The sequence below is a fragment of the Musca vetustissima genome, unplaced genomic scaffold (genome assembly GCF_032173495.1).
Source record: "Musca vetustissima isolate MV318-11 ecotype Yass unplaced genomic scaffold, APGP_CSIRO_Mvet_v1 utg12144, whole genome shotgun sequence".
Classification (NCBI taxonomy): domain Eukaryota; kingdom Metazoa; phylum Arthropoda; class Insecta; order Diptera; family Muscidae; genus Musca; species Musca vetustissima.
The window spans coordinates 129,790-201,878 of NW_026876919.1; the positions used below are offsets into that span (position 1 = coordinate 129,790).

At 33.8% G+C, this 72,089-nt stretch overlaps 1 protein-coding gene across 1 annotated transcript; it reads left to right on the plus strand.

Annotated features, from left to right (window-relative positions):
* Positions 1–20,764: 20,764 nt before the first annotated feature.
* LOC133321438 (uncharacterized) lies at positions 20,765–50,437 on the plus strand (the record flags this gene model as incomplete). The annotated part of the gene is made up of 3 exons (XM_061530525.1): positions 20,765–20,936; positions 48,510–48,734; positions 48,783–50,437. Coding segments are annotated over 3 exons (2,052 nt in total), but the record flags the coding sequence as incomplete, so codon positions are not given.
* Between the last annotated feature and the right edge of the window lie 21,652 nt (positions 50,438–72,089).

Below are 72,089 nucleotides of genomic sequence, written 5' to 3' on the forward strand. Positions count from 1 at the left end.
TCGCGACAGTAGCAAAAATCTGAGCAGATAATTATCAACGCAAAACAATCGATGATATGATGGCGTCCTCTACGTATTTTTTTTTTTTTTTTTTTTTTTTGGTTCGTCATTATCATTTTGCACTAAATGTGGTCAGACCACAACAACAACGACAAAACAATAACAAATTAATTTGCAATAATCAGCCAATGAAATAAAAAAAAAACAACAAAACACACCAACAATAACAACAAATCAAAGTAATGTTGTTAAAATTAAACAACAACAAAACGAAGACGACAACAAAAAAACTTCACAACAAAAAAAGAAAGAAGAAAGAAATTAAAAAAAAACTGCAAAACAAAAAACCTTTAAAATTTCTCACAAGGTACGAACTGGTACGAACGGAACGCGCAGCGCCTTTATTCATTTGTTTTGAAATTTGTTTTTTTTTTTTTTTTTTTGTTGCCGTCACTAGTCAAGCAATCTGTCAGCTAGTCATGTGTGTTAGACGCTGCTATTTTTTGTCTTTGAATAAATGTTGCTATTTATTTCAAATTGCGGTGTCTTCACTACAATTATTTAAATAATATTTATTGTGTGAGTGTGTGTGTGACAAATTAAATTGAGACAAATTATTTGAAATTAATTTTAAAGAAAATAAACAAATTAAAAAACATGTGTAGTTTTTGGTATATCAAAATTTATGTAGTGAAATAAATAATTTTATTATATTAAATAAATATAAATATTTTTTAGAGCTACTAAAAAGGCGTGGATTTTTTTACTTTTCACCACACTGTGGTACAGGGTATTATGTGTTTGTGCATATGTTTGTAACAGGCAAAAGGAAACGAGATAGACACATGGTTCCTTTTGCATAGAATCACTTTCTGAGTCGATTTAGCCGTTAGTCTGTTGATGTTAAATTGATCCGATGTGGACGAAATTTGGCACAGCTCACTTATTTGGCCCAAGGACGAACCCTATTGAAATTAAAGAAAATCGGTTCAGATTTAGATATAGCTCCCATATATATTTTCGTCCGATTTAATGTAAATGGTGCCCAAAGACAATATATATTCTGCGATTTGCACGAAATTTGGCATAACGTATAGAATTAGGTCTAGAATGATATGTATTAAGTTTCCTGAAAATCGGTTGAGATTTAGATATAGCTCCCATATATAGTTTCACCCGATTTTAGGTAAATGGTGCACCAAAGTCCCTGAAAATCATTCGATTTGCACGAAATTTGGTATACCCTACTGAATTAAGTCTAGAATGATGTGTGCTGAGTTTTATTAAAATCGGTTCAGATTTAGATATAGCTCCCATATATAGTTTCACCCGATTTTAGGTAAATGGTGCACCGAAGTCCCTATATATCTTTCGATATGCACGAAATTTGGTATACCCTACAGAATTAAGTCTAGAATAATGTGTGCAAAGTTTCATGAAAATCGGTTCAGACTTAGATATAGCTTCCGTATATAGTTTCACCCGATTTTATGTAAATGGTGCACCGAAGCCCCTATATATCATTCGATTTTCACGAAATTTGGTATAGCCTTCTGAATTAAGTCTAGAATAATGTGTGCAAAGTTTCATGAAAATCTGTTCAGATTTAGATATAGCTTCCATATATAGTTTCGCCCGATTTTAGGTAATTGGTGCACCAAAGTGCCTGAAAATCGTTCGATTTTCACGAATTTTAGCATAGAGTACTAAACTAAGTCTAACATAATGTGTGCTAAGTTTCATGAAAATCGGTTCAGATTTAGATATAGCTCCCATATATAGTTTCACCCGATTTTAGGTAAATGGTGCACCAAAGTATAGGGTACTGAATTAAGTCTAGAATAATGTGTGCAAAGTTTCATGAAAATCGGTTCAGATTTAGATATAGCTCCCATATATATACTTTCGTCCGATTTTAAGTAAATGGTGAACTAAGGATCCATAGCTACGCCGATTGACACAACGTACTGAAGTTAATATAAATTAATCTCTGGCAAGTTTCCTTGAAATCGGTTCAGATATAGCATAGTTTCCATATATAATTTCGACCTATTCATGTTAATTCTAAACCAAGTAATAGATGGATGTCTGATTGAGATTAAATATTGAACCGTGCAGCTCAGCAAATAGCGTGTGTCAAGTTTGCTTTAAATCGATTTACAAAATTTACCAAAGGTTGCCGAATGTCTTGTGTAGGTATTGATGTTAATCGTTTTAGATATAGATAAAGATCAAATATTTAAGTTCGTTCAATTTCTTATGTCACTGTCGCCTTCAAAAAGGCGACGTCTTTTAGGATACATATGTAGAATATACCCAAAGTGATGAAGGGTATCAAAATTTTTTTTTTTTTCAAATTTACAATTTCATAATTGCAGGGTTTTATTTGAGTTTGCAAAACACGATGCAAAATGTGTAAATTTTTTCTTCACATTTTTTTTAAATAAAACGTGTTTATGAAATTTCAGTCTTATCACTGCATTTTTTTCAAATTAGGGAATTGACATATAATGGCAATTTTATGGCCCTCAAGACATTAATGATTAAATTGAAACCGAGAGGTGCAATAAAAAATAAATGAAATATATAATGTAACCCGATCAAAGTTATCACTTGTTTTTCAAACATTTATGGGTTCATAAAAAGTTTGGTGAACTTTTTTTGAAAAATCAATATATATATATATATATATATATACATACATACATAACGTTATTAAAAATTCTTGCTGAATTTGCAAAAAAACAAACAAAAGATCTGCTACGTGATATTGTGTCACATTGTTTAATTTTTCTGACGAGCAAAATTTCTGAAGATGAGTCGTCTGTGTGTGTGTGTGTTTTCTTTATGTTTGTATTGAAATATAAATCATTATATTAAATGTTTATATTTCATTTTTTTCTGTATTATAAATTACGTTACTTTTCTCAAGTTCATTTCATCGTAATATTATACGCCAATATTGTGAATCGTGTCGGTGTCTTGATTTTTTCGAATTTACGCATTTGCAATTTCAAATTTTACAAACGTTGCAAATTTCGTTTGTTGGTGTTATCACGTTGTTCAGTTTATTTGTTGTGTGCGTTTTGTTTTCTATTGACATTTAAAATGTTTTCTTTTATTACGAACATATTTTGATTTTTTATTTAAAAAAATCTCAATGCGTTTTTTTAAATTTTAACTTTTTTCAAGGGTTACAAGAGTCAGGGACTTTTTAAATAAATTTAAATTTAAATATATTTTTCAAGAATTATGATAGTGATAATATTTGTAAGGGTTACAATATGTGTGAATTTTTTAAAGGACATTTTTTAAAGAGATGTTAATTTCTTAAATAATATTTTTTCAAGGGTTACAAGAGGAGAGGATCTTTTAAAGAATATTTTTTAAATAGATTTTTTTAAATATTTTTTTCAAGAAATACAAAAGGCGTAGATTTTTTTACAAATATTTTTTCAAGGGTTCCGGAGGAGTGGATTTTTTTAAATAATGTTTTTAAGGGTTTAGAAGAGACGTGAATTTTTGAATGAATATTTTTTTTAGATTTTTCTAAAGAAGACCATTAAGTATTTTTTAATATTATTTTTTCAGTAGTGTTGGCGGGTTATTTGGGATACCATTTGTATTTTGTTTTTGCAATATAGTCAGGCTGAAACCCAGTTAGTTGTTTTTATAAACCAGTGAACGGAGCAGTATAGTCGGACGGGGCCAACCATACGATACCTTACACAGCTACCACAGAACTCTACCTTTCTGTGGGGTTTTATTCTGAGCCAGGGTAATATTTTGTGATAGTTGCACCCTCTTGCCCGATTAGAGGCCAACAGCACTTTCTTACTTCCTTACACTGACATATTTTCCGAAAATTACCATTATTCAGTACAGCCCTTCTAATTACTTGTCCATAATGCATTCACCCTAGGTTGTAGTGTGATATTCGGCTTGTAATTGTAGCCTATTGATCGAATCGAAAAAAACAAATCAAAAAGTTTTCGGTCCACTTCATCCAAAAATTATTATCTGATCATCACCGAAAATTAAAGACGTTGTCGTTGACCATAACTGGAACATCAAAGCGATCGGCGCTACATTTCCGACCTCTTGTGTGGCAATAGTTTATTATATAATATCTGAATACGTAAGCACCTGTAAATATTCACGTGTAACTCCCACATCTTAGTACATACGACAATATAATTGGTTTCAAGTTAAAGGTCAACCACTCCTCTTGGATATACTATCAACTCATCGGTTCTATGTCCTTCAGGAGTAAATATATACGTCATAGAATACAAATTTTGTCATTTTCACACAAAAGACCGACCCGCTAAATATTGACCGATCGTTTTGAAAACAGTCATGCTTATTCTTTGGCCCAATCCTCTTCTCCATGTAAAAATTCGCGATGTTTGGGTCATAACTGCGGCCTCAGGAGCGATCAGAAAAACCGACAAAAATTATATATTTGGTCCATTTCATCCCCTAAATAGTAACCGATCTTTTTCAAAAACAATAGGGGTCTTCATTGGGCCGAACCCCTCCTACATGCAAAATTTCGTGAAGATTGGTTCACAACTGTGGCCTGTATCGTGTTTACAAATTATAATGGACAGACGGACGGACACACATGGCTAGATCGACTCAGCTAGTCGAGATATGACGATCGGTATACTTAAAGATGGGTCTAGGACCAATAGCACAAAGCTTTAATACCCTGACAACATAGTTGTGTAGGGTATAAAAATCCAGATTTTTTCCAAAAAAAAATAAAAAATATTTTATAACAATTTTTCAGCTGAAAAAAAATTCAGCATGAAAAAAATCGTTTTAAAAAATGTGTCTACGTAAATAATATTTTTTATAAAAAATATTTCTTCCAAGTTTTTAACAAAAAAAATTTTGTTTTATTTTTCTAACTGACTTTTTTGTAATTTTTCTATTTTCATTCAAATTGACACACATTTGTCCATCCCAATTTTTTCGCCTTTGTTCTAATTTTTTTATTATTCGCTAAAAGAAAAAAAGACGTATTTTTCGTATTTCTGTCAATATTCTATTTTTTTCTTTCTCTGGTTTTGGCAAATGGTTTACTGTCTATTTTTGTTGTGTGTTTGTGTGGGGGAAGGAAAACAAACAATAAAAAACGCACACACAACACCCTACCTTAAGATTAGTGGCAACAACAACAAAAAAGAAAAACAAACAAACACATCAATATTTGTATTATTGTGTGTTGTTGTTCAAGGTCTTTTGTGCGATTTTCAATTTTTTTTTTTACTTTTTTGTTCATGTCTTTTTCCTGTATTTTTTTCTATTCGAAATTGAAGAAACAATTTTCGTGGTGGTCGCTCATCATCTGCATCTTCTTCTTCGTGAGATTGAATTGAATATTGAATGGATGGGTGGGTGTTGATGGCCGTGTCAATTTCACACATTTTTTTTCTGCAGTGTGTGAAGGAGGGGTATAGGTGTGAGGGGGTGTCTGCCACAATTAACACTTGTAGTTTCATTTCATGATGTTGATATTTTTTGTTGTTGTTTTTATTGCAACAAAATGTTGAGGAAGGGAATTTTAATCGCATTTTTGTTTGCTTATTTATTTTTTCTTTCATTTCTCACACTTTCCAATTATGGTGGATTTTTTATATTTTCTTTTTTTTTTTAATTCCATTTGAAGTTTCCTTTTTTTCTTAAACATTTTTATTTTTATTTATTTTTTTTTCTGTGTGTTATAGTGTTGCTTATAATTTATTTGCTAAAACTTTCATCATCTTCATCGTCAGCAGTAGTAGCAGAGGCAGGCATGTCATGTCAAAGTAAACATCAAAAAAATTGTTTATAATTTTTGACACATTTTATTAATTTTTTTTTTTTGCATCTTCTCTTCTTCTTTTCTTTTTTGCTGTGTGACTCGGCACGTAAGCCATTATTATACATTTTTATTATTTTCTTAGCTTCTTTGCTTTAATTTCTTTTTTTTTTAATTTTTACTATTTAATGGAGATCTCTTTTATGTTTATAATTTTTTTTTTTCATTTTTTATTCCATTGCATGATTTTTATTTCAGAATTAGCGAAAGAGTGAGAGGAAAGTTGTTGTTGTTTTTTTTTCAAACTTTGTAACTGACACAATTAAAATACCATTAAATTTATGCACAAAAACCTGTAAATCTTTGCCACAATGAAAAATTAATTCTAAAAAAACAACAAAACAATGGAATAATGGAAAATGAATTTTCATTATTTTCGCCTCTTTATTGGGAACAAAGAAAATTAATTTAATTTATTGTCTAGATAACGGTGTATGAGAAAAATAATTTATGCAGCATTGTTGTTAGTGGATGGAAAAATAAAGACAAATTTTTATTCTAAATGTGGGTTAAAGTTCCGCTATTAGAACAGTGAATTAGACTCAATATATATTTATACAAATATATTTATTTATAATTAAATTAAATAATTACTGATATTGTAAGCCTGCCTTCCGACTATTATAAATTAATTAATTATTGATTTTTTTCGGAGCTAGCCTCTTCCTGTAATTATAAGTTAATTAATAATTTATTAATTGTTGTATATATTAAAATACTAATATATGTGTTTTTATTTTTCTTTTTATAGGTAAGTCAATTACAAAAAAAAATATTCGGTATTGGTATGTTAAGAATGACTACAATAGGATTAAGGATGACTACAAGGAAAACCTTGATTAAAATATTCCAGAAAAGGAAGCAAAAATCTTAGAACAAATTTCTGTTCAGAAATTTAATGTAACTATCCTAAATAGGATATGCACAAAATTTGACATCGCTACATCCAAGCATTCGGCAGATACAGTATATACTTTCTGAAAAATAAATGTCCAGTATCAAGAAAACCAAACGAAAAATCGATGCAAAAAATAATTTTAAATTGTTCTCTATATTATTTTTTACAAGAATAAAAAATAATTATGATGGCCGAATTCGTACAATTCGAATACGAAGCGATTTAAATAATTTGGACTGTATACACAAATTAGTACTGTACACACTTTTGTCATCTTCTCTATATTGAAAAGCTCATAACTTTACCAAAAAATTTAATTCTTTCGATTTTTTTTTTAATTTTTAAAATAAAATATTTTTAGGGAGAATATCTTTAAATTTCTTTCAAGAAGAAATATTTGTTAATAGTCTTTAATCCTAGATTAAAAAAGGCACATTTTCCAGCAAATTTCTAACAAAAAATGTCAAGCGTAATATTATCAATCGTCAAATAAAAAAAATATTTAAAAAATCTAAAAAGATCGATCATGATTTTGAAAATATTATGGCTTACATTTTTCAAACATTAGTTTATTTTCTAAAATATTTAAGCTGCATTTTTCTAATATTCTATTTCTCAATTGCCTTTTTAATTATTTTTATGCCAAAATTTTTAACAAATGTGTGCAAAAGGTGTTTTATATTTTGTATTTATTTATTTATTTTGAAAAAAAATCAATCGTGTTTTAAAAATATTCTCGCTTCGACTTTTTAAGCATTAGTCAGTAGGATAAATCCGAGATAATAAACAAAATGGTGTCAAAATACATCTTAATACAGACAATAACAGCCAGGATGCTACATACCCAGGACGACATCTACAACTCAGCACACATGGTTCGTGCCTATATATCTCACGAACTAAGATGTCTGAACTAAAATGTAATTTGACACCATTTTGCTGGATCTCTCAGATTTATACTATTTGAGTTTTTTTATATTTTTCAAGTGTTGATTTTTTAAAAACAAATTTAAAGTTGCGTTTTTTCAATTCCAGAAAAATGTATTTTTCAAAACAGTTGGTTCGAGGAAAGTTAGGAACCACATTTTAGCTTAGATTTAAAAAATATATTTGTTGAAGGTCCACCACAACTGTGGATTTAAAGCAATATATATTTTTTTCAAGCTCTATAACAAGCGTGGGCTGAGGCTGACATCTACAACTCAACACACATGTTTCGTATATATGTATCACACGACAGCGTACCTGGCGGTTATTGTCTGAACTAAGATGTAATTTGACATAATTTTTCTTGATCTCTCATATTTAACCTATTAGAGTTTTTACTTTATTATTATTATTATTTTTTTGAAAGCCTTGATTTTTTTAAACAAGTCCAACATAGGAATGAATTAAAAAAATCCATCACAAGTGTGGATGTTTTAAAAATATGTTTTCAAGTTCAATCACAAGCGTAGATCAACGTCAATCATAATTAAGGATTAAATATATATAATATATATATATATATATATATACATATTTTTACAAACTCTATAATAAGCGTGGATTTTTTAAATATATATTTTCAAGGTCCATCACAAACTCGAATTAAAAAAAAACATATTTTTCTTGTTAATATTCAAGTCCCAGACGTTTAAGTATATTTTTTAATAATAAAAATAAGCGTCAATTTTTTAAAATTTTTGCTTTTTGAAAATAATTGTTTATGAACTAGAATGAGCGTAGATTGATGAAGAAATGTTTTCAATGATATTAAAAATCTTTTTAAAGATCATCAAATTGCGGATTTTTTACTTTCGTGTTCAGGAAATAATATGGTCCAAAAAATTACCAATTTTGCGTAGATTTTTTCAAGGATCAACAAATAGCCAACAGAATCACATATTATTTTTTATATTTTCCATCAATATTGGATTTTTCGCAATAGTTTTTGCAGGACAAATGAGAATTTTGTTTAAATCTGCTTAAAAATTACAGTTTCGACTGTATATAGAGTCGAAATCGTTTATAACGACTGTGTGGTTATAAAGATGGTATACAGACGTCTAGAAATAAGTTCTGCCCTTATGTTGATGTCGCTTTTAACGACTACTTTCGTCGGATTTTGGGCCTCGTTATAAGTTTTATTGTAGAGATTTTCATTTTGCGATCTCTCCCGTAATCTCATTTGATTTTTCAGGAAAATATATAACTATAACTTCGTAATATGTCACACCCCATTTTATTCCAATATGCTCAATAAAAATTATTATTCAAATTACATTGACTTTGGAAGCCGATAAGATTTCCTATAGTTTTTTATTAATAGGAAGTGAAAATGTTTGTAGAAAAAATAATTCAATATACAGGTAGTAGTAATAATAAAAATAAACAAATGACGTAAATATTTACATTCACTTACGCACCATATGTCGGAATATATAAAATGTGTGATAAGCGGCATGTGAACACCAATAACTAGGTAGGCTGGGAGGCAGTTCGACAGTCAGGCTAACTCACTGACTGACTAGTAGATGTCAGCCAAATCGTTCGATACTTTGTCACAATCAATCAACAAAATCAAACGTTCGATTAGAATGAGAAGTTTACATACATGGATGGCAATTATAAATGGCTTGGGTGAAAAGCTAAAGCGATGTAAAATGATTTCACATGACTTACACACACTCATACTCAGAGAGATAATAAAGGTGTGTGTGTATTTTGGGGCGTGTGTGAAAATATTTGATTTTGTAGGTTGGAAAAATAAACAAATAAATTTAATAACCATATAAAATAATAGTTTTTTTTTTGCCTCAATTACTAATGGGGGGCAAAAACCTATGTGAATTAATTAAACACGTGCCAGTTCAATTTTCTTGATTCGGGTTCAATCAGCAAAAAATACGTTAATTGTACACGAGCCAAAAATGGTCGGAATCAAAAAATGATTCCTGCACACATATGGCAATTAGGAAGTCAATAGTATTCATTTTTCTATTTGTTATATATTGATTTTTCTTTCCACCTTCAGAGCACGTACAACAGGGATTTACAATTACCGAACTTTTTGGGTAATAATTTTACGTCAAACATCAATTGTTCTGGCTATTTTTTTTTCTTCTCTTCTTCTTCACGTTTTCATTTAGTAATGACGCCACTCCAAATAGGTGGTAATGTCAGCGGGCCATTGATTGAAGTCAAAGAGGCGCGATTGACGTCAATCGCCAGTAACAGAAATTTCGTGTTTCTTTGTTGTTGTTAATAATTGTAAATTGGAGTGCGTACATAGATTATGTAGCTTACGTTGGTGTTTGCTATTGTTGTTGTTGTAATGGTAGATAAGAACCAGTCAATTGGATTGGATTTCCCCAATGTAAGATGATTCCAAAAATCAACAAAAAAAACCAAAAAATTAGAGTAATCTTGTCAATAGATACAGTGGAACCCGGCTATTCAACTATGGTGGGGGGCAATACATTTTTAATATTACATATATAATTCAAAGTTGATACCCCACATATCAGGTATGTTCCGATACTGCAAAAATCTACTAAATTTTACTATTTTCTTCGATATTATAAAGGAAAATTCGTTATCGAAGTAAAAAAATAGTAGATTCTTGCAGTATGGGAACAGACCAACCATAGCCTATAATAAATTTGAAACCATTTTCAGACTAATATATACATACACCCTTTTCAAGTGTTATTCAAAATATTTCTGTTGCAAATATGAATATTTTATTTGTAATTCGACAATTAAAATTGTAATTCAACATATTTCACCTGAAATTTGTTGTTTAAAATTTATTCATAATTCCAATTATTCTATTATTATTCCATTTGAAAGTCAAATTGTTTAATTTGTCATTAAAAGTATTCCATTTGAAATTTGAATTATTTCATTTGAAATTCAAATTATTTCATTTGAAATTCAAAATATCCCAATTGTAATTCAAATAATTTCATTTGTTATTTAAATGATTCCACTTGAAATTCAAATCATTTCATTTGTAATATTGCATTTAAAACATGAAACATTTTTTGTCATTTGTTTGTTTCGAGTAATAAATGTTATTATTTGAATTACAAATGAAATATTTCGAATTACGAATAGTAAATGGAATTGAAATCCTGATTCATTAACGGTTTTGCCAAATATGTGTGTTTTCAGAACAATTGCAATTATAAATTGAAATATTTGGTTTTTATTTCGAGAATTACATTTGTAACTAAAACCAGTGAGAGGATACCCTACCAACACGAAAATCTAACTTTTTGCGGTTCCATATTCTGAGCCTGGGGAATATTTTGGAATATTTGCCCCCTCTTGACCGATTATAGGGCAACAGCTCCGCTTTCTAACCCTAAAATGTTTTCCAAGTCTTGTTTTCCGAGTTGAATATTTACGCCATGAAATAAGAATTCGGTCACTTTAGATTTTGGTCAAATCAGCCAAATATTAACCGATCATCATCTAAACAGCCGTTCTGAGTATTTGGTCAGATACCCTTCACCGTGTAAAATATGTAACGTTCTGTATATAATAATGGTCTCTAGAGCGACTAGAAAATCTGACAAAAATATACTTTTCGGTTCATTGGAACCCCTAAGTCTTAACAGATCATTATATTAACCGAACAATAGGGGTATTCTTTGGCCTAAACCACACCTACATCCCAAAAATTTCGTGACGATTAGTTCAAAAATTTTGAGGCCTGTATTGTGATTACAAATTATAATGGACATACGGCTAGACACTCATGCCTAGATCGACTCAGCTAGTCCATATATTACGATCGGGAAACTAAAAGCTGGGCCTAGAACCAATATTTCGCGGTAGTATAAACTTTTGGAGTCACACAGGGCTCGTAATTTAATTCATACGAGAGCAAATGTCTGATCCTCTTCCTAATCCCATTTACATTTTAGTTGTAGACTTTACAGTTAGGGAAAATTATTTTCTTTTAACAAGAATATTCTAAATCATTTAATTATAAATTATTAAAAAAAATCGAATCTGAATTTTCATCGATTTTTTTTTATTAAAAAAACCATATTTTCTGGAAAAAATGAAAACCGAAAATTAATTTTAAAAAATCCCCTGTTTTTCTCTTAAACGTGTACCATGGTGTATCCACTTAGCATCCGCTAAAAATCAGTGAAATGAATCATGACCTTTTTTATCGAAGTTACATGCTATAGGTTTCCCCCTGACCAAATAAAAAGGCCTAAGTGAAATCAATTAAATTAGAGTTGGGTGATTTTGTTGTTGTAAACGATAACATTTTTTGCTTTGTCATAATCTAAGCTTTCGTTCGTTAAAAACTATTAAATTAAAAAATTAACAAATCACTGTTAATCGAACAACTAAACGATTTCATTAATTAGAAATGGAAATTTTCAAAACATAAAATAAAAAAATAATAATTAATTAAATAAATAAAAACATAAATTGACCCTGTTCTTATTAATGAAAATTAGAAGTTATTTTGTATGGATAAAGTTACAATAACATATAATCTGGAAAGCTATTTGAAAAAAATATTCAAAAAATAATTAAGATAGAACTCCAATTTTAAAGAGAAAAGAGAAGAAAAAAATCGTATGAAGTTTTATATTATATAGAATATATTTTCATTCTATGGGAAAGAACTGGACCTACATTTTCAGCATAGATTTGTTTTTTGGATCACCAAAAATCTGAAATGCCACATTATAGTCCTATCATTTGGACTATTTGTGAAGGACCATAAAAATGCCTATAAAAGGAGAGGGACTTTTTAATATAAAACCGATAATGATTACACTGTGCGACAAGATTTTGTGGGGTGGATAATCCCTATAGCGGATGAAAGACCTTGGCAAAGACCCCAGAAGGCAAAATTCGCCAGGTGAATATTTACGTCATGAAATAAAAATTCGGTCACTTGAGGTTTTGATCAAACTAACCAAATATTAACCGAACATCATCTAAACAGCCGTTCAAAGTATTTGATCAGATACCCTTCGCCAGAGGCCAAAGTTCGGATATATGGCGAATTTGTATATTATATGGAATATGTTTCCAAATTTCATTTTTGATATACTCAGAGTATAATTACTCCACTTCTTTCCATGTAAATTCAATATTCCAAAAGGTCATAAAATACCTATTATTTTCTTTACTCATAAAAGAAATATGTTCGCAATCTCTCTTTGAGCTTCACCGAAAAGAAATTGCAAGGTCATTTCTTTGTCACAATAAAAACTCACACAACATTGTATCTACTTTTTTGTTTATAAAATTAAAACAAATACAGAACTTAACAAAAAAAAAAAACAACAATACCAAAAATAATTAGAGAAATTGTTCTAAATACCCACAAATCAATGCCTAAGTGGACGAACAAAAAAATTATATATTTAGCACACAACAAATTATTTTTAAATAGAAAAACAACAAATGCTAAAATAACAAACAAATCGAAGGCAGGCACAACAAATCTCAATACTGAGTAAAAGTGTTATTATTTTCAACAAATCTGAAACAAAAACAATGGCGAAAATACCGCGTGTTTGCTGTCAATTTCAATGACGCGTTAAATGCTTTTGCCATTTACCGCCGTCATGCTACTTGCTTAGCTTATGCTGCGGCATACCACCCCGATTATCCCCTCCTCTTCCAAATAGCCACAACAACAAACATTATTTGTTGTGCTGATTGTTTTCATGATTTGTTTGCGAAATTATTTTCAAATCTTAAGAGAAGAAGAAGTTTTTTTCTTAGAATAAAAAAACAGTTGTTCTTAGAATTAAAAAATATCGGAGATCGCTTTAGGTCCTATATGAAGATTCCTATGAAATAACATCGCCATTGGATAAATATTCGATATAGATGGGATTTGTTTATTTTTTTTTTCTTTTTTTATTAAATTTTAAATATAGAAAAAAATCAGGGCAGAGCATTATTGCTAATGATTGCTTAATCGAAATATCGCTTTAAGATCCCAAGTTCCACAGCCGTTTTAGATCATTTGCAATCGATTTACAAATGTCCATCCCGCTGTTTGTTTAGCACCATAAAATTTTCACATTTTAATATTTCTTCCAAATTAAATCAAGTTCGAATATGGGAGCCATTAACCAACCCCTTCAGATACCTCCCCCACATAGTGTCGATATTTTGAAAGATTTTAAATTAAATTCACAACTAATGGAAAACTTTAACATTGCAATAATTTTTACAAACATAGTGTAACTCTCAGCTATATGAGACCACCATCTCTGGTACCTCTTTTCCAAACTGTCAGTAATTCGAAATTTTTTAATTTATTTAAAACCAATGTCCGGAGCATCATAGTCGAAAGGGGCCGACCATATGATACCCTAAACAACTACCACTGAAGTCTATCTTCCAACGGATCAATATTTCGAACCTGGACAACATTGTTTGATATTTGCACTCTCTTTTTGGATTAGAGGTCAACATCTCCCCCTTCTTTCCCTAAACATTTAAATCATAAAATTAAAATGTTTCTTATTTTAGACACAAAATGTCTTGGCACATTTGACTCCCTAAATATTGAGCGATCATTATCAAAACAGCTATTCTAATAAGTAGACCTGATCCCCTTCTACGTGTAAAATTTGTGATGTCCTACCAAAAATTATTATTCGGTATATTTCATACCTTATATATCTTCTGATCTCTATCTAGATTAGTATGGCAGAATCGACATAGAATTTTACTATGAAGAAGAAAATATACTTATAGGAACAGTTTATATTGGTGGATAAAATAATACTGTGTAAGCAATTTTTGGGTGGCAAAAACTATATTTTTTTTTTAATAATTTTATCCATAATTTATTAAAAATTTTGTTATAAAAATTAATGGGTGTTGTTTTATTTAATTTTTTTATTTATTTATTTATTTATTTTTTGAAATGTTTATAAACACTCGATTCCAGCTAAAGCTATCTGTAGGCACTCAAAAGATAATCTTCTCATGTGGCGTTGTATTAAATTTTTTTTTTTTTTGCTTTGTTTATTTTCCTTGGCCAAAGTCATTAGGTTTCTTCGAACAACACCTGACACACTGATACTACTTTTTTTCAGAATGATGATATTTGAACCCTCATTTCCGTAAAGGCTTTATTTTCTTCTACTTAATTGTGTTTTTTTTTTTAATAAATAAATTTTCGGTAACATTCTAGTGGGTTTATCTACGTTCTTAATTTCCATCTAAAATATTAGGCGTACAGTATTGCAAGCAAGGCAAGTAACTCTTTTTTCGCAAAAAAAATATTTTTTTCAAGTTCATTTTTTTGCTTGAATTTCATTATCTGCGTGTGAGCGGCGGCGTTATCACATAAAATAAATAAGCGGCGACCACAGCGAAACTACGTATTTTGTTTCTACACACATCTATAGATGATGTATATGTGTATATGCATATGTAGAGTATAATGGGTTCAGCGATTTTTTTGTGTTGTCGGTTAACTTTGGTGTTTGTTGCCCTCTTCCTTACTATTGTCTGCCTAAAATTTTGTTATATTTTTCTCAGATAAGATAATTTTCGAATTCACCTGTTGTTGTTGGTTTTTTTCTTGGGTGGTGTTGGCGTTGCTGTCTTAAATATTAACAATAGCTATGGTACAGAGTAGATTAACTTGAAATCTCTTGTGAAATTTTAAGAAAAATATTTGTCTGATAAAATTTTGGGGTATTATGATGAGATGTGACAGGACAGGTAGGATATCATCAAAACAAATCGCAAGAGATTCTGCGAAAGTGCATGACCTCGAACATCGTATTTTTAAATACTGAAAAATGTACATATTTATTTTACATATTTTTTTCAGTCGCAAAATTTGGTTCATTTGAGCCCACCAGCCTCATTATCCAGAATTTTTATGTCTTGTCCGATTTCAGATATTTTTAAGGTCTTATGTCCGACTATCTCTCTCGTATTTGGAGTTGCTCCAAAGGTTATCTGGTCTATTAGTTTTCTTTCTATTCCATCATTATCTTATCTACAAAAGCATCGTATTTAAAACATAATAGGTTATGTTTACATTAAAGATTATAATCTTACTCTCGTCTCTTATCAGCAGCTGTTGTACGAAAATGTCAGAAGACACCCTCCTCTTCCGAAATTTTGTCACAATGTTAAACAAATTTTGTGTAAGATTTATGTCAAACATTAATTTGACAGTTTGTTAAACATTGAAAAAAATTAAGAAGTAAAAAAAATGAGGAGCTTCTTGACTGATAAGTAGTAGTAGGGGTTTGAGTTTTCCAAGTTTAGATATTGTACACAAAAAACCTAAATGAATAAAAAAATACTATTGGCAGTTTGTAATTCCAGGGATGAAAAATCTAGGACAGAGAAACGAGGACAGGTTATTTGAGGATTCTCCTACATTTTTGTTTCAATGCAAAAATATACGATATTAAAATAAAGTCGGAATCGCCTCTAAAGATATAATTTTCTAACGACGAAACCTAATTAAAAAATCAGCTAATTTTTATACCCTTATGCATATGTTTGTAACAGGTAAAAGTAATCGAGATAGTCCCATGGTTCCTTTTGAGAATTTGTATAGAATAGCTTTCTGTGTCGATTTACGCATGTCTGCCTGTCTGTCCATGTTTTTGTGTGAGCAAAGTACATGTCGCAGTTATGATCCGATTTGGATGAAATTTGGCACAGGTCACTTATTTGGACCAAGTACGAACCATATTGAAATTGGAGAAAATCGGTTCAGTTTAGATATAGTTATATTTATGTAAATGGTGCAAAATTTTGCGCCGCGTACTCTGTTAGTACTCTGTACAAATTAATGTCTGTGAAATTTTGTTGAAATCAGTTTCAAATTTTACTGGAGAACCATACTGTCAATGTTTGTCCGATTCTGTATACAGGATATTGTACATATGATCATATTCCCAATGTGGTGAAGGGTATCATATAGACCGATAGACCGACTTTTGCTGGTAGCGACAAATTTCTCTGGACCTTTAACCCTCGGTTTTAGCGATTTCGACCGTATTACATTTGTATAGGCATAGTGACAATAAAAATGTGTCTATTTTTATTTAACATCATGTCAATAAAATACCACATCCACCACCACTACCATCATGCCACAAATGTTGACGTCTCTATGTAATGCGGTTACTCAATACGTGGGTTTTTATTTAGCGTGATGTATAAAAATATACAAAAGAAAAATAGATTTGACTTTGTGGCTTTGCTATTTCTAGATTTAAAAAAAAAAAATGATGTAAATACTAATCCGCAAAAAGTTTAATAAATAAAAATCCCCGTTTATGAAATAAGAATTCCCCGATTGGGCATAAAAAGTCCCCTGATTTTTAAGTGCAATGAAAATGGTCTTAAAGAAAGTATTATTGATTTTATAAAAAGTAAAATATAAAAAAGTAAAGTTTGCTTTCTTTTTTTTCTATAGGACAATTTTGTTTGAAAAATGCCCCTACCTGAAATTTCTCGAGAACCTGGTATCGAATTCAATAGACCTAAAGTGATGGTAACCCTCTATATGAGAGCTATATCAAAAGAAATATTTTCCTCCAGAAAATCTTACAACAAAAAATTTTATGTCACTTCATCCGGAATTGCTCAAAATCGAGAGGGTCCCATATGTTGAAGCATAGAACATAAACGGAATGAACATTTTTCAACAAGAGGTATTTTATTTCCGGAAAACCTCAAACCGGCTTGGTTTGGTAAGGTAAATACAGTTTAGAATACCTTAAATCGGCAGGGGCCCAAATATTGAGAATTTATGAAAAAAATTAGCCTAAATTGTCAATTTTCTGGCCCAAATTGAGTCAGAATCTTCGAAGTACCTAGATTCGGCCACCATAACTTTTTCATGGGAAATCCCAAAATGACAAATTACGATTTTTTTCGGGATTACGATTTAAGGACTCAAATCGTTTTCACTTCATTCTGATGAATTAGGGTAAACAAAAACTCCAAGATAACAACTATAGGTCGGGGCCAATGACAAAGCACTGCTCTTTATTCACAATTTTTTGAGGGGAGGTGTATTGTCTTCTGGGAGTCTTAAATGCTAAATACATACTTTAATAAGTAAAAAGTGCCAGTCAGTGTTGCCGAGAGGTATATGTCCCCCTCAGCCAGCAGGTCCCACCTTCGGATTTGATCTAGTCTTGGTAAAGATAATATATCGGACATTCTTTTTGCCTAATATTGAATTTATAAATATTGAAAACTTTAAACTTTTTGTAGGGGAGTTACCTGAAGGAGCGGCCCGATATTTTCCATCTTCAAACTTGAACTAAGTTTGGAAGAAAAATTACGATGTGCAAAGTTTTGGATGAAATCGATAACTTCCCTTCGATGGTTATCATGCACACCAGCCGGCCAGACAGGCAGAAGGACGGACATATGTAAATCCTCTCCAAATTGTTTGAAACGGATTTCGTCCAAACAAACATTGCGTATAAAACCAATATTTCGATGAGACACATTTTTGCAAAGTCTAATTACCCTCTTTAGCCATGCGGCTGAGGGTATACAAAATGATCGGTATTCCAATTTTCAGTCTTTGAGGTTTTCAAATTTATGTTCAAGGTCCTCGACTCATTTTCCAACCTGAGTGTTTGTAGTTTGATATTTGGTTTTGTCCTGACAGCATGGCAAAACTGCAATTTTAAAGTCCTGATCGATTTCATTTATTCTAAATGTCCACCTTGTTGTGAAGAGTACAAAAAGTTCGGACCAACCGAACTTTGAGACTTTGAGATTTTGAGGAAATGCATCTTTAAAAAGAAGGAAAAGAATATTTAGTCTCTTAAAAGAATCTCGTTACGACTTTAAGTTCCCAAAGCAATGTCCAGCTTTCTTCACTATAACTCCACATGATATGCTTTCAAGGTCTTACAGATATTCTCCTGTTTTTGGGTCTAAAAATATGGACCCACTTGAATTTTGCCACGTTTTTCTTTTATCTAACAAAATTGTATTTTATATGAACTCATCTTCTGAAAGTGTTCCGCACTAATGTGGGTCAACGAAGCCCCTTTTGATTCATTCATATACACATATACACACACCAAGCCCATTTATTTACCACAAAAATTTCGAGGAAATAACTCCACAAAAATCAGACAAGAAAAATAATATCTAGCCCTTAAGAGGGTCTCTACGAATTTGTTTAGTCATCGAACCATACGATTTTTTTTCGTTTTAACTCCTGTCGAATGATAATCCTTTTTCCTACTCAAATAATTACCCTTTTTTATATCATTTAGATACCTTTGCGATTCAGTATACCCTTCCCCAACAAATTTCCCTTTGCAAGACTTCGGAAAGTATTCCGCACATAAGTGGGTCAACGAAACCCCTTGATTCATGCATATGACCTTATCAGAAAAAAACACTTATCCATACACACTCACACACACAGAAAAAAACATTCTTTATTCACCACCGAAAATTTCGAGGAAATGCCTCTTCAAAAATCAAACAAGAAGAAGAAGTATGAATGTGGTCCCACTCATTGCAATTAAGCGAAACAAAACCGAAACAAAATTCTGCTGCTCAGCAAAATAAAAAAAAATCCCAAAATTCAATGAATCGAATTTTGTTGCCGATAAAAAAGACAGCAACAACAACAGCAGCACAGATGTTGGAAAGTATTGAACTGGCTTGCTTTGTGCGATTGATATGGAAAAGGCCAAAAACCAAACAAAAACAAAAAACCATACACACTTTTGCATTTGTCGTCTAGAATTTTGAGGCTGCCGCTTGTTGGTGGGATGGTCGGTGGCTGGTTAATGGGTGATTCGCTCGAAGTGAACCCATATAGTCAGCTAGCCGGGGTATGAGTCATAATAAAAATTCACGATATTAAAATAACGTCACTGTATTATTATTATTTTTTTCGTTGTTGGTGTTGTTGTGCCGTTATTGGTTGGCCATCTTCGTCGTCGCAGTTCGGTCGTTCAGTCGGGTTTTCTGTGATCGTATTTTTGTTTTTGCTATAATAGGGAATATCTCACGATTCATTTATAAAATGTCTAAAGCCGAACGCTGCAGTTAACAGTTGTCAGCTAAAATTCCAACAAAACAGACGTTCAATGAAAATTCGAAACAGTAATAAAAAATTCCAAAAACAATTACAACAACAACAGACAAAAAGTGAAGTGAACAAATACCATGTTGAGAATAAAAGAACAATTATTAAGCTATACAATGTTTTGGCGGCGACAGAATACAACCATAATTGGAGGTATTTGAAAAAAGGAGATTGAGTTTTAATCAAGTTAATTAATAAGAGAAAAAACAACAATAATAATAAAAATAAAAACAATATAGAGAAAAAATCAATAAACAAATACAAAAAATAAAAAAGAAAAAATGAAAAAAAAACAATTTTGAAGATATCAAAACAAAAGTTAAAAATTTTAGAAGAAAAGTAAAAAATCCCAAAAATAACTTTCAAAAAAAAATATAAATTTCAAAAAATTTTAATTTCCAAAAAAATAAATTTCAAATAAAAAATTATTTAAAAAAAAAATATTTTCAAAAAAATTTAAATTAAAAAAAAATATTTTCAAACAAATGTAAAAAAATCAAATTTCTAAAAAAAAAATTAATTTAAAAAAAAATGAATTTCAAAAGAAATTAATTTCCAAAAAATTAAATTTCAAAAAAGTGAATTTCATTTAACGTCTCTGTGTTTGTTCCCCCTCTTCTCTCTTTTTACAGATGACACTATGCAACGTAACAGTAGCAAAGCAAGTCATACCACATCATCATCATCATCCAATCACAACAACAAATCCCACAGTAAAGATCACCATAATCATTCATCCTCTCACAGCATTTCGTCATCCACATCGAAAAATCAAAATCACGACTCTTCAGATTCGGGTATATCAACAACCGGCAGTAGTGGTCATCCCCACCATCATAATAATAATTCGTCCTCGAAACAGCGCAAATCTCGCGGTAATAATAAACGTCAAGATGGCTCTGCAACAAATGCGGGAAATTCCACAGCTGCCGCCAATGGCAACCAGCAGCAACAACAACACCAACAACAAAATAAACGTGGGGGTGCCTCAACGGCTTTTACGGTGAATGATTGGTTACAAAACGATATGTATTGTTACGAGAGACGGTATATAGCTTCATGCGGCGAAGGTGAGTAATCACAAAAAAAAAAAAAAAATACCGTTAGACAAATATTATTAAGCATGTTCATGTCTTGTTATCAGTGAAGTGGATTTTTGAAATAGTTTTGAAATGAGGCATAATGATTTGCATGTCACGAAGTGGGTTAAGGGCCCAAGAGACAATGAGGGGGAAGTTTGTTCTCTCATTTATAATTTTTCCAAAAAAACGAGAGAATTTTTCAAAATATTTTCTCTCTTTTATTATTTTTATTCAGATTATACGTTAAATAAGCCCACGTGCTTGGGCATACGCTAGTCGACTTCTTGACTGAGTGATTGATGGAATGATTTCGTATTTGAAAGTCTAAAAATCGGCATTTGAAATTTTTAAAATTCGCTAAAAACCTTCAAAACACCTAAAATGTAGGCAGAACCTTATATGAGGTCAATATGAAAATATGGACCTTACGGAAGGAAAATTATTCGCCAAAGCCGAACAGAAGCTTGAATTAAAAAGATTGTTTTCAAGAAGCGTGGATTTTTTAAAGGAAATATTTTTTTCAAGACCTAGCAGACGCATACATTTTTTAAAAAAAAAATTTTAAGGCCTAAAAATGTGGATTTTTTTTTTAAAAAATTATGGTCTTACAGCGTGGATTAAAAAAACACAAGAATTAATAGAGGCGTTCATTTTTTAAAACATACTTTTTCAAGACGAAACGGAAGCTTGGATTAAAAAAAATATATTTTTCAAGACCTAACAGAGGCTTTGATTTTTTAAAAATATTTTTTCTAGACCTAACAGAAGAGTGGATTTAAAAAATAATTTTTCAAGACCTAATAGAAGCTTGGATTCATTTTTTGTTTTCAAGATCTGCAATTGAAGACCTAACAGAAAAAAATATTTTTCAGAATACCTAACAGAAGCGTGGATTTTTTTCTAATATTTTCCAAGGCCCAACACAAGCGTAGCCTGGCAGAAGCTTTGAAAAATTTAAATTTTTTTCAAGATTTCTTAAAAATATGTTTTCAAGACATAGCTGAATCTCCCAAGAAAGTAATTTATCCCCGACGAACCTGACCATCCTAATTATAGCCAATTTGGTTAGGAAAAGAGGTCAGGAGTATTTTATTCTCTGACAATCCTAAATAAAAAATTCAGACTCTTAAAAGTTGGGAATGCGGCTAAGCGCATCAAAATATTTTAAGAGGTCGGTTCAGTTTCATTATTTCCAAACATGAACCTCTGGACAAAATTATCGAGGAAGGAGTGTGAAAAAATCAAATTCTTATAATCCACAATTTTTTTAATACCCGTTAGTTTGTAATGCATATTTTCCACAAATAGAAAACATGACATTTGAGTCCATATATTCTCTAGTAGGTGGCATCTGAGTAGATCTACTTCACAATAGGTGGCATTCCTCACTAGGTGACATCTAAGAACATTTATGACATCAAAGTTCATCTTTTCCACAGAAAGTGACATCGGGAAACATTTTCTACACATTAAAAGGCATCTGACAGTAGATGGTATCAGAGGTCATTTATTTAACAATTGGTGAGATCTGAGAACATTTAACAGAACATTTACTCGACAGTATATGACATCAAAGCTCATCTTTTCCACAGAAAGTGACATCGTATAACATTTTCGACACATTAGAAGGCATTTGAGGTCATCTACTGAGTTCATCCACTCCACGATAGGTGGCATCTGAGAACATTTACTCCACAGTATAAGGCGTCAGAGCACATCTTATCCACAGTAGGTGGCATCGGAAAACACTTCTAGCATATTAGAAGGCATCTGAGGTCATCTACTACACAGTAGGTGGTATCTGAGGTCATCTATATAAACATTTATGAGATCTGACTTCATCTACTCTACGATAGGTGGCGCCTGAGGTCATCTATTACACAATAGATGGTATTTGAGGTCTTCTATTTAACAATTGGCGAGATTTCAGTTCATCTAATCTACGATAGGTGGCATCTGAGTGCATTTACTTCACATAATAAGGCATCAGGGCACATCTTCTACTCAGTAGTTGGCTTCGGAAAACATTTTTTTGCATATTAGAAGGCATCTGAGGTCATCTAATACACAGTACGTGGTATCTGAGGTCATCTATTTAACATTTTATTACATCTGAGTTCATCTACTCTACGATAGATGGCGCCTGAAGTCATATATTACACAGTAGATGGTATTTAAGGTCATCTATTTAACAATCGGTGAGATATCAGTTCATCATAGGTGGCGCCTGAGGTCATCTACTACAGAGTAGATGGTATTTGAGGTCATCTATTTAACAATTGGTGAGATCTGAGTTCATTTATTCCACGATAGGTGGCATCTGAGAACATTTACTCCACATTACTCGTATATGGAATCAGAGCTCATCTTATGTGGCGTCGGAGAACACTTTTAGCATAGTAGAAGGCATATGGGGTCATTTAATATACATTACGTGGTATCTGAGGTTATCTATTTAAAAATTATGACATCTGAGTTAATCAACTCTACGATAGATGGCATCAGAGAACATATTCTCGACGTTAGATGGCATCTGAGTTCATCTATTTAGCAATTGTTGACATCTGAGTTCATCTACTCCACGATAGGTGGCATCTGAGGTCATCTAATTCACAGTAGTGGTATTTGGTGTAATTTACGATACAATAATTGTTTTTTAAAAATTTTTAAATAAAAAAATTCTCCTATACAATCTTGATCCAAAGTTTATTGTGAGCCCATTTACATGCCATTTTTTAAAGTTTATTTCCCCACCAAAAAAAAATAACATTTTTATATGATCCGCAAATCGTTCAAATAAAAGGTTACACGCATTCTCAAAAAAAAAAACAATTAAAGTTCCTCAGCCTCATATGAACCCTTTACAAATTCCGAAAAAAAAAACAAACAAAACAACAATAACAAAGAAAGCATTTTCAAAAAAACAATAACAAAACAAAAATTCAGCTGATGAAACATGAAAAAGCAATTGCAAAATTGTCTGTTTATTTATTTATAAAGAAACTGCGACTTAGTAACTTAAGTAAACAAAACGTTCTTTACCCCGTACACTTTCCCTTTCTCCTACCCAAAAATATTAATAAAAAAGGTTAGTAAACCTCTAACCCTAATCCATTGAACCGCTTTTTTGTTATTCTTATCAGCAATAAACCACGCTTTTCCCCCAAAAAGAAAATAAATTAAAAAAATTAAAACCGAAATGAAAAATAAAAACAAACGAAAAATTAAAAACAAATTAATTTGTAAGGCAAATGTGCAACGAGAAAAAAATTGTAAACAAAAAATATATTCTAACATACCTACATACAAACAAATGAACCTTTAAGCTATTTTTAAAAATCAAATAAAAATTATAGTTCATGAATACTTTTTTTGTTGCTTGCCACAAGGTATTTTCTACCTAACCTGATCGTAATGACTCATTTCTATGGTTAGCTGGCTTTCCTAATAATTCTACGAAACCAAAAAAAATGACGTGTATTTTCTTCAATTGAAATAGCACAAAAAATTCAACTTATGAATGAATTAAATCGTCAACAAAAACAAAAAAACTTTGGAGGGATTAAATAGTATTATTCATTTATTTTGTTTACTACTACGACCAGTTGTAATATTGATAGTAAAATTAAAAAGGGTGTATAGTATTTTTGTGTGACGTCAGAGTTTTTTTTTGTTTCACTAGAAACAAGTCATAATAAATAATAAACAATAATTGTAAAGGAAAACAATAATAAAAAAATATTATTACAAAATTTACTTATCGATGACAGTGTGGGCGTGAGGTTAGTATTAATTTTCTGTACTAATTAGAAATTAATTTGTTTATATTTCAAATTGCAGGGTAGTAATCTAAACAAATGTGGATAAATGAAGAACATTAAAAAAATACATTTAAAAAAATAAGAAAATTCCCACATCAATGTGCAAAAAAATATTTTTTTAAAAAAAGGAAATATACCATAGACCGTGAAAAAAAATTTTAAAAATATATACTCTGAAAGTCTATGACATTTTTTTAAATCGAACCTCTTTTATTTTATAAAAAAATATGTTTAAAAAATTATACCACAACAAAATTTTTTTTTAAGAAATCTGACCACTTATAGTCCATGAAATAACTTATTTAAAAAAATCTAGGCTCTGGGAGTATATGAGTATATCTAGTCCATGAATAAAAATATTAAAAAAAAAATTAGGCTCTGATAGTCCATGAAAAAAAATATATTTAAAAAAAACTAATAAACCTAAGAAAATTTACGATATAGTAATTGACGTCCATCTACTGCACAGTAACTGGCATTGGAGAACATTTACTATACAGAATATGGCATCGGAAAACATTTGATCTATAGTATGTTGCATCTTGGGCCATCTACTTCACAATAGATGGCATCTGAAGTCATCTGCTCTCTAATAGATGGCATCAGAGCATATACTTCACTGTAGTTGACATCTGAGATGAACTACTTCACTGAAAATGGCGTCTAAAGTCATTTACTTAACTAGATAACATTTCAGGTTGTCTACTTCACAGTAGGTGGCATATGAGGTCATCTACTCCTCAATAGGTGGCAATTGACAACATTTACTCCATATTATATAGCATATACGCTCATCCCAACATTGGATGGCTTTTGAGGTCGTGTACTTCACAGCAGATGGCAGCTTAGGTCGCTATTCCTCAGCAGATGGCATCTGCCGTAATCTTCTACTCATTAAATGATTAGGTCCTTAAAAAGGATTTTAAAATAGATGGCACTTGAGAACATTTACTCCCCATTAGATGGCATTTAATAACATCTACTTCTCAATAGGTGGCATCTGAGAATATTTACTCAATATTGCATAACATTTGAGGTCATCTACTTCACAGCAGATGGCGGCTTAGGTCACCTACTTCTCAGCAGATGACATCTGCCGTAATCTTCTCCACATTATGTGATTAGGTCCCTGAAAAAACTATTTAAAAAATTTGTCTTCGATAGTTCGTGATAAAATAAGAATTAAAAAGAATTAGTTAATCTGAGGCCATTTACTCCACAGTACGTGGCATCTGAAGTCATCTACTCCACAAAAGGTGACGTATAAGGTCATATAGTATAAGGTCGTATAAGGTCATAAGTTGACATCGGAGAACATTTATTCCACAGTAAATGGCATCTGAAGGCATATACTTCACAGTAGGTGGCATCAGAGAGAATTTACTTCACTTTAGACATGTTTTTTTCTTTATTAATTTCTTTATATCGAAAGTTACAATTCATGGATCCCACGAAGCTATAGGCTTCTGTGATGTCTTTTACTGTACACTAGGTGGAGTTGATTACCTCAGTTGGCATCTAATGTGAAGTATATGTTCTCATATACCACCTACTATACAGTAGAATTATCTAAAACGCCATCTATTGGGTAGTAGATAACTTCAGATGATAAAAGATGTCATCTAGTGTAAAGTAAATATTTTCTGATACCTTTTTTAGTAGATTACATATGCCTTTATATGACATCTACAAAAATTCTTGATGATTTCATTTACCATCTATCTGACATACTCTCTCTCTAATCGCTATAGATATATCGTAAAGTTTCCATAGAGATTATCTCCGTGTGAATACCCCTAATATCTCTTGCACAAAGTTAAAATTAAATTTCAATATCGCTAAAAATATCTAACCCACAATAAAATGTTGACTATTTTTAAAACAATTTTTATTAAATATTTAAACAATTGGTTAGTATGGTTTTTATTCGTGAGTCATATTTGATATGTTCTTTTGCCATATATAGTAGTCGTGGTTGTGGGACCTAGAATAGAACTCTAGCCAAAAAACAAAAACATGAACATATTTTTAATCAATGAATGAATCATTTAAAAATCTATTGGCAATAAAATCCCAGTTGAAAAAATAAACAAATTAGAAAAAATAAATAAAAAATCATAGCTATTTTTAGCATGACGTGTAACTCGCATAAAGCCGATTTTTTCATTCATGGCAATTCAAATCAATTTGAATGGCTTAAAATGAATGACTACTAAAAGCCAATAAAAATTTTAATTACAGTTTTGCACAATGGAATATTGATGGGCGGTGTTTTTTTTTTAAGGAAAATCAATATTTTTTTGCAGAAATTTAAAGTATTTTTTAGTTGCTATCAATTTATTCAAACTTGTTTATTATATTACCCAATGATTTGAGTTCAAATAGGTTTTCATGGACTGTCGAAGCATAGATTGATTGATATAAAAAATTTATCGATGTTTTTCATGAATATCAAATTTTTTCCATGAACTAGCAGGATGTAGATTTTTTTGAAATCAATTTTAAGAATGGTTTTTATGGACTACCAGAGAGTAGATCTATTTTAATATAACTTTTCATGGTCTACCAAATTGTAGATTTTTTGTTGTTAGTAGGTGCCGACTGAGGTCATCTACTCCCCACTAGATGGCATCTGAGAACACTAAATGTCTATTACAGAGTAGATAACTCCAGATTCCACTTACTGTGGATTATATAAACTCAAATGCCATCTAAAGCAGAGTTAATGTCCTCATGAGGCATCAAAAGTCATATATTCCGCAGTAGTTGGCATCTAAGGTCATCTACTCCTCACCAGATGGCATCTGAGAATATTTACTCAACAATAGATGGCATTTGAGGTCATCAAATTTTTCAATAGGAAAACCTGCTGTGGAACAGTAAATTTTATAACCTCAAATGACATCTATTGTTGAGTAATTATTCTCAGATGCCATCTGGTGGGGAGTAGATAACCTCAGATGCCAGCTACTGCGGAATAGATGAGTTTAGATGACTCAAGAGGACATTAACTCTGCATTGGATGGCATTTGAGTTCATTTACTCCACAGTAAGAGGAGTAGATTACAGAGTCGTCACCTAAAAAATGTACAATAGGAAACCCTACCGTGGAACTGTATATTTTATAACCTCAAATGTCATCTCTGGAGTATATGAACTCAAATGCCATCTGATGCGGAGATAAAATCCTCCTGAGGCATCTGAAGTTATCTATTCCTCAGTAGCTGGCATCTGAGGTCATCTACTCCCACTATATGACATTTGAGAACATTTACTCAACAATAGATGGCATTTGAGGTCATAAAATGTACAATAGGAAAACCTACTGTGAAACTGTAAATTTTATAACCTCAAATACCATCTATTGTTTAGTAAATATTCTCAGATGCCATCTAGTGGGCAGTAGATAACCTCAGATGCCACCTACTGTAGAATAGATGACTTCAAATGCCTCAAGAGGACATTTGAGTTCATATACTCCACAGTATGAGGAATAGATTTCCAGAGTCGCCAACTAAAAAATGTACAATAGGAAAACCTACAGTGAAAATGTAAATTTTTGTAACCTCAAATGCCATCTATTGTTGAGTAAATGTTCTCAGATGACATCTAGTGGGGAGTAGACGACCTCAGATGTCTCTGGAGGACAGCTTCTGAGGAATAGATGACATTAATTGCCTTAAGAGGACATTAATGACCGCATTGGATGGCATTAAAAAATGTTCATATAGGAAAAGTAAGTGGAATCTGGATTTTTAACTGAAATGCCATCTATTGTTGACTAAATATAGACACCTGGTCATTAAAAAAATATCATAAATAATCCACGACCTTAAAGTCTGTGAAAAAACAGTTCAGAATGGTAAAAAAACAAAAATAATTCACGAAAATCTATGAAAAAACAATTTCAAATCAGTTAACTTAGTTTTTTTATTATTTATTATTTATTATATATTTTATTTTATTTTTTAAGCCCATTTAAATCTCAATTTAAAATCCAAGTTCCCCTAAAGACCCCAACTGCGCAATTCATAAATATATTACGCATAACTTGTGACAATATGGTTCGAAGTACCTGTCATAAACTTCAAAACACATATATTCAGATTAAGATTTCAATATCATATTTCCATTGAAAATATATGAATACCATAGCCCAAGTACCCTCCTGATAAGAATATTTCTTCAATATTAGAAGAAGAAAAAATATATAGGAAATAAATAAAAAATCTATATGGCCCATATCACTTCAATGATATAGTTAACGATCTGTTATCAGCTGCAAAATTTTGCTAAAGGGTATCTTACAAAGCAATAGTTTTCAAGTAGTGGGATGAGAGGAAGGTGGGGGAGGTTGTGGTCTGTTATAAATTATCAGCGTTTGTAGGGGTGTTTCAAAAAAAAAACAGAATACAGTGACTACCTCAATATAATTAGTGGTAGGGAAGAAATGTTTGCAAAAAAATATTTTTTTTTTAAATTTTGCAATAGCAAAAATATTTTCAATATTCCAAAAAAAAAACATTGGAGTATATTTCAGTAACCAAATAATTTATTTTTTATTTTTATCTGAAGCTTCTTCTTGTTTTATTTTTATCTAAAAGCCAACATTTTTTGCAGATGGCGCCCAATTGTGTCAGCAATTAAACGCCTTTTAAAATTAATTGGTCTTAGTTAATATTCAACTTTGGTGTTTTATTTTGCTGTTATCAAGATTAGAATTAATGGCTTTTGGTATTTTTTTAAATATATTTGCCTAATTAAAGCCATTGAAAAAAACAACCCAACAATATTTCAAAATTTTGTTGGCACTTCTTTAAGATAAAAATTTTTTTTTTTTAAATTATTTATTACAAAAAAAAGAAGCATTAAGTCACTTTGGCAAATTTAATTTTCGTTGACACTAATTAAGTTCGAAAATAAAAAAATAAATTCACAATCAAACGTTACGATCTCACAATTCAAAGCCAAAAAAATATATATTTATTCAATACTTATGTCATCCACAAACAAACCACAAGCTCTGGCCGAGCTCTATAGTAAAATAAAATAAAAAAAACCGAGACTTAATTTATTATTACATTTAGAATGTTTTATTTTGACTTCCAGTCAATAATCACTGTGAAGACAAAAGAATTGTTGCCGCACACACAATGTCACTCACACACACTCACACGTCCAGTGAGACAATCAACACAATATTGAAATAAAAAAACAAAGCTATGACATGTCATCTGAATACAAAAAAAACTATATCTATATGATCATATCTCTCAAACGATTACTACTAGCTATCCCGCAATCAAACCTCCAAACTACCTAGCTAACTGCCGGCCTACCTTAGCTATCTCTGATAATCCTCCTTTCCCTACCCCCCCTACCCAACCACCTTTCATTTCACATGTGCCTGACAAAAAACGCTTTGTCATATAAATATATAAATTAAATTAACTGGCAAACTACTGCTGTCTACTTAGATATATCTACAAATTTTATATATAAAAAAAACAACAACAACCTCATCAGCAACAAACAAATAATCACGCTTAACAATTTAAACGAGAACGAGATCATTGGACGACGGACGGACAGACAGACAGCATGCAGTTTTACATTTTTTGTTTAACATACAAAGCACAAAACTACTACTACTACTTACTAAGCCAACAATTGCTTGCTAGTAGTAGTGTGGCACACACACACATACAATTTGCAATTGTTTAAAAATAAATTATAGAGGTAGAGGTTTGAGGGGGAATGAGAGGGAGGACGTAGCTTGCAAAAAAATTAACTAATGGCAAGTAGAACAAACATTATTCAAACGTAAAGCAAACACAACAGACAGCAGACAGACAAGTGTGATGGAGATTTACACAGGGGAACAATAATTCGTAAAAAAATAATATTCTAAAAAATATTTTTAAAATCGACTCAAACCTAAAATATTGTTTAGAAATACCAGTCGCAAAATATCATTTCAAAAATATTAAAAAACCAGTGAGCGGAACAGTAAAGTCGGACGGGGCCGACCATATGATACCCTACACAACTACCACGGAACACTAACTTTTGCGTATGTATATTTCGAGCGTGATCAATATTTCGTGATTTTTGCACCCTCTTGACCGATTAGAGATCAACAGCACATCTTCCTTACACTGACATATTTTCCGAATATCCCAATATTCTGTACAGCCCTTCTAATTACTTGTCCAGATTCACCGTGTGTTGTGTTGTGATTTTCGGCTTGTGGCCTAATAGATTGACTCAAAAAAATACAAAAAATTTAGTTTTGGGTCCACTTCATACAAAAATTTAAATCTGATCATCACTGAAAATTATAGGCGTTGTCCTTGACCATACGTGGATCCTCAAGGAAAATTTCAAAGCAATGAGCGCTATATTTCCCCCCTCTATTGTGGTAATATGTTACTAAATAATATATGAATACGTAAGCTCCTGAAAATATTTACGTGTAACTCCCACATCCGAGGAGTACATACGACCATATATTTGGTATCAATATAAAGGTGAACCACTCCTCTTGGATATACTATTAACTTCTTGGGTCTATGTCCTTCAAATTTTGTAATTTTTCACACAAAAGTCAGGGTCCATTTGAACCGCTAACAAAAATAATTACAAAAATTTGATACTTTTTTTAAATCCTCCGTTCTTGAAAAATATAATATAATTTTTCATAGTCCTTAAAAATATATATTTTTAAAAATCTTTTTCCTTTTAAATATAAACACTTAACAAGTAAAATCTCGCCTTCATCTTATCCCTTTCAAAAAAAAAATCTTACCATCACACATAAAATTTAATCGACCAAAAAAATATATATATTCCAAAATATTCCACCACCGAAAGTGGGTCACCATCATACACCATGTAATTGTTATAAGGTTTTCATTTTAATAAAAAAATAAAATAATTACTTGAAAAGTTTCTTTTTCATTTTTTTCCGTAATGTCAAAAGTACTTTGACACACGTCATGATATCTTAACTGTATCAAAAATAACAGCACCCAGACGTTGGTTATGATACCAATTTAAAAATTGCACTGAACCGCAAATGCGAACGTGGAGTAAAGGTTCAGTGGAAATGTTCGGGGAATAAAAATTAAAAAAAACGAGGTTAATAAGCTGCAAATAATAAAGATGTCATAAAATATAACAACAACAACAATAAAAAATAGGTAACAGTTAGCAAAAAAACAAAAATTGCAATAGAGATAATTGGATTAAGATATGAAATCGGGGGGTTAGCTGTTTAAAAGTGGATTAATTAATTATAAAATATATACGTTGATATATAAAAATATTTAGCAACCGATGACAATGCAGATTTTGAAAATCACAAATTGTTAATAATTAAAGAAAATCCTAAAAAGTTTTTTGTTTTGTGATTTCCCCTTTGAAGTGACCTATATTTTTCTCCTCGGGACAAATCGACTTTTTGCATTGTAAAATCTAAATGTTGGAATCGACTTTTGATCTTTGAGGTAATCGCAATGTCGACTTTCGATTTTCTTCATAAATACTTGGTTTATTATTAGAAAGCCAAAATTAACCAAAAAATACACATTCTATTAAATTTTTAATCCATTTTGTATTAGCCGGTAAAATTTAAAAGTCGATTTTGAACAGGTTTAACAATGTCGAATTTCGACAAAGGCCAAAAGTCTAAAAATCGACTGTTTGTTCAATGGAAAAAATCTTAAAGACGACTTTTGCGCTGCTCTACCTATACCTGTTTTCTCCCTGTTACACTTTCCTAGATATGACAGAGGGCATCTTTGCTTAAATTGGCCTATATTTCCTTTATGAATAACAATGCTTTCAATGGCATTGAGTCCGATATAAAATATTTAGAAAATTGATGATTGATCCAAGCAATGGGGCTGACATCTATCGTTGTCTAGAAACAACACATCATTGAATGTTGTGCAGTGGTTTGGGTCTTTGCTTAGTTTAATGTTCCTATTTTCGTCTGGAAGGCGCAAATTCCTGGCATTTCTGGTGTGCTTTGTAATGCTGAGGTTTCTTTTAAGAATGTCAGGAGGTTTCGGATGCACTTCATATGGAGGAGGATGTAAAAATTCGAAACCAATTTGAATTAATTTATTCTCATGCGTTTGACACATGATTGATCTAGACAATGGGACTGACATCTATCGTTGCCTACAAACAACCTATCCTTAAATCTTGTGTAGTGGTTTTTCTCCTGTCATTCCTAATGTGGTTTCTTATAAGAATGTCCGGAGGTTTCGGTTGCATTTCATATTGAGGAGGACATGTACAAATTCGAAACCAATCTGAAATAATTTATTCTCATATGTCGGGATTCAAATCTAGAACCCATTGGTTGATAGCCTGGCACATGGTTGACCAAGCCAATGGTACTGACATCTATCGTTGCCTAGAAACAACGTATCCTTAAATCTTGTGTAGTGGTTTGGGTCCTTCCTTTATTAGTGTTTCCCATTTTCGTCTGGGAGGTACTATCTCCTACCATTCCTCATGTGTGGTTAATGTTGAGGTTGATTGTTAGAATTTCAGGAGGTTTCGGTTGCATTTCATATAGAGGAGGATGTACAAATTCGAAACCAATTTGAAATAATTTATTCTCATACTTTTGGCACATGATCGGTCCAGGCAAAAGGGCTGATATCTATCGTTGCCTAGAAACATCATCTCTTTGAATTCTGACCCGTGGTTTGTGCCCTTGCTTGGCTCAGTGTTCCTTTCTCATGTGGTGTTAATGGTAAGGTTGATTGGTAGGTTATATGAATGTCAGGAGGTTTCGGTTGCTTTTCATATGCAGGAGGATGAATAATTTCGAAACCACTTTGAAAAAAGTTATTCCCATACATCGGGATTCAAATCTAGAACTCATTGGTTTGTAGTCTGACGCATGATTGGTCGTGGTAATATGGCTGACATCTATTGTTGCCTAGAAACAACGTATCCTTAAATCTTGGGCAGTGGTTTGGGACATTGCTTTGCTTAGTGTTCCTATTTTCGTTTGTGAGGCGCTATCTCCTACCATTACTCATGTGTAGTTTGTTATAAGAATGTCAGGAGGTTTCTGTTGCATTTCATATCAGGAGGATGTAAAAATTCGAAACTAATTTGAAGAAAGTTATTCTCACACATCGGGATTCAAATCTAGAACTCATTGGTTTGTAGTCTGACACATGATTGGTCGTGGTAATATGGCTGACATCTATTGTTGCTTAGAAACAACGTATCCTTAAATCTTGGGCAGTGGTTTGGCACTTTGCTTTGCTTAGTGTTCCTATTTTTGTCTGGGAGGCGCTATCTCTTTCCATTCCTCATGTGTAGTTTGTTATAAGAATGTCATGAGGTTTCTGTTGCATTTCATATGCAGGAGGATGTAAAAATTCGAAACCAATTTGAAATAATTTATCTTCATACGTTTGGCACATGATCGGTCGAGTCAATAGGTCTGCCATCTATCATTGCTTAGAAACAATGCCTCCTTGAATTTTGCACAGTGATGTGTGTCCTTGCTTTATAAGTGTTGTCATTTCGCCTGAGAGGCGCTATCACCTGCCATCTCTTTTTGAATCTTGTGCAGTGGTTTGGGTCTTTGCTTTGCTTAGTTTTCCTATTTTCGAATGGGTGGCGCTGCCATGTGGAGTTAATCTGAGGTTTGTGAAAGAATGTTAGGAGGTTTCTGATGTATTTTATATGGTGGGGGGATGTACAAATTCGAAACCATTTTGAAATAATGTATTCTCATATGTGGGAATTCGGATCTAGAACCCATCGGATTGTAGCCTGACACAATATTTCCTCATTTATGGCATTTATGTGGTAGATGGAGGACTTTTGAGTTGACATTTTAGGCCGTTAAAGTTATTCATATTTCTTGTATGCCAATTTTAAAACCCTCAGCCTTAAAGGCTACAATTTATTTCGGAAAACAGTTTGGATTATTCAAAAAATGTCAGCTACGTCAATTGAGTACATTTTAATAAAGATTTCTATAAATCTGATGACGCCTTAAGCCATGCTTACGCAGGAACTAAAACCACAAAGTCCACACATAGAATTTGCAAATTGATAATATTTTGAGGAATATTCGTTCCAATTAAAAAAAGATATATTAGAACAAAAAAATAGAAAAAACACTGGAAACCCCCTTATTTGATTATAAGATACCCAACAACAAAAACCCGCTTCTCACCATTAACTCAGACCCTATTGAAATATTAAAAAATTTGCTAGGAAAATAACAACAAATTTGAATTATACAAAGTTGCCAATGTATATTTGCATAAATGTTTCAAAACAAATTGAAATTTAAGTAAAAAAAGTCTGGCAAAAAAAACTTGGGGTTTTTCTCCAGATGTCTGATATGAAATATGTATCAGAAACCTTGAGAAAAACCGACAGTTTTTTTAATTTATTTCTTCTTTTGTTCTTTCTTCTCCCCCCAGCAACCCAACAGCATGGCAAACAAAGTGAAATGGGGAAACAAAAAAAAAGTTGTTTAATGTTTGCTGGGGTTTTTTGCTCGCGCTCTACTTAAAGGAATTATTTATAATTTCAATTATTATCCACTTATTAAACTAAAGCGAGGGTTGGTGGCGAGGAGAGGGGGAGGCTGGTTATGTTTAATTTTAGTATGGGTGTCTAGTCTGTAGTCTGTGGCTTTATATTTTCTATAGATTCTCATAACTACTGTCTGGGAAAAAAGCTTTACACAGGGGAACAAAAAATTTTTTTAGGTGCGGATTTAAGAAAAATAATTTTTCTATCTTAATTTTTTTTTTTTTAATCTTACGTGGATCTTTAAAATTAATTTAATATCCTTTGCTCCAAATCCAAACAAAATTTGATTTTTTTTAAATATAGGTTTTAGATCCGAAGTTAATTGGCACTAAATCGAAGCGGGTAACCGTGTTCATCCAAAATTTGCACCTCATGACATTACTTCCAAACTTAAATCAATTTAGAATATCCCATCACTCCTACTGGTATCCTAACCCACAAAATACTAAAATTTTTCATTTGAGACCTTGATATATTGCATCTATAACCCTGACAGGCAGTAGTTTGGGTCCCATAAAATTGGCAACGCCTATTGTCAATTTATCCAAATTTTTAAAGTTTTTTCTTCGTCTTCTATGTCACCAACTTCAAATAATGACCCGTTGTTTTATTGTGCCTCTGTAATTATTATAGCATTAAAAGCCAATAGCATTGAAATTGACAAAAAAAAAAAAAAAAAAAAAAACAACAACAAAAATTAACATTCATGCATTTACATGCATAATTTGCAAATAATTGTGAATTTTTTGCGGAAAATAGACAAAAAATCACATCGTGTTGATGATGTAATTATTTGTTTATTAAGTTTTTTAAAAGACCAATCAACTCGGATTTTTTTATTTAAACAAAGGTGGTATCTTTTTTTGTTTTTATGAGACAAAGACATACTTAGGATGTGACATGCCACACAATTAACAAGTCTATAGCAGTGATTTTGTGTGGCAATGACCGCAAAATTGACCATATGGATGGTAAAATGCTGCCAAAAGCGATTTAGAAAAAAAATTAAATTACAAAATAACAAATTTAAATTGTAACAAAAATACAAATTGAGAATATAATGATAATAATAATTAAGAGGTTTTTAAAAACTTTTTTCTAAAAAAATATTTAAAAAAAATCCATCCCATAAATTTTTTATACCCTTCACCACACTATGGTACAGGGTATTATGTTTTTGTGCATATGTTTGTAACAGGCAAAAAATAATCGAGATAGACCGATGGTTCCTTTTGAAAATATGCATAGAATCACTTTCTGAGTCGATTTATGAATGTCCGTCCGTCCGTCTGTAGATGTTAAATTGTAAACAAAGTACAGGTCGCATTTGTGATCAGAATTGGATGAAATTTGGCACAGCTCATTTGTTTGGCCCAAGGACGAACCCTATTGAAATTTAGAAAAATCGGTTCAGATTTAAATATAGCTCCCATATATATTTTCGTCCGATTTAAGGTAAATGATGTATCAAAGTCCCTATATATCTTTCGAGTTGCACGAAATTTGGCATAGCTTACTGAATTACGTCTAGAATGATTTGTGCAAAGTTTCGTGAAAATCGGTTCAGATTTAGATATAGCTCCCATATATAGTTTCGCCCGATTTTAAGTAAATAGTCCACTAAAGTCCCTGGAAATCTTTTGATTTGCACGAATTTTGGCATAGCGTACTGAATTAAGTCTAGAAAGATGTGTGTTAAATTTCGTGAAAATCGGTTCAGATTTAGATATAGATCTCATATATATATCTTCGTCCGATTAAAGGTAAATGGTGTAACATGTCCCTATATATATTTCAAGTTGCTCGAAATTTGGCATTGCTTACTGAATTAAGTCTAGAACGATGTGTGTAAAGTTTCGTGAAAATCGGTTCAGATTTAGATATAGCTCCCATATATATTTTCGTCCGATTTTAGGTAAATGATGCACCAACGTCCCTGGAAATCTTTTTATTTTCACGAATTTTGGCATAGCTTAATGAATTAAGTCTAGAATGATTTGGGCAAAGTTTCGTGAAAATTGGTTCAGATTTAGATATAGCTCCCATATATATCTTCGTCTGATTAAAGGTAAATGGTGTACCAACGCCCTATATATTTTTCGATTTGCACAAAATTTGGGATAGCGTGCTGAATTGCGTCTATAATACTGTGTGGTTAGTTTCATGAAAATCTGATAGATATATATATATATATATATATATATTCATCCGATTTAAGGTAATTGGTTAATCAAAAACCCTATATATCTTTCGATTTGCACGAATTTTTGTATAGGGTACTGAATTAAATCTAGCTTCGAGAAAAGATCCATAGCTAGGCCAATTGACACAACGTACTGAAGTCTAAGTCTGAATAAGTCTCTGGCAAGTTTCCCTGAACTCGGTTCAGATATAGATATATAACAAAAATGCGACGTCTGTTAGGATACATATGTAGAATATACCCAAAGTGGTGAGGGGTATCATATAATCGGCCTAGTCCGAATTTACTACTTTCCTTACTGGTTTTATTTATTTATTTTTTTTCTTAATAAAAATTATTATTTATTAAGAAGCAACAAATTTCCATGACCACCCATAACGATTTCTCTTTTTATGTGTATACGTGTGTGTGTTTGAGTGTATTAAAAATTATTGCCCCTATTGTTTAAATCTAAAAAAAAAATATATTATTTTTAAACATTAAAACAACTAAATTTTGAACATTATTTATTCGTGTCTCCTGTTATGGAGTTGTTTGACCTCGTTATTTGGCCACCAGACATAAATTCACTGCGGACACACACAGACTCACATAGACACACACACACACACATAAATCCACCTTTAAAAAAAATTAAAACTCATAAACATGGCTTTATGAAGACACATTACTGTGGAAAAAAACGGCCAATGTTGAGACTTTTTGTTTTATTGTTTAATTCAATGCACAAAGAAAAATTATACAAAAAAATAAAAATAATTATTATTGTTAATATTTATGGATATCTTCATCATCCAACACTACTACGGTGGTAGACAATTACTATTTATGAAGTTAATAATATTTTTTTCCTATTTTACACAAAAACGTTGTTAACGTTACCACTCAAGTCAGTAGCCGCCAACCACTTTATCGGGGCATGGTTTGGAAATTAGTAATATTTTAATATCATTAACACTTTTTTGTCATTCCTTCATAACTTTTTGTTTGTTTGTTCATGTTTATTTATTTGATAATAACGAAGAAATAAAAATCACTTCACATCACTGATGTAGATGTTGTCACGTAATGTTTTTTTTTTTTTTTGTGAATATTGAATATCATAATTTGCATTAGTAGTTGTGTATACGTCTACAGTATACAGTATATTAACATAATTTTAATATTCATATATATTTATGAGTTGGCTTTGAAAGGGAAGTTATAAAGATGTTTATTTAATTTTGGCTATAAATATTTACATGTAAATCGATAGAAACAAAAATAATGTGGAACCTCTCAAAAAACATTTTTAAAAAATCTACGCCTTTTTCAGTACCTCAAAAATTATTTTTAAAAAATCCACGACTTTTTCAGTACCTCAAAAAAATATTTTTAAAAAATCCACGACTTTTTCAGTACCTCAAAAAATATTTTTAAAAAATCCACGCCTTTTTCAGTACCTCAAAAAATATTTTTAAAAAAATCCACGACTTTTTCAGTACCTCAAAAAATATTTTTAAAAAATCCACGCCTTTTTCAGTATCTCAAAAAATATTTTTAAAAAATCCACGCCTTTTTCAGTATCTCAAAAAATATTTTTAAAAAAATCCACGCCTTTTTCAGTATCTCAAAAAATATTTTTAAAAAATCCACGCCATTTTCAGTATCTCAAAAAATATTTTTAAAAAATCCACGCCTTTTTCAGTATCTCAAAAAATATTTTTAAAAAATCCACGCCTTTTTCAATACCTCAAAAAATATTTTTAAAAAGTACACGCCTTTTTCAGTATCTCAAAAATATTTTTAAAAAATCCACGGCTTCAAAAAATATTTAAAAAAAAAATATCTTTTAAAAAATCCACGCCTTTTTCAGTATCTCAAAAAATATTTTTAAAAAATTCACCCCTTTTCAGTACCTCAAAAAATATTTTTAAAAAATCTACGCCTTCTTTAGTACCTCAAAAAAATATTTTTAAAAAAATCTACGCCTTCTTCAGTACCTCAAAAAAATATTTTTTAAAAAATTAACGCCTTTTTCAGTACCTCAAAAAATGTTTTTAAAAAATCCACGCTTTTTTCAGTACCTAAAAGTACCCAAAAAATATTTTTAAAAAACCCACGCATCCTTAGATTCCCTCAGAGTCCTTAGAGTCCCTCAAATTTTTTTAAAAGCCACGCCTTATATGGAAACTATATTTATTTATATTTTTGAAATTTTTTTACCACCCCTCGTTTTATTAATGTGTGTGCAATATTTCACCCTTGGATTATTATCATAATCATTCATTTACACGTGCTTTTTATTAACAATTTAAAATGATAAGAATTTATGTATATTTGTATATGTATATACCAGACGCCTAAACTATAATCTAGAAATGCTAGAATTAACCTTGCTTGGCTGCTGCCGCCTTTATAGGGTGGGATGGCTGTTACGTATTTCGTTTAGAAATAATATGTAGAGGAGGGGGCGGGCTCGACATCACAACTACGTCACACAACTTAGAATGAGATTTCAGTAAAATTTTTATAACAGCATCATATGCTAATCATAAATTATTATTATATATAATATTACAAATGATGTATAACACATTAACATATTTAAAATTAAATAATTTTTCTGGTTATGTTCTGATAAGAAAGGCATCTTGGCAACATAAAAAAAACTTGCTGATAAAATAAAACCTGTCACTGGGTGGGAATTATTACAAAATGTCAATGAACTTTTTAACTTAAAAACCAAAAACGATACTATATTTAAAATCAATATAAACAATTAGCAAATGTTATTTTTAGAAACAGATAAAAACAAATTTGATCGTTTTTAAATTCTAAACAAAAAAAAAACTATCATTAAATGAGCTCATCATCCGTTCGGCTATAAACAAAAAATTAAAATTAAAAACGTAAAAACAAACAAAAACAATTACTAAAATGTCCGTAATGATTCACTATTATTATTTATTTTTTAATCTATCTAAAAATAGTTTTGTTTACCCAAAACATCTGTTATTTGCAAAATATTATTGAATATTGACATTGATCCATAGGTTAATGACGAAGTATTGAAATAACCTCAAATCAAAAATCTGACAAAGTGTGGGCAGGTCAAATGACCAGCTTTCAGGTTAATAAGCAACAAAAATTAAGATGGAATTTTTGTTCTGAAATTTAAGAGATATCTGAAGTTCAAGGGAGCACAATGACAGTTTATTATTATTTTTTTTATTATTTTATTATTGTTAAAATATCAACTGCAAATAAAAAATGTGCTATAAAGAAAGGGATTTATTTTTAATCTTATCACTTGCCAAGACATTAAAAAAAGTAAAAACTAAATACAAAATAAATAAGGAAGTAAATAGCTGGGTGGCTCTGTGTGTACTTAAACTGAAAGTAATAAAAAAATGTGTAAAAAGTAAATAGTAAAAGCATTTTTATAAAAATACTTCCGTATTGCTATATTTTCAAGAATATTTGCTTGGAATTTTTTTGAAATATTATTTTTAGGCTTTATAAAAGATTGGGGATATTTTAAAAATATTTTTTGAAGACATTAAAGGAGGCGTTGATTTTTTAGGAATATTTTTTTTACGTCATTAAGAAGACGTGGATTTTTTAAAAATATTGTTGGAGGGACTCTAAAGTGTCGTGGATTTTTTAAGAATATTTTTTTCCAACACCATAGCAGAGACGTGGACTTAAAAAAGCAACACCATATCAGAGGCTTAGATTTTTATACCCTACACAACTATGCTGTCAGGGTATTATAGCATTGTGCAGCCCCAAAAGTTTGTAACGCCGCGAAATATTGGTCCTAGACTCACCTTTAAGTATACCGATCGTCATATCTCGACTAGCTGAGTCGATCTAGACATGTGTGTCCGTCTATCCATTATAATTTGTAAACACGATGCAGGCCACAGTTATGGACCAATTACATGTAGGATGGGTTCTGGCCAATGAAACCCCTATTGTTTTTGGTAAAGATCGGATCGGCCAAAGAATAAACATGCCTGTTTTCATAAAGATCGGCCAATATTTGGCGGGTCAAATGGTCCCTGACTTTTGTGTGAAAAATTACAAAATTGTTATTCTTTAGCGTATATATTTACCCCTGAAGGATATAGACCCGAGAAGTTGTTGGTATATACAAGAGGAGTGGTTGACCTTTAAGGAAACCAACAACCCCCCCCCCCCCCCCCCCATTCACGATTTTATTTTTTCAAGATTTTCAATGGGCTGGGAAATCAATACCACTGCTTTTAAGGTTTGTAACTTTGCACATATATATTTGAAGATATAAGAGAGAAAAAAAAATAATTTACAAAAAAAATTGTTATTGTTTTGTTGTCGTTTTTTGTAATTAAAGAAAAGTCCTTATTTTTGATGGCGGACATGATAACTCCTCACTGGAACATCGGAATCCGAAAATTCAAACGGTATTATAAAGAGTACATGTCTGGCTCTCGTATAAACTAGGATTATTGACTTCGCTCTAAAATTAACAAAATGGCGGACCTTTGAAAAAATATTTTTAGAAAATCGCCGATTTTTGACCAAAAACCAAGTTAAAAAATAAGGAAGATCTTCACCGACAGGCTTTATCCTAGTTCATACGATAGCTATACACTCACAGAGAAACGTGTAAAAATTTGGAATCGATTGGGTCATTCGTTTTTGAGTTTTCATGCCCGCCATTCGCAAAAAAATGTTTAGAGAAAAACTCGTTTAAATTTTGAGAAACCCTTCAGCCGTCACTTGATGCTGACACAATAAATCGGCTATATCTTTAAGAGTTGTTGAGATTTTTATTTGAAATTTTGTAGGGACATTCTTTAATTAGTATAGATTCCAATTATATCAACAACATTTTTGACCCCGAGAATGGGGGGGTCCCCTTAATGATAGTTTTTTTATTATTTAGAATTTAAAACGAGCAAATTGTTGTTGTTGTGGGATTTGATTTTTTTCTGTTACTGTTTCTAAATTTAAAATTTGTTAATTGTTTATATTTTAATATAAATATAGTATCGTTTTTGTTTTTGTTCAAGTTAAAAAGTTCATTGACATTTTGTAAAATTTTCTGAAGATAATTCAGTACCGTTTTTTTTTTTTTATTTTTTTATGTTTGCAAGCATCACATTTTTTATCAGAAGACAATAAGAACAAAATATTTAATTTTTTTTAAATATGTTAATATGTTACACATTATCTGTAATATTATATAGTCTGAGAATTTAAATAACAATTTTAATATAAACTAATTTATGATTAGCACATGGTGTATTCTAAAAAAAAAAAAACTATAGAAAAAAAATCTCATGCTAAGTTTGTGTGACGTAGTAGAGATTTTACGATTCTATCGGAAATACGTAACACCTCTCTCCATAATGGCTCGGCAGCAGCCCAACAAGGTTAATTCTAGTATTTCTAGATTATAGCTGGGGCGTCTGGTATTATACACATACAAATATACATAAATTCTTATCATTTTAATTTCTTAATAAAAAGCACGTGTAAATGAATAATTATGATAATAATCCAAGGGTGAAATATTACACACACATTAATAGAACGAGGGGAGGTAGTGAAAAAAAAAAACAAATCTTATACAAATACAGGTATATGAGTATAATAATAACATTAAAAAAAAATCGAAGCAGATGAAAAAAATAAATTATAAAAAAAAATAAAATTTTTTTGAGGTCGCAAAAAATGCGTGGATTTTTTTTAATATTTTTTTAAGCTATTTAAAAGGCTTGGATTCTTTTTAAAAAATGTAGGCCAATAAAAAGGCGTGTATTTTAATATCCTACACAACTATGTTGTCAGGGTACTATAGCTTTGTGCAGCCCCAAAAGTTTATTACGCAGCTAAATATTGGTCCTAGACCCACCTTTAAGTATACCGATCGACATATCTTGACTAGCTGATTCGATATAGACATGTGTGTCCGTTCCGTCCGTCCATCTGTCCATTATAATTTGTAAACACGATACAGGACACAGTTTTGGACGAATCTTCACGAAATTTTGCATGTAGGATGGGTTCGGCCCAGTGAAGACCCCTATTGTTTTTGGTAATGATCGTTTAATATTTAGGGGATGAAATGGACCAAAACTTGTTTGATTTTCTGGTCGCTCCAGAGGTCGAAATTATGGCCCAAGCTTCGCGAATTTTTACATGGAGAAGGGGATCGTGCCAAAGAATAAGCATGCCTGTTTTGATAAAGATCGGTCAATATTTAGGGAGTCAAACCCTGACTTTTGAGTGAAAAATTACAAAATTTGTATTCTATAGCGTATATATTTACTCCTGAAGGACATAGACCCGAGAAGTTGATAGCATATCCAAGAGGAGTGGTTGACCATTAAATTGATACCAATTATATTGTCGTATGTACGGGAATTACACTTAAATATTTGCAGGTGTTTATGTAGTCATATATTACTAAGTAACCCATTACCATATTAGAGGCCGAAAATATAGCGCTAATTACTTTTAATTTTTCCATGAGAATACAGGTATGGTCACGCCTATAATTTGCGATGATGGTCAGATTATAATATTGGAATGAAGTGGACCGAAAACGTAATTTTTTTGTGTTTTTTGAGTCGATGCCAATAATAGGCCGAACATCACAACACAACCCACAATGAAGGAAATCTGGACAATTAATTAGAAGGGCTGTACTGAATATGAATAGTAATATTCGGAAAATATTTCAGGGTAAGGAACAGGTTCTGTTGACCTCTAATCGGACTAGACTGAGCAAATATCACGAAATATTGCCCAGGCTCGGAATAAACATCCGCAGCAATTTAGAGTCCCATGTAAGTTGTGTAGGGTATCGTATGATCGGCCCCGTCCGACTATACTGCTCTGCTCACTGGTTTAAAAATATTTTTTGGGGTCAATAAAAGTCATGTTTTTTTAAAAATAGTTTTTAGATACTGAAGAAGGATTGACTATTTTTTGAGGTCTTTGAAAGAGGCATGGATTTTAAAAAAAATATTTTTTATTTTTTTAAATATCTAAAAACTAATTTTAAAAATCTGGGACTTCTTTAGCCTCCACAAAAAAGAAAAATTTAGCAATCCACGCCTTTAAAAAAAAGAAATATTTAACAATCCACGACTCCGCTATTGTATTAAAAAAATATTTTTTAAAATCCACGCCTTTGTATAGCCCACTAACAAATATTTTAAAACCCCACGCCTCTGAATAACACCTTAAAATATATTTTTCGAAGATCGATGCCCTTTTTCAGTACCCAAAAAAAAAAAAAATATTCAAAAAAACCACACCTTTGTATAGAATATTAAAAAAATATTTTTAAAACACTTTTGTATAAATCCACACTCTTTTAGGTATTCAGAAAGAATAAACGCCTTTGCCACTGCTCTATAAAAAAATCCTCGTTTTTTTATAGTCCTTTAACAATATTTTAAAAAATTCTATAATATTCGAAAAAATCCACGCTGAAAAAATGTTTTTAAAAACTCAAAGCTTATATAGGCCCCAATTTTTTTTTTTTTTTTTTTTTTGAATATGTCTTTAAAATTTCTTTTAAAAAATGAAAACTTTTGTCAGCACCCCAAAAAAAAATTAAATCCAGGCCTTTGTTTGTACCCAAAAAATATTTTTTTATAAATCCATACCTTGTAAAGTCCCATAATTTTGTTATAAAATGTTTGGTGGCGTGCCCCTAACCAATTTATCCCAACCCCTTTAATTTATTGTTGTTGTTATCTTAACCTTGCCTATAATTTATTTATAGTGTTGTTGTTTTTATTTGACTGATTGAAAATTGTTCGTACGCATTATAGCGGATAATTTGCAATTACATTAAATTGCCTGGGCTGTTGTTGTTGTCGTTGCTGTTCTGAGTGGCTGTTGATTTAAATCAAATCATGGCCCGCCACAAAAAACAAAAACAACCACAGGAAAAAAATAGAATTTCCTATATAATATTAAAATAGTAGTTGTCTGATTATATGGTTTATTCAACCTTTCAATTTGCCATTTAAATTTCATTGCATCTCACAACAGGTTTTTGCATTATTAGTTTGCATTTTTTATTATTTTTATTTTTTCGAAATTTAATTTAATTAAATTTCCTTATTGTAAACAAGCGTTTTAGTTAACTGATAACAATAGAATTTTGCAAACTATTAAATATATTAGTTTTATTTTTATTTTCAAATTTTTAATTTTGGTAATAACAAAATTAAACACCCTTTTGTGTGTGTGCAAACAATTCTAAACCCATCAAATATAAAAGCGAAATAAATTATTTTATTTTTTTGTTATTGTTGCTGTTTGTTTGCCTGCTTCATTATTTAGTTTTCTCTTGTTCTTCTTCGTCGTCTATTTGGCTTTATGACAAATGTTATTTTTTCTAAGCACGTGATAAAAATTTGTAATTATTTTCAATAATTTATTTTGGTTATTTTTTTTTAATTTTCAATCTTTGATCTTTATCAGTTTAAATTTGTTTTTGGCAAAATTTATAATTTAATTTGGGGTTAGGTTTTGAAGAACAAGTTTTTTAATTGGTTCTAATCTGATTGGATGACACTTCGGATTCATTGGACAAATACAAAAAAATTGATTTAAGGACATTAAAAATATGAAAAAATCAAATATGGAAGTTATAATTTGTTGCAAAAAATATTAAATAAATACTCCGAAAATATTAGAAAATTCTGAAAAAATTATAATTTTTTTCCAATTCCCAAATAATTGAAAAAATTGAAGTTTATTGACACATGTTTTATTTGATCAACACTGAAGGACGCTTTTGGTTTTGAATTTTCTTGTTTGGGTGTGTGTTTGAGTCTTCTTTATTATATTTTTGGTTTTCTTAACTCTTCTTGTCATTTATTGATTTATTTTTTGTTCGTTCGTTCGTTTCTTTTTGTTTGTTTAATTTTTGTTTTGTACAATTATTGTTCCATGGAAAACGTGTGTGGCTTATTTAATTACCACGGCGACAACGACGACAAACAAAAGACAAAATGTGTGGCCACTTTTTTTTGTCGCTTCGAAGCTTGTCTTTTTTTATTGGTTAAGAGGAACCTCCTCTCTTGGTCAAAAAAATCGGCTATAACAGCTAAAAAGTAGTTCCAAAAAAGTGACACAAAAACAGAAACAAGAATAAAAGCTTTTGCGTGATTAGAATTATTAAGTAAGGGGATGAACATCGAGAGGAAAACGTGGTACAAAATCCACGTCTTCTATAGAACCCCAAAAAATATATTTTAAAACCAGTAAGGAAAGTAGCAAAGTTGGACTGGGCCGACTATATGATACCCTTCACCACTTTGGGTATATTCTACATATATATCCTAACAGACGTCGCGTTTTTCTTATATATCTGAACCGGTTTCAGGGAAACTTGCCATATACTAATTTATATTACTTCAGTACGTTCTGTCAATCGGCCTAGCTATCACGAAGCTTAGCAACATCATTTTATAGCCTAGACAGACGACAGCCCTAATTTGCATTAACAGCCTTAATTCAAATGAACTTGTACATTATCCTCATTTTTATGTGTTGTTAATGCACAAAATCAAACTGAATTTATACTGAATTAGGCAATTTCAATATGGCAATGCTGTCGAAAATTGTTTCTTGTCAAATTTATGTATATTTATGAAAATAAAAATAAGAAATGAAGGTAAATTTCAACCATTTAAATTGGGAGCTGTTTTGCTAAGATCATAATTGCTATTCCTCCTTTATGTCATGTATTTATTTCCCAAAGATGTAATCCCGAAATATATCGAAACAAATGTAAAAAATTTTCATCATACACACAGACAAACAATTGTTTTGAACCAAAAAACTGTTTCGTAAATGCAGAAACTCTCGTCTGTCAGGGGTAAATATTAATTCAAATTAAGAAATTTTTAATGCAAATTAAGGCTGTCGTCTGTCTATGGTATTAGACTTAATTCAGTAGCATATACCAAAATTCATGCAAATCGAAAGATATATAGGGACTTTGGTGCACCAATTACACAAAATCTGACCAAAATATATATGTGGGAGCCATATCTAAATCTGAACCGATTTTCACGAAACTTTGCAAAAATTCGTGCAAATCGAATGATTTTGAGGGACTTTGGTGCACCATTTACCCAAAATCGGGCGAAACTATATATGGGAGCTATATCTAAATCTGAACCGATTTTCAGGAAACTTAGCACACGTCATTCTAGACTCCATTCAGTACGCTATGCCAAAATTCGTGCAAATTGTATGATTTCAGGGACTTTGGTGCACCAATTACATAAAATCGGACGAAAATATATATGGCAGCTATATCTAAATCTGAACCGAATTTCACGAAACTTAGCTCACGTCATTCTAGACCTTATGAATTACGCTGTGCCAAAATTCGTGCAAATCGAAAGATATATAGGGTCTTTGGTGCACCATTTACCTTAAATCGGACGAAAATATATATGGGAGCTATATCTAAATCTGAACCGATTTTTCCCAATTTCAATAGGGTTCGTCCTTGGGCCAAATAAGTGACCTATTCCAAATTTCATCAAATTCGAATCATAAATGCGACCTGTACTTTGTTTACAATTTAACATCAACAGACGGACGGACGGACATACATAGTTCGACTCAGAAAGTGATTCTATATATATTCTCAAAAAGAACCATGGGTCTATCTCGATTCCTTTCGCCTGTTACAAACATATGCACAAATATATAATACCCTGTACCACAGTGTGGTGAAGGATGTAAAAATCCACGCCTTCTTCGGTAACTCAAAAAACTACGTTCAAAAATCCAAGCCTTCTTTAGAATTTCAAAAAAATATTTCTTAAAAATCTGCTGCTTTGTTAGACTTTAAAAAATCGGTTAAAAAATTATTTTCCATTTTTTCAATTGTTACTAATTTCCGTTTTTTTCCTCTCTCCCCGTCTCCCTTTCCAGACTCTATGATTGCATCTCGTCATAATCCAGCCCATCGTAACAGCACATCAAGTGAGGCAGCCGGCAGTGATGATCTGAATACGAGTTCCAGTAATGAAGACCTTAGCTCAGCCTATATTGTGCAGAATAAGGCGGCGAATAAGAAGTCATCGAAATCACGTCAAAAGCGACAACAGAAACGTAAACAAAACAACAATAACAACAGCGGCAACAACAACAGCAATGGTGGTAATACAACAAATACCAATCACAACAACCACAACAAATCGGGAGATTTGTTACAGCCCATGGACATTGATGAGGAGTACAAGGAGAATCACAAACCCAACAACAAATCGGCGAACCACAGCAACAACAACACATCTGCAGCTATTAATTTACGTAAACAATGCACAAAAGCTGCGGCTTTGAAAGCTGTACTGAATAACAGTAAACTGAGTAAATTGGGAGCGGGAGTGAATGCCCTGACCACATCTCCCTCGAACTCTTCGGTATGCAGTTCATTGTCTTCGGCATCATCGACCACTTCAATTTCCTCATCATCTCTGTCATCATCGGCCTCAAGTTCGCCGGCTCACTCGGTAAACTCCTCACCGACCGCCTCGCCCACAGCCAGCAAACGTAATGCGGAACATTTGAAAAAGGTGGCTGCGGCCTTGGCCCCACCTCTGAGGCAATTTGTGAAGTTGAATTTAACCGAATCGGAATTGGTGCAGCAAATGCGCCGTTATGTCATAGATCCTAGCTTGCTAAGGGTCTACGGATTCCCAGTGGAGTCCGTGCACCATGAGGGTTGTATCGAGATCTATAAATGTCTGCCCAAACATTTGGCCGAAGAGGCCGTGACCAAGGATAATCAAAGGCATCATCGCCACTTCTATGGACGCAAAAAGTCCAGCAGTGTCATCAATTCCTATGATGGCCTATCGAGTTCCCAGCAATGGTCCAATTCCACAACGGCCATAGATTCGGGCCATGGTTCGGGTGATTCAAGTCCACGTTTTACCGATTCCGATTCCAGTGAAATGGGTGAAGATGATATGACCTGTGGTCTGGATGCTGCCAATCCTCCCGTTATGGCTTTTTATACCCCCGATGGGGTGTATCAAATCTTTTCGGAATATGACAACTCCGTGGAGAAGCAATGTGTCCGCTGTTCGAAAATGTTTGAGGTGAATAGTGAGGGCGAATATTTGACCTTCGAACCGTGTACCTATCATTGGGGCAAGGCGAACAATGTCTATAATGGTAAATGTTACGTGAACATTTATTCCTGCTGTCAGGGTGAGGAGACGAGTGAGGGTTGCAGCCACCACCCCTTGCATGTGTGGAACGGGGCTGTGGTCGGGATCAATGGACCGTATAACGATTTTGTGCACACCAAACCAAGAGCGGAGAAGTTGAAACAAAAACATCCCAAAATCTATGCGATTGATTGTGAAATGTCCTACACAGGGTTGGGATTGGAGGTGACGAAGGTCACCGTGGTCGGCTATGATGGTTCGCTGGTGTATGAACACTTTGTAAGACCCCAGGCGGAAATTATCGATTATAATACCCGTTTTTCGGGTATTACCGAAAAAGATCTCTCACCCGATTCGAATAATTCGATTAAGACCTTTGCCCAGGTTCAACAGGATTTGTTGAAATTATTCGATGCCGATACCATTTTGATAGGCCATGGGTTGGATAATGATTTGAGGGTATTACGTTTGGTGCACAAGACCATTGTTGATACATCGCTGATATTCAGCCATTCAACCGGATATCCTTATCGTCGATCTCTTAAGAATTTAACCAAGTCCTTCCTGAAGCGTGACATTCAATGCAGCGATAGTGGTCACAGTAGTTTTGAGGATTCGAGGGCGTGTTTGGAATTGATGCTGTGGAAGGTACGCAAGGATTTGCGTCACTGGAGTTATCAATGAGAGGAGAAAGAAGGCGAGAGAGATGATGATGATGAAGAGGTGGAGGAGGGGGATACTGAAGAGGAGGATGATGGTGTTGGCATGATCGCAGTACAGCATCGGGTTAATCTCAATAAACAATACCCAGCTGATGCTGAAAATGGTCCTTCGACCTTTAACGAAACCCAACGTTGGGCGCCATTTCCCATGAAATATTGGTATTCCTCCCCCCTGTCGTCGGAATCTTCACCCTCTGTGTACTATTGTGATTGTTTGCGTGTATATACGACAAGTACTATTAATTGTAATAGTAATAATAGTAGCTGTAGTGGTATTAGTATTAGTAATAGTCTCTATACGACGACATTGAATAGCGATACTAGATGTACTAGTAGTAGTGGTAGGGTCGTCTATGCGACGACGACATATTTTACTGTAAATAGTAGCTGTGTGATGTCGACGATGATGATGACGACGCGTGAATGTTTTTATTATCGTAGCCTATAAGTGTGTGAGTGAGAGAGTGAGTGTCTGACAGTGTATATGTGTGATTGAGAATGTATGAGTGTTAATATATTTTTACAATGTTTGTATGAATGTCTGAGTGTTTTATATATCTTTATACATATTTTTTTATTAATAATAATTTTTCTTCTGGATTTTTTCCTTCTATTTTTCATCTTACTTTTATTCTCCCTCCTCTCCCCATTTTTTTCAACAACAAAAAAATCATTTATTTCCCCCCTACTCTTGTTTCGTATGCAAAACACACACACACATAAGTCAACACTTATTGTTGTTGTTGATACAAAAAAATTGACTGAAAATTGTAGTTTTTAATCGACATTTTTAGTAGAATTAAGTTAACAAAAAATATTAAAGAAAATAAAACAACAAAAAATAAAAATTAGAAAAAAATAAAAATAAAAACACCGACCAGCTGCTGCTGGGCTGGGCTGTTCGCATTAGCTCCTAAGTTATACCTATTTATTATAAAGTATTTTTTTCTGTTAAGTTTTTTTATTTCGAATATCATTGATTTTTTTATTATTATTTCACACACACACACACCAACCCTATCAAAACAAAAAAAATACATCAACAAATCTTTTGTTTGTTAAACCAATTTATTAATTACAAAAAACAAAACGATAAAAATAAAGTTAACAAATTTTTTTAGTTAAAACAAAAAACAAACCTCTTTTTATTATTTTGGTGGGAATTATCAGATTGGGAAATTGAAAAATAATAAAAAATTGGGTTACATACTCCCCCACACAAAATAATTTTGTAAAAATATTTTTTGAGGGTTCCTAAAGAAGTCGTGGATTTTTTTAAAATATTTCTTGAGGGTTCCTAAAGAAGGCGTGGATTTTTTTTTAATATTTTCTGAGGGTTCCTAAAGAAGGCGTGGAATTTTTTCAAATATTTTTTGAGGGTTCCTAAAGAAGGCGTGGAATTTTTCAAATATTTTTTGAGGGTTCCTAAAGAAGGCGTGGATTTTTTTAAAATATTTTTTGAGGGTTCCTAAAAAGAAGGCGTGGATTTTTTTCAAATATTTTTTGATGGTTCCTAAAGAAGGAGTGGATTTTTTTTCAAATATTTTTTGAGGTTTCCTAAAGAAGGCGTGGAATTTTTTTTTAATATTTTTTGAGGGTTCCTAAAGAAGGTGTGGAATTTTTTTCAAATATTTCTTGAGGGTTCCCAAAGAAGGCGTGAATTTTTTTTAAATATTTTTTGAGGGTTCCTAAAGAAGGCGTGGAATCTTTTCAAATATTTTTTGAGGGTTCCTAAGGAAGGCGTGGAATTTTTTCAAATATTTTTTGAGGGTTCCTAAAGAAGGCGTCGCTTTTTTTATTAGTTTTTGAGGGTTCTAACGAAGGCGTGGATTTTTTAAAATATTTTTTAAGGCGTGGATTTATTTTAAATATTTTTTGAGGGTTCCTAAAGAAGGCGTAGATTTTTTTAAATATTTTTTGAGGGTTCCTAAAGAAGGCGTGGAATTTTTTTTAATATTTTTTGAGGGTTCCTAAAGAAGGCGTGGCATTTTTTCAAATAGTTTTTGAGGGTTCCTAAAGAAGGCGTGGAATTTTTTTTATATTTTTGGAGGTTTCCTAAAGAAGGCGTGGAATTTTTTAAAATAGTTTTTAAGGGTTCCTAAAGAACGCGTGGAATTTTTTTTTAATATTTTTTGAGGCTTCCTAAAGAAGGCGTGGATTTTTTTAAATATTTTTGAGGGTTCCTAAAGAAGGTGTGAATTTTTTTATATTTTTTGAGGGTTCCTAAAGAAGGCGTGGAATTTGTCAAATATTTTTTGAGGGTTCCTAAAGAAGGCGTGGAATTTGTCAAATATTTTTTTAGTGTTCCTAAAGAAGGCGTGGATTTTTTTTTAATATTTTTGAGGGTTCCTAAAGAAGGCGCGGATATTTTTAATATTTTTTGAGGGTTCCTAAAGAAGGCATGGAATTTTTTTAAATATTTTTTAATGGTTCTTAGAGAAGGCGTGGAATTTGTCAAATATTTTTTGAGGGTTTTTGAAAATTTTGAGGCTCTATAGAAGGCGTGGATTTAAAAAAGTTTTGAGGCTCTATAGAAGGCGTGGATTTAAAACAAAATGTGAGGCTCTATAGAAGGCGTGGATATAAAAAAATTGAGGCTCTATAGAAGGCGTGGATTTAAAAAAAGAGGCTATATAGAAGGCCTGGATTTAAAAAAAAAATTGAGGCTCTAGAGAAGGCGTGGATTTAAAAATATTTTGAGGCTCTATACGCCATTAAACGGATTTTGGTCCAAAGAAACGTTGGGGTCCAAAACCAATATGTCGATGAGTAACATTTTTGTCGTATCAAAGTGTACTATACCCTCATTAGCCATAAGGCATACCCTCACCCTAATGAGGCCTACCTTTCACTAGATATGACCTATACAAACATTCTTTTTTAGAAAACTCTACAATTTCCATTTTACTTTTATTTACCTTCTAGACTCTTCGTTAAGCAAATAGTACTTTTCTATGAAATATCACGCTCCATTCAATATCCTTAATAGAAAAGCATTCTCTAAACAAAAAATATAACCGAATTAGAAATTAATATTGACTTTGTTTCTTTCTTCTATTCTTTCGAAAGTGGTCAGACGTTTCATTTCGAGCGTAACCCCAAACATTTCTCGAATTGTGTTAAAATTTATACTCTATTTAAGAACAAAAACAACTACAACAACAAATACAACTCAAATAAAAATAAAAACAAATAACAAATAAAGTAATAATTGACGAAAAGCTAAAAATTGAAAATAACAACAATAACAAAGAAGTCGACAAAAACAACAACAACATGGAATATCATCTCCAATGATTGCACACACATGACTTTTATTTAGTAACAGAATTAACACTTTTTTCCCTCTCAGTCTTGACGAAGTTTCATCAATTCCAATATTTACCTCAGCCTCAGCTCAATGTGCGAAATCGAAAATCACAGATGTATATCCAAAAAAATTTTGTTTTTTTTGAAGCCATGTTGATTTCATTGGACAACAACAACATTTATTTTAGCGTAAACATTTGTATTTCTTTTTTTTAACAAAAATAATAATAATCGAGAAAATAAATAAAAAAAAACATTTACTCGAGACTTTTGCTATTATAGAATAGGTGTGAAAGTGAGCTAAAAATTTTTAGATACAAAAAAATGTGATTTAATACAATTACAAATTCTTAGTCGAGAAGCACGAGTTCTACATCTGTTTTCGTTGATTTCATGTGCCATTTAAGGTCCATGCTTCAACATATCCCCAATATAAGGGCCCCGCCCAATTTTCGATATTTTTAGCCTCGTGTTAATGAACATATTTCAATGAAGAACATTTTCAATATAGGTCAATGTGGGTAAATACATACAAAAGTCCCGCTTAAAGTTCCTAGCCTAGTTTTTCCAGCTCAATTTGTGTAAATTGGTATTAAATTTTCTAAGAAGAAAAACTTCCTACTAACAGACAATTTACAATGACTTTGCCTCCATAAAATTTCAAACATGGAAAGTGTTGCTGACAAGCACTGCTTCGGGCAGATATATAAAGCAGCCCTCGTATTTACAGCTAAATAAATCTGCTCTTCCTACAGTAGCTTATTTGGAACGACTCCCTTCACCTCGACACTTTTTACCTCGTCTACAGAGATTCCCTTCACATAGATCGTTCCTTAAACTTATCACCTAACATCATCAATATCGCCTATAAATACAACATCACTCACTTGCCGAATAATATCTTCAGCTCGTCTTTGAAGACTTCCTTCAGCTCATATACCTACCATGTAATAATTCTGTTCGGCTCATCAATAAGGTCTACACTTCAGGTTATCTAAAAAAACTATCCTCCATAAAGTCTTCATCCGATTTGTCTATAAAGTCCACCACGATTTCCTTTAATGGATTTTTAACCCTTCCAGCTTATCTGTAATCAATGACATATTTTGACCCGTGTCCTCTATAAATACCCCGTCCGACTGCTCTTTGAAGATTCTTGCCACTCAACTAAAATACGCCCAAGGTAGACTTTCCATGTAGACTTCATACGTCCAACTCTTGTATAAATACACCTTTCATCTCTATAAAGACTCACCCGTCTTGAAAATATCCCTTTCCGATCCTATATATGCAGGTCGTCTATAAAGACTCTCTCCAGGTTAGCAAAAAATTGTCTTTAATTCAATTACTTATTTATGTTTGATTAAAATTTGTCCATCATAAAGTCTTCCTCCAGTGGGTCTATAAGGACTCCTACCATCTCATCTATAAAAGCTCTCTCCATTTCGTCCTTGAAGACTAGCTCGTCTACAAAGGTACCATCCAACTCGTCTATAAAGGCTCCCTTCATCTCGTCTATAAAGACTTCATCCAAATCTATATTTAAAGAATCATCGAAGCTCGTCCATAAAGGCTCCTTGAAACTCATCCATTGAGATTTTCTTCGACTCGTCTATAAAGGTTCCCTCTATCTCTATAGAGTCTCCCTCCTGATCTTTTTTAAAGCTCCCATCAGTTCGTCTATAATGATTGTCTAATCTAATCTTCTATAAAGACTCCCACGAGCTTCACGACCCCCTTCAGCACTTCCATAAAGACTTCCTTTAGCTCGCTTATAAAGACTTCATCCAGCACGTACATTAAACTGCCTTCAGATCGGTGTTAATTACGTCCCTAGCTCTTTTATAAAAATTCCGTCTAGCGACTCTTTTCATTCCATCTATAAAGATTCCTTCGAACTCTGAAAGAATCCCTACCGTTCCATTCGTCTATCAAGACTCTCATCAACTCATCTATAAAGTCTCCCCTAGCTCGTCTATAAAACTGCCTTCATGCTCGTCCATCAATCTCATCATTAGCTCATATATAATAATACGCTTTTCAGGACCGCTCTATGGAATCCCTTCAGGTATACTATGAGTCCATCCGGCTCTTTATAGACGAGCTGATGAAAGTATCTATATACGACTTTAATGGTACAGTACATCCTGGCGTTTTCCGCAGTAATACTTTGTTGCTCCTTCTCATGAGACAGTGGGTCTTAGCGTCTAATAACATGATCAGCGGTATTTCTGCTTTGTTCTTTCCTGTCGTCTGTGGATATGGCAGCACCATCACGTTGTCAGTTCAGATCAGCCATTAAAATTTTGATTTCTTCTCGCCTATGGGTATGCGTAGCAGCATCACAATGTCTTTCAATCGTTCTAAATACTGTATCCTCCCGTATAGTGGATATGTGCAGCAGCATCACGTTGCCTCTCAACCGGAATCCTCTCTCATAAGGGCATGTGCAGCAGCATTATATTGACTCTCAGTAGTTCTAATTTGTTTTGTTGACGTAGCCTCCTCCATTCTGCACTATATGATCGACGAATAGTATTATTTTGTGTAGTTCTCAGCGACTCTCGATCTTCTTGAACTAAGTTCCTAACAATGCGTCGACGTGTGGTAGCACTCTGTTTTTGCGGGTTCTAGCCAATAATTTTTAATAAGGATTTAGGATTTGAAGAGGATAGCTGGAGAAATTGTTTGGACTTTGTTGCATTTGTTGCCATTTATGGCTTCAGAAACCGCCAGTTGATGCACGGATTTTGCTACCGACGATCTATTAAAGTCCGATGGAATGACGTTTTGTGTGCCTTCACGATAGTGCATGAAGTCCTGACGGATGTTTCGCGGAAGTGGATCTGCCATCACTATGTATGGTTGGTATGACACGACAGATACTATGACAGAGGAACTGTCTAGTCAACAACACATTATGTTGCTTGACGACTAACAGCATCCTGGTCTCCTCGTGGAGGTGATCGACGCTCATTATCTGGATACAGACGGTTGCAATTCGTAGTACATTATTTTGTGTAGTTTGCAAGGATCTCCATTGTGTGTCGTTAAGGAAAGAAGTCCAGATTGGGGCAGCAGCATAATTAAAGATAGAGCTACATATAGCCTTGTATGTCGTTACCAACGTTTCTTTATCCGGGAGGTGCTACGCAAAGCATTCAGAACCTTATTCTTAGCTTTCATCTTCTGGTTGCTGTAGTTTGCACGCGAATGGAGAAATGAAGGTTATGGAAGATCACCCCAAGGATTTTCGTATTATGAATGGTATTGAGGATGCGCCTACCTTCGATGGAAATGTTCTAAATTGTCTTCTCGCGTCCAGTCGGTGAAAAGTGACACAGTAAACTTTGCAGTAGATAATTTTAGATTGCGCTCCCCAGCGATTTCCAGTTGATACACGGATTCCATCGCATTCGACATCGACAATCTGTTGATGTCCGATGGTGGATGCCTTCACGATAGCTCCTGAAGTATCGCGAAGGTGGATCTGCAATTACTACGTAACGATTGGAATGACACGGCAGATAGATAACATGCCAGCAGGAACTGTCTACTCAACAACACATTATGTTCGGAATGCATTATTATGTGTTGCCTTCAGCTGAATGTTTGAAAGAATCTCCATTGTATGTCGCTAAGGAAAAAATCCAAGACTGGGACAGTAGCTTAATTAAGGATGGAGCAAATTTGATCCAGGAGTTTCCAGTCAAAACTTTCAGACCGTTATTCCTAGCTCTCACTTTATGCTTAAAGTAGTTTAAATTCGAGGAGAAATGAAGGAGGTAATCGAGGACCACCACAAAGATTTTTGAATTATGAGCGGTGGGGATGGGCCTACCTTCTATGGAAATGTGAAGTTCTAAATTGACCACTCGTGATGGTTGGAACGAAAGTTTTCGTAACATTGTAGAGAAGTGTGGTAACGGTTTGAACTGTATATTACTACTTTTATATAAATGCTCCCGACGCTGATACTACCCATGCTGGTGTATGGATCAGAAGTTTGGGTACTTGCTCAAGTAGATGAAGGAAGCACTTGGAGTGTTTGAGAGAGAAAATTTATGAAACATCTTTGGGCCAATCTGCTTTGACGGTGAATATCGGCGTAGAATGAACTATGATTACCATCTATACTCGGACATCAACATAGTTAGACGTATCGAGCTGCAGCGATACGATGTCTAGGCCATGTTGTGCGAATGGATGAAAAAAAGCATATAAAAGTGAGACTACTGATGGTTCGAGTAGAAGGGGAAGGCCACGAATTCGACGGAAAGGTCCAGTGGAGGATGGTATATCAAAGCATGGTCTTGGAAAAAATTGGAAAAACTGCGAAAAGACTCCCTTATTACTCTATTAATATTCCCTTCACCGCCTTTCTTTCTGTTACCCAGTTATTTTTATTTCACATTACACTTCCTGATTTCCAAAACTTCTTGCGGAATATAAATTTTTAAACAAATATTAATTTCAGTAACCGGGTAATTCGCCGCCTCAAAAAATAAAACAAGGAAATTTCCAATCATGTTTTTTTTTCAACGATGACACCAATTTAATTAATTATTTTTTTAATCTTTTGTTGCAAAAAATGCTTCATTTAAAACGGCGACAACAACAGCAATTTGTTAATGTTATGCCTGCCTGGCTGTGCCAATCTGACAATCGTCGATTAATTAATGACTAATAAATGCCGGACATTGGACTGGCATCGAAATGCAGGTGATGCCGCACAGCTCACTACATGTGGGTGTTCGTTTATTTAAAACCGGAACAGGGTTTACAAAAAAACACAGAGAGGTTGTAATGAAAAATATTCCAATCCAGAAAGCCGGAAAGTAAACTGATCGGGGCCATTGAAAATACATTTTCTAATAATAGTATATAGTAATTGTTTATTTTTTGCATATATGCAGGAAAGTATAAATAAATGGCGCTTGAAAAAAATGTTTTTTTCATTGTAAAGCAAAAATGGAAATTACATATCCGCATAAAAAACTGTTACAAATACCAGGTGTTATAAGTCTTTAGGTAATTACTTTTAATTATGGGCATATATTTTTGGGACAAAGGGTAATTGGGTTTCTGGTCTTAACACATGGGGTGTTCTGAATCTTAACATCTGGGAATCAGGTCATAACATCTGGCAATCAGATCTTAACAACTGGGGTGTTCTCCGACCAGGCATGAATTATTTTTGGAATATGGTCTCGATAAGGTCTTAACATCTGGGAATCAGGTCATAACATCTGGCAATCTGATCTTAACATCTGGGGTTGTTCCGACCAGGCCTAAAGTATTTTTGAAATATGTGAACCTTTCCTTTTAAAATAAATATTAATTTTTAGTATTACATAACACCCACAATATATCTTAGTATTCTACAATAATAAAAAATATTACATTACTCTCTAAAAACATTTACTTTCTCCCCCCTCTTCTTCTAAAAATATTGTTTCACATTAATTAACAACTTATTATTTATTACCTGGTACTAATGATAGATTTAAAAAACCTGTGGAAAATTGTTGATTTCAGTGAAAGTAGAAAGTACCTCCAAACGAATGACGAAGATTTGTGGTTTTAGGTGGTGGCGACAACAACGACGACGTCGATGTATCACCACCACGGCTGACATCCATGTCCACGTTCATATTACTACTACTACTGGGTAATGTTATTTTGATAGCTAATGATGGGTTGTTTCTTGTCAGGGTGTTAATCAGCGAAATAATATATCGACAATTTGACAAGAGCACACACCGAAGAGACACACACCCGAACACGCATTTGGGTGGACCAGGTTGTTTGGCTGGTTGGTGGGCTGCCTAGCCATGCACACCCAATATCAAATGCCGATCACCAATCAGAGAATGCAAGTGAAATGACAACAACAAATGTAAACAAATCGAAATTAAATACAAAATTATCAATTTCAATTAGAGATGCCATTTTTCGACCAAAAATAAAACGAAATTGGTCATAATATTGGTCAGAAGTGGGAAAAAAGATTAAATTCCTCTCGAAAGACAAACTTTAGTTCACATAAAAAACTCCATTCAATTCTCCTAAAAACTACCGCATTTCTTCTATAAAGACTTCTTTAAGCTTATCTATAGACTCCATTCAGCTCGTCTATGAAAGACTCCTTCAGCTAGTCCATGAAAGACTCCCTTCAGCTTGTCTATGAAAGACTCCCTTCAGCTTGTCTATGAAAGACACCCTTCAACTCGTCTTTGAAAGACTTCCTTCAGCTCGTCTATAAAAGATTCCCTTCAGCTTGTCTAAATAGACTCTCTCCTGCTCCCTTTTAAAAACTCGCTTCAGCTCGTCTGAGAAACACTCCCTTCAGGTCGCCTATGAAAGACTCCCTTCAGGTCGTCTATGAAAGACACCCTTCAGGTCGTATATAAAAGACTCCCTTCAGGTCGTATATAAAAGACTCCCTTCAGGTCGTATATAAAAGACTCCCTTCAGTTCGTCTACGAAAGACTTCCTTCAACTCGTAAATGAAAGTCTTCCTTCAGCTCGTCTATGAAAGATTCCCTTCAGCTTGTCTAAATAGACTCTCTCCTGCTCCCTTTTAAAAACTCGCTTCAGCTCGTCTGAGAAACACTCCCTTCAGCTCGTCTATGAAAGACTCCCTTCAGCTCGTCTATGAAAGACTCCCTTCAGCTCGTCTATGAAAGACTCCCTTCAGCTCCTCTATGAAAGACTCCCTTCAGCTCCTCTATGAAAGACTCCCTTCAGCTCCTCTATGAAAGACTCCCTTCAGCTCCTCTATGAAAGACTCCCTTCAGCTCGTCTATGAAACACTCCCTTCAGCTCGTCTATGAAAGACTCCCTTCAGGTCGTCTATGAAAGACTCCCTTCAGGTCGTCTATGAAAGACTCCCTTCAGGTCGTCTATGAAAGACTCTCTTCAGCTCGTCTATGAAAGACTCCCTTCAGCTCGTCTATGAAAGACTCCCTTCAGCTCGTCTATGAAAGACTCCCTTCAGCTCGTCTATGAAAGACTCCCTTCAGCTCGTCTATGAAAGACTCCCTTCAGCTCTTCTATAAAGACTTCTTTAAGCTTATCTATAGACTCCATTCAGCTCGTCTATGAAAGACTCCTTCAGCTAGTCCATGAAAGACTCCCTTCAGGTTGTCTATGAAAGACACCCTTCAACTCGTCTTTGAAAGACTTCCTTCAGCTCGTCTATGAAAGATTCCCTTCAGCTTGTCTAAATAGACTCTCTCCTGCTCCCTTTTCGCTTCTAAATCCGGAATCCTCTCTCATATTGGCCTGCTGCAGCAGTATCACGTTACCTCTCAGCAGTTTTAATTTGCTAGTTTTGTCGACGTAGCCTCCTCTATTCTGCGCCATATGATCGACGAATAGGATTATTTTGAGTAGTTCTCAACGAGTCTCATTCTTCTTGAACTAAGTTCTCAACAATGCGTCGGCGTGTAATAGCACTCCGATTAGGTGTTCTTGACATTTTTAGTGGACTTTCAATTCAGCTCGTCTATTAAGACCCCCTTCAGCTCGTCTATGAAAGACACGCTTCAACTCGTCCATTAAGGAGAAGTCGGTCTTGTGTGCAGCTCTTCCAATTTGAAAGACAATCCTTCGAAATGTTGTCTTCCACTTGATCTTTCCATTGAATTTGTGGACTTCCCCTTCTGCGTGAACCATCACTTGGTTCGCTTTTATATATCGATGTCCGAGTATAGATCATACAACTCATGGTCTATTCTACGCCGATATTCACCGTCGACGCAGATCGGACCCTAGTTCTTTCGGAGCTTCAGATCCATATACCAGGTTGGTAGTACCAGTCGAGCGTGATTTTGATCTAGCGAGAGGTGGCCTTGCTTATGCATTGCTTACTTAGACCATGGTAGCTTCTCCGTATTTCAAAACTATGTCATTTGTTTTGTTTATGGCGGTACTTTGGTAAATGAATGGCTATTACCGCTCGCAATGTTCGACACATTATGTCGATGTATTTGGCGTATGCGAGTAACATGTTCTGTTTTGGTGTACAGAGTGTCATTTCTGTTCATCTTTGCATCTGGTGTGACCTTTTCCAGTAGGATGGTAGAAAGGTGACACGACAAACTGTCACATTGCCTGAATCGGTATCGGTAATGGAGGGCTCCGAGAAGTGCTTTCCGACTTGAACTGCTGATCTTGTGCCAGTTACTGTTATCCTGGATAGCCGCATTAGTTTTGCAGAAATGCCGAACCCAGACATGGCTTTAAACACCACTGAACTGATAGGGCTGTCGAATGCGGCTTTATAGTCGACGTATAGGTGCGCCCATGTGTTTTTCGTGGGTCTTCTGCAGTATTTGGCGCCGTGTAAAAATCGAGACTATGATTGTTTTGCCAGGTCTAAAGCCGCAGACATGGCTTTAAACACCTCTGAGCAGATTGGGCTGTCGAATGCGGGTTTATAGTCGACGAATGGGTGAAATGTGTCTATGTGTTTTTCGTCGGTCTTCTGCAGGAGTTGGCGTAGTGTGAAAATCTGGACAATGGTGGATTTGCCAGGTATGAATACGCAATGGTATGGTCCAGTCGTTCACACAGTAAGCTGCATAGCACTTTATATGCGATGGGAAGGAGACTTATTCCTCTATAGTTGACACATATCGTCTTGTCTCCTTTTTTGTGCACGGAACACAGCATGCTGAAGTTCCAATAATTGAGCATGCATTATTCTAGTCAAATTGTATTAATCAGTTGGTTTGCATGCTCCTGATCAGCATCTGACTACCGGCATTCTTCTGCCGATTAATTGCTACTCATCTTGGTTAAGTGGTATACACTCTGTTATTGGTTCCAGGTTATCATCTTCACCGTTGCTATTTGATACCAGAAGCTTTGCAAAATGTTCTTTCCAGATCCCAAACACGCTATAGGTATCTGTCATCAGGTTTCCTTCTTCATCATTACAGGAGGATGTGCCTGCACCAAAGCCTTCGGATCAGTGTTTTACTCGTTGGTAAAATTTCCGGACTCCATTCTGACACCAGTACATCTCGATTTGCTCACGCTCACGTTTTTCTTGTTCTTTCTTTTGAAAATCTCTCCTTTTCTCCCGATAATTCTCTCTCGCATTGCGTGTTGCTACTGTTTGCAGGGTTGCCCTATACGCTGCATTTTTCATCTCAGTAGCTTTATGACACTCCTGATGGTACCATGGGTTTCTTGATATTGGTGTTACTTTTACAGCCGTTTGTTGAGATTGGTCAATTCTTTGCCTTTGTACTTCTATGTTATTATTGGGACAAGAAGTGTTTTCGTTGATAAGTTGAGCGGAGTAGGATTTTGTTACCTGTTGTGTTTGGAGCTTTTTAACATCGATTTTCCGTATTGTGTTAGATCACACCATTGCTGCTACATTAAGACGCTTAGTTGCTACGAGGTAATGGTCCGAGTCGATATTCGCTCCTCGGATTGATTGAACGTCTAAAACACTGGACGAATGAGATCCGTCTATAACAACGTGATCAATTTTATGTCTCGTTGTTTGATCGGGAGATAGTCAGGTGGCCTTGTGTCAAGATGTTGGTATCTGGTACTGCTAACTACCATACAACCCACACATCAGCTCATCTAAGAAGGCTCCCTTAAGCTCGTCTAAGAAGACTCCCTTCAGCTCTTCTATACAGACGAAGGTGAATTAAAAAAAAATGAATATGGCAACTCAGATCCGCAGATGGAAATCGAGTTTTTTTTGTACATATTTTTTTTTTTTTTTTTTTTGGTTTTGGTTAACCATATAAATATTAAATTTTTCTATATCTGTGTAATTTAGCTTAAAAGCCTATCGAGCTTAACACTTAACTCTGCTATTGACTACATGAATTAGACCCCAACACTAATTGTTATTTGGTTACAAAAATCAAAAACAACAAATATTCTAATGAGCCGAACAAATATCATTGAAGATGTATGTTTGGTACGTGTTGTACTTAGTTAAGGTCGATTGCGTTATTAAATATCAGCGCTAAAAGAAATTAGACAATAAAGAAAAAAAATAAACGAAACGAAAAAACAACAAAAACGAATGGCGTGTACACAGATTTTTTAATATGTTTTGTAAATATCACGTTTAAGATTTACACAAAAGAATTTCAGGTCATTTAAATATGGTTTGTTTTTGTATTTACAAGAATATTCAAAATTGTAATTATAATGGTTATATGTGTTGTGAGATCGGATTTTGTAAAATATGGAAAAAATTCCATTAAACTAGGCAATTTACCTTGAATAATGAAAAATTACTTTTGTATTTTAAAGTATTTTAAACAAAAATAAAAAATGACTCCACCCTTAATGGTATTAACTCCACGTGGATGGCATAAGAATGCCCAACACCATTCCAAAAAAAAAAATATTTTAAAAATCTACGCCTTAAATTCATTTCATTTTTTTTTAATTCAAACATAACACTACGAGGGTACATATATTGTCGGACTACGTATAGAACACGCCGGATAATACCCATCCAAATATGGTGTATTGTGCTATAGGTAGCCCAGGTAACACCTGCACTCAGAGAGTTCCAATTATGGCATAAACGTCGGGACCAAGTACCAACGCAACCCGACTAGGCCTAAAAGAGTTAGGGTCCGCCAACGGCAACCCATGAAAATGAGGACACTTCTCTTTGTGTGTAAATGTGGCGAAGATCAGTTACACTCGCCATAAACGATATGGTTTGATTTGATTCGTAGACGGACGTGGCCGAAACTCGGACAAGTCTCACTCCGTCTAGATTGGAGGTGGGTAGCTGCAAATTGTCTACCATGAAGTAGCATATTAAACTCTGTATGGTGCATGAGTCCAGTACCGCATGTACTGGTAAGGACGGTCCGACACATTGAAGTCTCACTATTAGACTTGGAGATATAGTCGACACCGTTTGTAACGGCAAATTGCCAAGTGAATGACCATTTGAACGGCATAGAGTGTGAAAATCTTCGGACGAACGTGACTCGGGTCTTAAACTCGGACGAGACGCAGAAATGGGATACGGACGTGACCTTGAACTTTGACGCGGACGGAGCAACGATTGACAGGTTTGTGCCACATCTTTTCGATCATCGTGCAACAAGGAGTGGTGACCGCCGCCTTCCTGCTATGGAAATCTCGGGCTTGGTGCCATTTTCCCAGGCAGCCAGTATAGTTCCGGTATTTGGCCACAGTATTAAGACGCGAATCCAACGTCACGGCAGGAAATGCACTGCATGCGCTCAAGGAGTTCCGGCGTTGGCAAATACGACAACTGTATCTATGGGTAACATTGAAATCGCCCGCATTTACGGACGACCTCCCCGTATTAACCATGCGAACATGATCCAAGGACGCAGAGGAACCCACAGATATGGATTCGGACCGGTTGGCGACGAGATTAACACACGGAGGCGCAAACGAGGGACCCACCGTTACGGATTTCTTACATGCGTTTGATTTAGAGGAACCCGCAGTAACGGGTTCGGATGGACATATTTTATTTTTCGATCCCGTCCGAAGACTGCAATTCCAGACTGTCAGCTCTATCCAAAGGAGCGTCGATTTCGCTCACGATGTCGATATTGTATATATTTGATGAATCCATGTTACTAGGAAAATATGGGAATTTAGTTGGATGAAGAGATTAATTGTTCGGTCAAAGTGAATAATTTAGAAATAGGCGGCTTTACAATACCGTTTGCGGTCCGAACGTCGACAATTCGAACGTGACCATCAATACCCGGGTAAACGTTTTCTACTCGGCCTAACTTCCACGACGTCGGTGGAAGCTGTTCGTGACGAATACAAACAAGATCACCCTTTTCAATTTCCCGTTTCGGAAATGTCCATTTCTATGGCATGTGCAAATTATTCGAATATTTCTCCTTCCATCGAGTGCAAAAGGTTGAGGTTCAGGAGGAGCGAGTAACGGGACGCCTATCAAGAAATGACCTGGTGTCCATGCTACGAAGTCGTCAGGATTATCTGATAAGGGACAAAGTGAGCGTGAATTCGAACATGCCTCTATTCTAGCCAATATAGTCGCCAATTCTTCAAATGTAAGCCGAACGTTTCGAACTTGCTTGCGAAAGTGTTGCTTAAAACTTTTTACTCCAGCTTCTCAGAGTCCACACATATGTGGAGCACCAGCTGGAATAAAATACCATGAAAGTCCACGGGTAGCAAAAGCAGCGGAAATGGAACCACGACTTTCACGGATAAATTCTCGACGAAAATTGCGACGAAGTTCACGAGAGGCTCCCACAAAATTGGTACCATTGTCAGAAAATATGGAGTTGGGACATCCACGTGGTTGCTACAAATCGGTGAAGTGCGGCCAAAAAATTATCCGTTGACAAATCCGAAAGAACCTCCAAGTGAATCGCCTTGGTAGAGAAACAAACGAATACACAAACATATCCTTTGGTAATCCTGCAAGCAGGACCTGTGAATGATTTGACATCGAAGGGATCAGCGAAATCTACAAGCAGAAGATACCAATCAACGGCTCTGATTGGCTTTAATATGGCGAAGTCCTGGCTTATCATTGTCCCTCTTTTATCTCTCAAAAAACAGATGGAAAGACCAAGTGGAAGACAACATTGATACGGATATGATCTTTCAAATTGGAAAAACTGCGCTAAAGACCGACGCGCCTGGAAATATTTTTTAAGCTCGGCTTATGGAACGAAAGTTCTGTCACAAGCCAGCTAAGTAAGTAAATACCCCTTAAATGAAATTATTTTAAAAATGTACACCTTGAATAATCCTCAGAGGAAATGATTTTAAAAATCTACGCATTGGCTGGTCCTTAGAAAAATTTTTTTTAAAAATCTACGGCTTGAATGATTCTCAAAAAAATTAATTGTTGCATAACAATGACAGAAGATATGTTAATAAGCTTAGCATGCAACTTCTAACTCCCTAACCCGCATGCATAACATTTGCCCAAAGGTGTTAGATTTCTTTAATAAATTTCCTAACAAACTGACTTCCTCTTCCTCCACATTGGTTTACAATTAAAGACCTACACATATGTATATGTACGTATGTATGTTAATACGTAGCTATATATTTATGTCAAAGCAAATGTTACAATCTATAAAACTTAACCGACCACTTTCGCTTTTCGTTAAGGGAAAGGCAGGCCAGCCAGCCAGGCCAATCGGTACCATGATGGTGATGATGAAATAAAGAAAGACGTCAGCCAAATAAACATCACGACCGGCAAATGACAAGAAACCAAATAAAAAAGAAAAAGAAATACAAACCAGGCAAGAAAAAAATTAAAAATTCATGCAAAAAAATAAAAATAAGTTGTGGATTTTAACATTAACATCTCAACTCAACAAGTTTTCAAAGTGGAGCAGAATTGAATTTAAGTTGTTGTTGCTATTTTTTGTCTCAGCTTAAATTTTATGGCGATCGATCGATAGATCCCCAAGAGACAATCAGTAGCAGCTCAATGTGCATAACATAATCAAGAAGTGAGATAAATGGACGGATGGACGGTCGGAGGGGGAGGCGAACGCTATGCGCTCACAGCCAACTCAATAAAGTGGAGCACCGGCAGCAGCAGCATAACATTTAAATGTTAGATAGAGAGCGGTTAGAGGTGAAGAAATTAAATCTGACACTCACAAACACACAGACGCATTCGATACCCACATTGGAAATAACCCGTTTTATGTCTCTCGGATAAAAAAAGCCACCACACAGCATGAAATGAAAACGAAAGTGAACCCCAACATTTTCTTTGGACTTGATATCGGTGCGACAGACGGACAGATTGTCTGGGAGTTTTTTTTTTCTTTTTTGTTTTCATCTGTTATGCTTTGCTGCTGCTGGCTTTGTTGGCTCACAATGAACGTAGATCAAACGGTTAATTTTTCGAATGCACAGTAGAGCGGATAATTTGAATATGAAATTAATTATGGACATTTGGGTATTTTTTTTTTTTTATTAAGATTTTAGGTGACACAGTTTCAATGTGATTCATGGCGACGTGGGCTGAGGCCATACCATTTTGGATGGAATATTTTTTGTCGAAAAGAATTTCTTAAAAATAAATTTTGCAAGCAATACAAGAGGTGTAGATTTTTTAAATAAAATTTTCTAAGGACCATTCAAGGCGTAGATTTTTTAAATATTTTTTTCTAAAGACCATCTATGGCGTAAATTTTTTAAATAATTTTTTCTAAAGACCATCTATGGCGTAAATTTTTTAAATAATTTTTTCTAAAGACCATCTATGGCGTAAATTTTTTAAATAATTTTTTCTAAAGACCATCTATGGCGTAAATTTTTTTTAATAATTTTTTCTAAAGACCATCTATGGCGTAAATTTTTTTAATAATTTTTTCTAAAGACCATCAATGGCGTAAAATTTTTAAATAATTTTTTCAAGACATACGTCTTGAATGGTCCTCTTCGAGTACGATATTCACCGTCAACGCCGATCGGCCCATAGATCTTTCGGAGAATTTTTCTCTCAAACACTCCAAGAGCTGTCTCATCTGCTTGCGCAAGCACTCATGCTTCAGATCCATAGCAGCACGGGTAGTATCAGTCTTGTAGTGCTTAAGCTTCGACTGGCGTAAGGTGGCCTTCCTTATGAGCTGCTTACTCACACCGTAGTAGCACCCTTCTCCGAATTTCAAAACTGATGTCATTAGTTTTATTTATGGCGGTATCAAGGTATATAAAATATTTGACTACTTCGAAGCTGTAGTCCTCAAGTTCCACAGTTGGTCCGAGTCTACTGGACGTCTTGCACGTTGATACCATCAGCTTGGTATTCTCGCCGTTTACTGCCAGACCCACTTTGGCAGACTCCTTCTCGATTTGTTCAAAGGTGGCTTTTACCGCTCTCAGTGTTCGACCAATTATGTCGATGTCGTCGGCTTAGGCGAGTAACATGTGTTGTTTGGTGTACAGAGTGTCATAACTGTTCACTTTTGCCTCTCGTATGGCCCTTTCCAGCAGGATTTTAAATAGGTCACACGACAAACTGTCACCTTGTCTGAATCCTCGTTCGGTATTAAAGGGCTCCGAGAGGTCCTTCCCGACTTTAACTGCTGATCTTGTGCCAGTTAAAGTTATACTGCATAGCCGTATTAATTTTGCAGGAATGCCAAATGCAGACATGGCTTCAAACACTTCTAAACGGATAGGGCTGTCGAGTGCGGCTTTATAGTCGACGATTAGGTCGAATGTGTCGATTTTTCCAGAATTTGGCGCAGAGTGAAAATATGGTCAATGGTGCCAGGTCTGAAGCCGCATTGATATAGTCCAATAATGTCATTGACCATTGGCTTCAGTCGTTCACATAGCACGCTGGATATAACTTTATAACCGATTGACTGTTATTCTGACTTCATCTTGGATAGGTGGTATGCACTCTATACCGTCATCTATTATTGGTTCTGGGGTATCCTCTTCACCGCTGCTATTTGATACCAGAAGCTTTTCACAATTCTCCTTCCAGATCCTCAGCGCGCTGTCTGTATCTGTCACCAGGTTTCCCTCTTCATCTCTATGTGCCTGCACCAAAGCATTCGGTTTGTTGTTCTACTCGTTGGTAGAATTTTCGGACTTCATTCTAACTCCTGTACATCTCGATTTGCTTAAGCTCACGTTTTTCTTGTTCTTTCTTCTTTTTTCTGAAAATACGTTTTCTCCTCTCTCCCGATAGTTATCCATCGCATTACGTGTTGCTACTGTCCGCAGGGTTGCCCCATACGCAGCGTTTTTCATATCAGTAACATTATGACTTGATCCTGATCGTACCACGGATTTCTGGATGGTGGTCTTTGGTATCCAAGTGTTGCCTTTTCTGCAGTTTGTAGGGAGTGAGCAATTCTCTGACATTGTGCTTCTGTATTAATATCGGGACAAGGGGTGCTTTCGTGAAGCAGTTAGGTAAGTTGAGCGGAGTAGGCTTCTACGTATTTTCGACGTCAAATTTCTGTGTTGCATTAGATCGCACCATTGCTGCTACATTAAGACGGGTGCGTACCTTGGCTGCCACAAGGTAGTGGTCCGAATCGATATTCGCTCCTCGGATCGATCAAACGTCTAATACACTGGATGAATGCCTTCCGTCTATCACAATATGATCGATTTGATTTCTCGTTGCTTGATCAGGAGAAATACAGGTGGCTTTGTGTATATCGAGATACTTGAATCTGGTGCTGCTAACTACCATGTCTTTTGCTGCCGCGAAGTCAATCGTTGTCGGATGTTTCTTCATGAAGACTGAATTTTCCGACGGTGGGGCCAAAGATATATTCCGTTCCGATTTTTGCATTAAAATCTCCTATCAGAAGATTTTAATGCTAAAAGCAACATTTTCCGACGGTGGGGCCAAAGATATTTTCCCCACCAATTTTTGCATTATAATCTCCTAGCAGAATTTTAATGTCATGGCCAGGTCATATGCTGTTTCTAGGTGCTCGTAAAATATGGCCAGGGCAACGGTAATATGCTGTTTCTAGGTGCTCGTCAAATATGTTTGGTCTGTTCATCTTTATCTTCGGTCGGAGCATGGGCGCAAATGAGACTGATGTAGAACTTCGCTTTTATACGGAATTCTCTCATCTACTGGAGTGAAACTGGAGACGAGGTATTTTATACTCCTGTTAACCACAAATCCGCAGCCTAATTCATGTCTCATTTCATGTTAGCTATAATACAGGGCGTAATCATCTGATTTACTTACGCCAGTCCCTTTCCATCGCATTTCCTGTAAGGCAATAATATCGGCTTTGTACTTCTTGAGTACATCCGCCAAAGTGAACACTGCACCTGTTCTGTACAACGTGCGAACATTCCAAGTGCAGATTCGCAGATCGTAGACCTTTATACGTTTGCGGGGGTCGTCAACCTTAGGGGGGTTTGGTTTTTCATAGTATATTCGGTTTTCCGAGTGTGGGCAACTAACCCGACGCCTCAACCCATTTTTTTATAGTTCACTCACTATTTCATCGGGTGATGAAAATAGCTACCCCAGGTGGCACCACAGGGAGGCCAGTGTCCACAGCTGAGATGAAAGAGGGACCAGGATAAGACTGGACTTTGCCATGTTAATGCCAATCAGAGCCGTTGCTTGGTATCTATCATCCCCTACGCCACCCACGCCTTAAATGACCCTCGGAAAAAAATAATTTAAAAAGTATATGCCTTAAATGACCCTCGGAAAAATGAGTTAAAAAACTTACTCATTGGATGGTCTTCAGTAAAAATTATTTAAAAAATATATGCCTTAAATGACACTCGGAAAAATTTACTCCTTGGATGGTCTTCAGAAAAAAATTATTTAAAAATCTACGCCTTGGATGGTCCTCAGAAAAAATGATTTAAAAATCTACGCCTTGGATGGTCCTCAGAAAAAATGATTTAAAAATCTACGCCTGGATGGTCCTCAGAAAAAAATTACTTCAAAAATCAACGCCTTGGATGGTCCTCAGAAAATAGTAGTAAAAAAATCTACGTCTATACGTTGACATTTTAATAATATTTTTAAATGGCGTTTTTCATTTTCTCCCACACCACTGTGACACTGGATGCAATTGTTGGGATCATTGATCAGATCATGTAATACTAGACGTCTGAAAACAACTACAACAACAAACTACATGGCAAAAAAACATTGTTATTTTGCAATAGCTTATGAAAATATCAAGTTAAGCACTTTAAACTTTAACAAGACCACAACGATTACAATTTTCTGCAACAACAACAACAATAAAGTCAATGACAATAAAAGCCACAATTTATTGTCTTTACATTAAAACAAAAAAACTACAACAACAATGTTGAAGTTCATGTTCAACTCCAAAAAAACAACACAACCATGACGTGACGTATTACTTGTCATAACAATTTTTATTATTAAGAATTCGGTGGCGTTATGACAGACCAAGAGATTTATATTAGAGCTACAGCTGCTGGTGTCTGGCTGATCGGTTGCAGAGCAAAGTTTCTCGACCTTTTTGTTTTTGGTAGTTTATTTATTTATTTTTTAATAATATTTTCTGTGAACGTGAGTTAATGTTGTGCATAGATTGTTGACTTTATTGCCGGTCTCGGTGATCGTTCATTTGGGTAGGTGGTGGATCGATGGATGGATGGTGTTTCCTCATTGGCATTAATAATTATGATTGTGAATAAATATTAAATTTCATATTTACCCAAGTGTTGAGTAAATAAAGATACATTTGTCGCCTCAGTACACCATCCCCCTACCCAGTCCCCTTCCGATTATCACAATTCGCCCGTTTGTTAGACAAACA